The 72089-nt window shown below is 35.0% G+C and overlaps 2 protein-coding genes across 3 annotated transcripts; both read right to left on the reverse strand.

Moving 5' to 3' along the window:
• Nucleotides 1-5471: 5471 nt before the first annotated feature.
• On the reverse strand, nucleotides 5472-10978 carry LOC139894584 (putative disease resistance RPP13-like protein 1). Of its 2 annotated transcripts, XR_011775092.1 has the most exons (3): nucleotides 6710-10978; nucleotides 5688-5884; nucleotides 5558-5600 (listed from the first exon to the last, which is right to left on the reverse strand). XR_011775092.1 is itself a non-coding variant. In XM_071877953.1 (2 exons), the coding sequence occupies exon 1, from the start codon at nucleotides 10918-10920 to the stop codon at nucleotides 6724-6726; it is 4197 nt and encodes a 1398-aa protein (XP_071734054.1). In that variant the 5' UTR covers nucleotides 10921-10978; the 3' UTR covers nucleotides 5472-5884; nucleotides 6710-6723. The 2 variants fall into 2 exon arrangements, 1 of the variants encoding a protein (XP_071734054.1); XM_071877953.1 differs by having other exon boundaries at nucleotides 5472-5884.
• Nucleotides 10979-15951: 4973 nt separating this feature from the next.
• On the reverse strand, nucleotides 15952-49812 carry LOC139889806 (uncharacterized). The gene is made up of 2 exons (XM_071872734.1): nucleotides 49670-49812; nucleotides 15952-16825 (listed from the first exon to the last, which is right to left on the reverse strand). Exons 1-2 carry the CDS (start codon nucleotides 49810-49812, stop codon nucleotides 15952-15954), a joined length of 1017 nt encoding a protein of 338 aa, XP_071728835.1.
• Between the last annotated feature and the right edge of the window lie 22277 nt (nucleotides 49813-72089).

Genomic DNA, 72089 nt, shown 5'->3' on the forward strand with positions numbered 1-72089 from the left:
CGGAGCAGCCTGCAGAGCGGAGAATGCCAAACAGATGATTTGCTACTTTTGGCCCTTCTGATGCTGAGAAGGGAATGATATTAATTGCTCTTTCCAATTTTCCAACACTTCTGCCTTTCTCCGTTGTCCGGCCCCCCATTGATGTATCATGCCAACTCCAATGGGTACCAGTTCTTTACCCTTGCCTTCTTTGTCAGTATCGGTGAGATGATTCGTCGTATTATTAGATGGCGCCATTGTTGACACCTATTTTCCTATGTGGTAGGACTTAGTATGTCAGCAAAAGACTAGAAGTGATCTAGCTAAGTATGGGGTGAGTGTTGCCGACTGGATTTTGCCCTCGGGAAGTAATCCCTGCAGACCCGGTTCACAAGTATTTCTACTTATGGGGTGGTGTTATCAGTCTGTTGTCCGTAGTGCGATTTTAAGTGCTAGCCGGATGACTTCTAGTGAGAGAAAGTAGAGAGAGAAGTAGCTCTGCTCTGGAAATTCTCTGAATGATGTGATGTGTGTAAAATGACGACCCAAGGGGTCTATTTATAGTGTCAGAGGTCCCGGATTATTCGGAGACACGTGTCAGCTGATGATATGTTCTGTTATTCATGTTCCGAAATTTACGCCAAGTGGGGCGGTCTCCGGTCAGGGCTTATGCGCTAGGCGGCCTTCAGGGCTTACGCATGACGGAGCAGCCTGCAGAGCGGAGAACGCCAAATAGATGATTTGCTACTTTTGGCCCTTCTGATGCTGATTTCATGCGATAGGATGCACCATTATTGCGCAACACTTTATGTGGACTGCGCGGACTTTACTTTCCACCATGACGGCTCCATGTAAGCCCATGGCGGCATTTCATTTGTGCATTTCGCACGTTGCTTAAGACCATGGTGGCTCTGCGTAAACCCATGGCCACACCTCATTTGGCATGCGGGACATTAAAGAGGTAATATATAGCTAGTTGGACTTGATCACCTAAATTATCAGCTTATGTTCTTTACGACCACGATACACCTCTTCTTCATATGGCTTCTTGCCTACTTCCTTGCCTAGAATCGTCTTCACGATTGGTTTTTGGGTTTTAACCGTATGATTATCTATACGGGTTATTCCCGGTTTGTCGCATGATTACGATCATTCGACGGAGGACACAACATTACGTAGATCATACTCTATCGAATCGATAGTCAAGTTACGTAAACCATCATTATCATCATTTGTGGTTAAGGTTAACAGGAGAGTCTCTCATGACGGTAACCTACAACCTTCACGGGGCCATCGATCAACGAACGTTATCGATGGTGGAATTAACATTTAACCACCCCATTGATATCATCATATCAATCTGGGTTATTCACGGTAGCCGGACCGGAGAGTTAAATTCTAAGATCCTTAAATCCCACATTACTCGCAATCCCGCTAGGATTGTCTACGGTTTACGAACCGAAGAGTGGAATTCTGTTGTCCTCAAAAAATTCTGTTGTTCATGGCAAGATTAAAGGATATAATAACTTTCAAATGCCAATAAATCTCTCGCACATATTTTATCAATAGTTTATTGTGCGGTTCCAGCCTACTTAAGGGGTGTCCTCTAGCCCCCAAGCGGCAGAAGCCTGTTTGGTTACAAGGCTAGAATATAACGGCAGGTGAAGGGAATTGGGTTTCCCCTAGCCAAGCGCCACGCAGACTAGATGGCTGCCAAGTCGACTTAAAATACGAGCATTGGTTTGCTTGTGCATATTAAATTATCCTAAGTATTGGTTTACTTGGGGAAACTCTTAAGTATAAAAACATTGGTTTGTTTTTAGTTAGCATCGCCTTACCACACAACTAAGTGCACCCCTAGTACGTGACAGAGCAAGTGATGCTGTAAGTTATGAGTATAAACTTTTTCCGTGCGGACTCGCACACGGGCTTTTTGTTAAAATATTGGTTTATTTTACGCAGCGCCCCAAATTGTGCATAAGTTTTGGTTAACTTATGCGCACATTGTGTGAATTGTCTTAATTCGCGATGATAGGCAATTACAATCAAAAGCATAAATGTCCATGATTACGCTGCGTAAGCGCATGGTTACTTGATACCCCTCACAAATATGTGGTAGGGGTGCCTCAATATGACTCTGAGATCGGACTCCGCGAGTCTTATATGCCTTGTATACAACTACAAGTTCCGATCAGCTAGTTGTTTCAGGATGTTATTTTGACGTGGTCTTATTTATAGTTCGCCATGACATGTTTTCACATTTCATACCGAACTGGGGGGAGTGATGGTATACTATCAGTATTCCTTCAATTTTGTTTTTGCTACATCGCTGCTTTGTGCATTGCGGATGGTAGTGGAAGTTAGCATGCTCACATCGCTGCATTGCGTTAAGCGCAAGGATGCATCGCGAGTAGTTGTGGTTAACATGCATGCGTCACATTTGGTCGTATCACGCATGATTGCAATGCGTGGGGCTGTGTCGTGCATAGTTATGACGTGTAGGCCGTACTGTGCAGGGTTCCACCCTACGGATCCCCGCTCACCTCATGACTGCATGGCATGCAGAATTATTACATCGCGTCATCACATTACTATGTGGATTCGTTATGCATTTGACTTCGTAGTCGGCGCAGGTTACGTAATGAGTTATTTGCGGTGGCATATTTGTAACTTCGATATGACATTAATATGTCACACCGAACTTGGGGGACTTGATGATGTGCGGAGCCCATCGGGCCGAGTAATTGGGCTTGGTCCATGGGCCGCGGTCAAGTCTTCCTCCTAAACCCTAATTCCCTCTTATAAATAGAGGGGTAATCTAAGCAATTAGGGCACCCAATCGGGACACATTCTCACTAGGGTTTTTACCTACGACTCCTCGTAGGGTTTTTCCCCTTCGCCGCCAATCGGCGCCGCTATTGGCCGGCGGTCAGCCTTAGCCACCCTCCCGAGATCATCATCTCGGCTAGGGTTATCACGGTATCCGGACCGGAGGTTAACGCCGCTGAACTAATAAAACCCTCCTCTATTGCACTCAAGCGTGTTTCTATTGTAGGCGGAAATATGCTTGATCAAGCACAAAACTTTAATAATTATATCGGGCTGTTAGAAAATAAGAGGCCCAACAAAAATAGGAGCATTACTTTGAGAACTTGACTACCAACTCCTCCATAATATAAACTCGATGGATGAGCAAACCTAATAAATTAACATTACGTGATATATTATCGGTGGGGTCATTTGACCCCAATACTCATAACATAGCTTCGCCACTGCTTTTGTCGAAGAATTACCAATCCTAAGCCCCGTAGAATTTGACTGACTTGGACGCAGATCCTTAGCTTGGTTTGTTCAACGATCTTAGTTGCCTTGGACTCCACAATGTGTCCGTTTACTTTGTTTGACTTTGTGAGTTTAGACAGCTATTTATGATGGTGTATCTCCAAGATATATAAGAGAGATACGTGCATACATCATGTATTTTTATATATTATCCTGTTTGTTGGGTTATGTGCTAGTAAGCCCCATCTCTTGTACTCCCTATTTTCACTCTCTGTGAAAAATTTTATATATTATCCTGTTTTTTGCCAAAAAAAAAAAAAAAAAAAAAAAAAAAAAAAAATATCCATTGAGTTGTTGATCTTTATTCACTGAATAAAGGCATGATCTTTAGTGTCAACTTGTTCAAAGGATAAGTGTGGACTTCAAGATGACTTTGTCAAATCTTATATTGAGTCCCAATCTTGGTTTGAACTTTGAAGTCTCAATGACTTGGTTTGGATTCACATGAGTAAGGAACGCTTCCCACCTGGCCGACAAGCTAAACTACAACAACGATGCGATGATCCATTCAAAATAATACAATATTACAATGTATGGGAAACAATGCTTACAAATTCTAATTGTCGGAATATCACCATAGTTTCAGGTACTTCCAATGTTTAAGATCTTTCTTCATATCATGGTGAAATTGATTTAAACTCGAGGGCAAATTCTTTTCAACCGGGAAAGAATGAGATAGTGGAAATCATCAGTTGGACAGACCCGAATTCATGTGGTCAAATATTTTGACCGTAACCCCTTTCTACTTGAGATTCGGATTAGAGAGATCTGGAATAATTTGATCAGTTGAGGGCATTTGTTGAACTGATGGCATGCAGCTCATTAAATTCAGCACTTGATCATTTGCTCTGGTTTTAATGAAATGTAGGATCATATCAATAATACAATTTTAGCAAATATTTGGTTCTGTTACAGAAAATAAAGAATCTAAACTACAGGAGGAAATGGGAGATCCATTTGTGTTTGGTATCAGTAGAGGGAACAAAATATTCACATTCGGTAATGGGTAAAAAAATAGATTTTTTTTTTTTTTTTTTTTTTTTTTTTTGTACAGGTCTGATTTGATTTGCCCAAAATCAACTTTGTAAAACATTTTACATTTTTCATGTACAAGTAGTTTGTCATATATGATAACAAAAATCTATAATATCAAAAACAATTAATGTGTTAGTAATTGAACTAGTCTTCTGAAATATGGTACTTTGGAAGGCTACAGTTTATACTGTTCCTTCTAAGCAGAATTTTAAATTTGGCCGTTTGACGTGCTTTTTTTGAAGCCCCGATCTAATTAGAAAAAGGTAAAAAATTCAAGGTTGGTATCTACACTACTACTACATCTTCTGTTCATCCTCACATCAATACATAACGAATCGAATCATATCATATCATATATCATCATATCTCATATCATATCATATCATATCATATCATATCATATAATATTAAAGATTATTATATGTGCTGAAATTAGCACATAAATGGCAGTTTGGGTAACTGAAACACTTCTTGTCCAACAAGTTAAAAACAATTAGTATCAAGTGTGATCACGCAAATTAACTTTCAATAATAATTAAGTTTTTAATATAATGATTTAAATGTTTTATGCAGTGAAAATCCACTTTGGGTGACTTTTGACCCATTTATTTTTTAGATAAAACATAGCCACCATCAACCCGTTCTTAAGTAGATGGCTGAAAAGCACCTCTAGAAAATACAAATAGAAGTAAAAATTGAAAATCTAAATCCCCAATACCATTAAGTCAAACTTTCAAATTAAAAGGTCGAACTTCATATCTAACAGGGACAATCAGTCAGTGACTCCATACAAGCTACGGAAGAGGAAAATGTAAACTGGTTTATGCAGCAGAGGTTGTGAAGGCCAGATGTACCTAAAACATACATAGCAGGGTAAATCCAGTTTCATACCCATACTATATTAGTATACAAATCAACTTGTTCCAAATTTATGAGCCCTAGCTTCATACCCATACTATATTAGTTATTTATGTAAAACTTGGTTTTAAATCCAGTTTTGCCGTGTGTACATTTAGAATGCGTTGCAAGGATGTGGGTATGGGGATATGTGTGTATGATGAGTAGGAGATACAAAATATCAACAATATGAATGAGGTGAACTTTATGTATGTGTACATATAAGTCCAAACCAAAAGCATTAAGAGAATAAGGTTACATCATTTAAAGAAAAACTATTAACAAAAAGATCACCAATGAGGGAACACCGACACTCCCAACAGCTATCATTGTCTGTTGGGTGAGACCTATTTGAAATAATAATGATTAGAACTTGTTCTAGCTAATTAAATTCAAATAAAAATAACATTAAAGATACATATCAGAGAACCAACACATTTCATAAGAACAATTGAACCAGCCTCCATTACATAATCGCTTGTTGAAGGTTTCCTATCTGCTAAATGTGGTTAATTGACCTCCCAATACCACCATGCATATCAATGATCTTTTTCTCAAATTAAGCCGCCAATGGAAACCACTTAAATGATCTGTTTTTCGGATTCCCTACATAGATCCCATATCTTTAACCCTGTTCAGAACAGAACATGCCCATTACTAGAAATTTGAGACAACTATAAACCATTTACAGATTCATGTTTTGTTTAATTAGTAACTGGTCAAACGAGTAAACTCAATAAATTTAAATAAAGAAATATGTCAAATGCGTTCACCAGGTATCTTACAACTCGAAGAGGTTGGTTATTAATGAAACAAAACAACTACTACATACTTGAGAAGCTAAATACTTAATATAGGACATTAAAGTCTAGGCTCACTCAAATCTCACTATTGAAGTTGCATCAAATAAACCTAATATTATGGACGTACATCTAAACATTCGGTTCGAAAGCCAAAAAGTGCATTTATATCAGCAGCTTCATGGTTCCCACAAATTACATAAACGTTTTGTCGATACTCAACCTACTACAACATCCAATGAATTACAAGATGCATGTGAATCATACTTGTTCCAAAGCCACAATAAACTGTTTTCAAGAGACACAGGTAATACCTTTCAATCTAACAGAAGATTAACGGTTTCCAAGCTGTATTGACCTCAATCAACATAATATCCTAATTAAGAAGAGATTACCGATATCCGATAATTAAAGAACACATTGGTATAAGAACTTGAGGCTTTTAACTTATGATTTTAACTACTTTTATAATGGGATTAATCATGTAAAAGCAAAACACACCACTAAAGTTGTTATCGTGATTTTAAATTGCAGCACTAAGGAAATAATTCTACACACAATCTGAGTTAGGTAGATCATGTACGAGATATTCAGAGGAAATATAAGCCAAACAAAAGTTTAAAATCCAGAAGTAGAAAGAGAAGAGAAATGAATACCTTTACTTTTACTGTTACTCACTGTATATTCCGATGCTGGGGATATGGGAGATGAGGGGCCAGTAGTAGTTGTAGGATCCTCTTCTACTTTTATTTTTACTTTTACTACACATTTTTTCGAGCTTTGGGCATTCATCGATTGTCAAACTGAGAAGTGAAGGAAACGACATTTCCGGTAGATCTTTCATCTTTGGGCAGTTGTGAATGTCAAGATGTTGGAGGGAGGTGAGGTGTTGCGGTCCCTTTGAAATTGTTTCCAATTCATTCAAATTATATATGCTAAGAGAAGTAAGAGATGTTGGAAGCAAGAGATCTTTCATTTTTGGGCAGTCTGCAATCGATAGATGTTGGAGGGAGGTGAGGTGTTGCAGTCCCCTTGAAATTGTTTCCAATTCCTTCATTTTCCATATCACAAGAGAAGTAAGAGATGATGGAAATAAGATATGTTTCATCTTTGGGCAGTCTTTAATTTCAAGATGTTGGAGGGATGTGAGGTGTTGCAGTCCCTTTGATATTGTTTCCATTTCCTTCAAATCTATTATATGGAGAGAGGTGAGAGACGATGGAAGAAGACAATACAAATGGTCATCACTAATAATAATACTCGCATCATCCTCATTTCCTGACGATCCCCCACCACATAAGGTTAGTTCAACAAGTGAGGGTGGGAATTCCTGTGGGCCCCACTCTGATATCGGCTTCTTCAACTTACCTATTGTTAAGTTTTTCAATTTAGGAGGCCAAAGCCCACCAGGAAATGAACCACCCAAACTTGGACACTTGCAAATGACCAGATTTGTTAAGAAGATGAGTTTCGGCAGTTGTACAACAGGTATTGACTCCAGACTTTCACAATCACTTATTATTAAATTGGTGATATGAAGGAAGCAATTCAATTCAACGATGATTTTCTGATGTGGAACATCTCTAATATATAGAGATTCAAGCGATGGCATCCCTGTATTGTTGTTTTTGTTGATAAGCATCTGAGTCTTGTCTCCTACTCCTTCATATCCTCCTCCCAATTCATTTTTCATTACTTTCCTATTACATCCCTGAATATGAAGTGACTTGAGTTTCTGCCCTCCTCCCGATGAGAAAGACACATTTGTAATTGAATCGCATCTCCAAATAATCAATGTCTCAATGTTGTTTGGACAACTACAACGCTCAATACTCTTACATTCCTCTATATTCAACTTTCTAAGAGATGCTAAGTGATTGTTTCCACTCTTGTCATCATCATCCTCCTCCTCCCCTCTCTCACCAAGACTTATCAAATCATCACATTTATATACTTCCAACTTCCTTAAACTCGCAAGAACCACGCTTGCCTTTGCTTCTGATTCCCACAAGTATCTTATCCCATCACATGCCGAGATGATTAAATCTTCAACTTCCCTCAGATGATCTCCAAAACGTCTCATGAACACCTCATCAGTATGACCTGAAATACGATCTAGTATTAGCTCTGTGACCGATGAAGCTGCACAAACCAAACTTGTCAACACATTGTGCTCACACTTGCTTATTACTAGATGTCTTAGTGAAGGCAGTGCATCGATTGATACCTCGACCAGATTTGGACACTTTTTAATAACAAGCTTCTCAAGGCACGGAAACACATTTCCACAACAATTGGTTGACCACAACTTCCACCCCTCCATATTTTCAAAGCTTAGAATTTTAAGTGACGGGAATGACACAACACCAGTATTATTACCAGTAAACTCCAAACCCACATTATTCACCCCATCCAAGCCTTCAATAAACAACTTCTCAAGTGACGGTAGTTGCCCTAGTGGCGGTAAACATGTACAATTTTTACAACCATGTAACGATACCTCTGATAACTTATTAAAATTGGGATCCACAACCCAATTTGGAAGCTCCGCTCCTCTATATGACATTATTTTAAGCTGTTTTAGAGTACCACTGTGAGGCTTCATCCCATCTAATACATCCTTATCATGAAAATCTTTTCGAGAATCATCGACCACATCACTCCATATCAACTTTAACTCGTTAAGCCTCTTCTGCGAAAAGTTTGCATCTCGTGCATCAGTAGCATTTGTCACTTTCTCCAACCCTTCAATACAGATATCCCCGCACAGGTTCTTCAATTCTTTCAGCTCCCTAATTTCAAATCTGTTTTCACCTCCAATAATTATTTTGGACAGTGTTTGGAGGCTTTTTAACTTACCAATCCCTAAGGGCATACTATTCAATTCCAAAGAGCTAGTTTGTCTGATGTCAAAATGCCTCAGATTTTTAAGCATTGAGAAGTCCTTGGGCAACTCAACTAATCTATCACAGCCAAACAGGATAAGTGTTTGTAAATTATAGAGGTTGCAGACACTCTCTGGTAGTTGTTTGATCCAAGTTCGAGATAAATTAAGATACCTCAAGTGCCTCAAGCTACCAATAGTATCTGGGATCTCATTTATCGCGAAGTTACTTAAATTGAGGACCCTTAACAATGGCAGCATTAGGAAAATGTCAACCAGAATCTTGTTAGATAAGTAGAAACATTGCCATTCCTCTATCACACCGACAGACGTTGCCAAGATTGTTCTTAGACTTCTGGCACTTTTGAATGCCTTGAACTTATCATAGGCTCCATATGTCTCACGAACAAATGACATGTGGCGACACTTTTCCAACGCTTCACTCCCTTTATACTTCTCCGTGCCATTATCTAACCTGACAAAAAAGTCACCAGCAATTGATGTCGCCAAGTCATTCATCAAGTCATGCATCACAAACAACGATGTGTCATTTGGGGCATGTTGAAAAAATGACCTTGACAACATCTCACTAAAACATTGATGACCAAAGTGTTCATCTGTTTCAACAGTCGAATGGTGTAAAAATCCTTCTGCCATCCACAATAGAACTAACTCTCCCTTATCAAATATATAGTCCTTAGGAAAGAATGAGCAATACGCGAACAACCGCTTCAAACACGCTGAAAGATCTTGGTAACTTAGCCTTAGGGCAGGAACAATTTCACCTGCATTTTCTAGTGTCCATATATTACTATCCAACACTTTCTTCCAATATTCTTCTTCATTTTCAGAGGAGGTCCTCAATAACCTCCCAATTGCTATTAAAGCCAAAGGTAACCGGCCACATTTTTCCACGATACCTTCACCATGCGGTTTCAGATTCGGATGTGAATCAAAATTATTTTTACCCAAAGCATTCTGAGCAAATAAAGTCACAGCATCATCATGTGACAGGCTCTCCAGTTGGCCTGTAGTATCACTATAGCCTAGCTGGTTGAGTAATTTCTTCTTCCTTGTTGTCACAATGATTTTACTTCCGGGAGCACATTTATGAAACAGAGCAACTAAGGTTCCCAAATTTTCACTCCATACATCATCTAACACGATCAGAAAGCGTTTTCCTGTGAGTTGTTTTTCAAGAGCTACATGAAGTAGATTAAGATCTCGAAAATCCTTGTTTTCTCCGCCCATATTTTGATAGATAATAGTGCTTATACGAGTGATATCAAACTCATCCGAAACACAAACCCACGCCTTGAGTTCAAAGTGCTCCTTCACTTGTTTGTCATTATACAAAAGTTTGGCCAGAGTAGTTTTACCAACCCCACCCATACCAACTATCGGAATAACGCTAAAGCTTTTATTACCAGGTTCAACCGTCAGTAATTGTTGGAGTAATTCCCCCTTTTTCACTTCACGTCCAACAATAGTAGACACGTCTATTATAGAGGTGGTTTCTATTCTTGTATTTTTATTTTTTGGACTAGCAACTTTCGGAATCAAACCAAGACTAGTTTTTTCAGTTTCTAGATCTTTCAACTCCTTGTAAATCTGATCTAACTTGCTACTCAAACGAGTACTTAGTGAGAAATTTGTGAAGCAAGTTGGGATTTTTACCTTGCTGGTACAGCCAACAGATTTGTCGTTGAACTCTCGGTGCATAGCCTCTGTTGCTAAGCCATCGAGTACATCCTCCATATCGTAAGCCACATGTTGGAGCCTATTCAACCACCGTTTAACTTCATTATCATTTATTTCCTTCTCTGAAGCATCATTAAGTAAATCTTTGATCTCGGAGAATTTTGTCTCAAATTTCTTGAGCTCGGATTGAATTCCCCGAGAGCGACCAATTTTCTTCACAGCTTCAGAGGTTAACTTTTCAAGAACAAATTTGAGTGGCTCAGAAACCAAAGCGTCAGCCATTGTCAATTGGGTAATGAAGAGAGAGTAGAGATTGTAGTAGATAGATGAAATGGGGGTGTTATAATGAAAGTCTTTGTTGTCAAGAACCAACCATCATGCCTTTGTATGAGTTTGTGAGTCGTTGTTGATATGGTCAACATTTAGTCTACCCCACAAAAATCTAATAAAAATCTGTATTGGCCAATAAGAAAAAGGGAGCATAATATTTAGGTTTATCTTTACTGAGTCACCATTATATATATATATATATATATATATATATATATATATATATATATATATATATATATATATATATATACCATTTAGTCTACCTCACAAAAATCTAATAAAAATCTGTATTGGCCAATAAGAAAAAGGGATCATAATATTTAGGTTTATCTTTACTGAGTCACCATTATGCGAATCATATATATATATATATATATATATATATATATATATATATATATATATATATATATATATGATTTTATTTAAATAAGTAAAGATAATAGATAGTTCAAAAAAAAAAAGTTAACATATACCATTGTTCCCATATGATAACCATCATCCGAAACTAGGCTCTGTTTGGCTCACGGAATCCAATGGGATTCCGACGGAATTGTAATTGAATTTAGACACACGTCGTGTCTTAATTCAATTCCAATTCCGCCGGAATCCTATTAGATTCCGTGAGCCAAACGGAGGTTAAGCTGTTTTCCATAAAAAAGCTGTATTAACTTGTTCTAAGAAAATGCTTCCATTTTCTCTGCTATTTTACATTTTTACTTTTACTTTTACTAAAAGAATCATATTTATCATATCATATATTTAGTTTATATTTACATAATTATATACTACGAAATATTTATTATATTTACAACATATAATGAGGATACAAAAGGTTTGATAAACGTGCATAAGGCCCCGGACAAAATACCTCATACCTAAAAAACTCAAACGAAACAACCTACACAACGGAGCTATCTAAGGATGAGCCGAAACACCTAAATCAAAACAAACCAACAACAAAGCTAAGCTAAACTACACAACTGACAAACTCTAACAAACACGCAACAAGGAAAGCCATAAAGAAACAAACCCGAACCACAAAACTACCAAAACCAACTAACAACATAACAACCAAGCAAACTAAACACTAAGCTTTTCAGCCGCCATTGAAGCCTTCCGTCCCGTATTCCCATTCCTGGACAATTTACCCGCAATATGTGGGTACATCACAGCCTTTTCCGATCTTGGGATAATTATAAACAATGGGTGTAGTCGAAGAAGGCACATAACGAAATAAGCACCACCCATTCCTACACCGTCGGTAGGAGCTGGTACCGAACATGAGGCAGCATCAAGCTCAACATCTAACAAATCGATATCCAAATTACCACCAACACACCTCGTCATCCTTATCGTGAACAACTGGAGAACCAACAAAATCCTTCACATTCTTCTTTTTAGGCATCGAACCAAAGCCTCCAACCTTGCCATGAAAAGACGGTGAAATCTGATGGAGGTAGATTAGAGTATTTAATTGCTGAGTACTTACCTATTAAAGACGTTATTATTGTAGAGATGATAAGTAGGGGTTTCGTTTTTTTATGAATCCCTTTTATGTTATAAAAGTTTACGTTTTTGCGCCAAATAAATAATTAAAGCTAGTTAAAAGCCTAAATATCTTTTCACTACATGGCTTATTTCAGTGGTGACAAAAAAAACAAAAGAATAAACTATTTGCTAGTGTTACTAGTTAAAAACTCATTTTTTCCCACTAAATGGCTTATTTCATCGGTAGCATGTGCTAACCAAGTAGGTGCCCTGACATAAAAGACATTTCTTGATGTTGGGGTAGCAAAAGAAGAGATTGATTTGATTGCTCAATACCTTGGTTGTAATGTGGGTTCCTTCCCCTTTACATGGTCTCCCAATTGAGTAAAAATGAAGAAATTGGGGATTGGACACCGGTAGTAGAGAAATTCAAAAGCAGACTTTCGGATCGGAAAGCCCGTTCAGTGTCATTCGGTGGTCGTGTAACCCTTGTCAAGTCAGTCCTAAATAGTTTTCTTTATATTACTTTTCGATATTTCGTGCACCGCCAAGTGTGTTAAAAGAACTTGACGGAATGAGAAGAAATTTCTTTTAGGGTGGCTTCGGGTCGGGAAATAAAATGTGGGTTACATAGGAAAACATCCTCCTACCATATGAGAAGTGTGGTTTAAATCTTGGTTCACTATACTGCAAACTTTAACTCTACTAGGAAAATGGTGGTAAAGGTTTCTAACCGAAAACAATTCTCTATGGGTCAAAGATAAAGTGTCTATGGTGTCCATGGTAACCTTTTTGTCGGGTACTGCCATTCGGCAACCCTCAATAGTGGGGCTATGAAATAATATCATATGTGCAAGTTCTAATATGGACAGCATTGGTATTCCCCTCGGCTCTGCTTTCATCAAGTCAGATGACGACGGGTCGATTAAGGCTTTTTGGAAGGATCCTTGGCTATGTGGTCTAGCAGCATAGAAAGATGCACACCAGTTGGTCTTGGTCTAAAGCTCGCTTTGGACATGTGGTTAGTGAATTTAATTTACTTAGTAATATGGATATGATTGAGTCACATGTATACAGTAGCAGGTCAAAAGATATATGGCAGTGGACACTATCTACAAATGGGATGATCACTATAAAAACTCTCACATATTTGCTGGAAGAAAAGGTACTTAAAGAAGGTCGCGGTCAACCTGAAATTATCAGAAATAACTTCATTCTTAAAAAAATTGAGATGTTCATATGGACAGGAAAAAAAAAAAAAAGACAGAAGATTACCAGTTATACTCGAATTGGACAAGCGAGGAGTGGACCTACATTGTTGTCTAATGCAGTCTATGTGATATGCAATCAATGTGATGATGATATAGAATCTGCTCTAACCTTTTGCAAGCACGCTTTTAATATTTGGGTTCGTGTTTACAAATGGTGGGGCCTCGAGAACGTTACAAACCTTAGCACCAGTGAAGCTTTCCGTGGGAAGACAAGCCGTCATTCTACAGGTATTGGACTGAATATATGGCAGGCGGTAGAGTGGACGTGCAGATATTTATATTGGAAGAAATGTAATTAAAAGGTGTCAGAGAAAATCTGTTTGGAACGGCCCATGGGCAGTGGCGGACCTTAGTGTTACCCAAATGGGGTATCCGCCACACCTAGATTTAACGGGAAAAAAAATTTACACAAAAAAAAAATTACTAGAAAATAAGGTTTTTTAGTGTTTACCCCCACGTCACTAGCTTCACCCCTCTGTAGTCGGGCTCAAGTTCCGCCACTGCCCACGGTTCTAAATATATCTGAGATGTATGTATATGTGTGTCTGAGTTAAGCAACTTCTGCCAATATATTACTCATTACACTAATCATTTGATATTACACATAAGCTAACTATAGAGATATTACCCATAATTAAGAGGTATAAATCGACTTTCAACTATTATTGTGTTAATCCATCTCATATGTTCTGTTTTTAGCCGGAAATATTTGGACCAAGTGAAACATAAGATATAGGATATAGCCTGAATCAACCCATTTCACAAGTAAATGGGTCAAAATTGACACCACTAACATTTATAAATGAAATTGGACCTACCAAAGCTGATAATAACCTCCATTGTCTATTAAGAATCCCTTTAAAATTTCCCTGCAAACACAGTAATAATCCATCAAGCTAATCAATTGCAATTCAACTAATAATAAGAAATGTAATATGAAATACTATCATATTGCAAACCATAAGAATATACACCAGCTTCTTAATCAATTATACAAAACTAACTCCAATTACAGGTTTGCACATGTATCATTGCCAAACATTCATGCTCAAGTGTGAAGCATAATCTGCCGTGCAGCAATCACTATTTAGCCTTGGTTCTAATAAGCTAAAGAAAACTTCAGAACCGTGAATTACTTTCATTTTGTCAAAACATATGAAGGGATATAATTTATCGGGTCAAAACTTTGTTATTGTTTCATTTTGTGGTTATTTCTAGTAGGTTTTTCCATGTGACTAACTTTTCTCAAGGTTTGCTACCAAAAGGTTTGAAGGTTAAAGCACCTGGCTGGATCAACCAGAGTGTTCGGTGGCTATAAAGGCACAAGCAAGTTTTAATGAATAGACATACGGACACGAGCTATAACTTGATACATGGTTAATTGCAGGGGATGAATTTCAATCACGTAATAACTAATAGGTTGTTTCTTAAGGAGATACTTTGTTAATTAAGTTGTAAACAGGGGACATTAGTAACAAGAAGTTGTAAATCATCTTTTAGTTGAATTAGAACATGCTGTCATGCACAGAAATATAATTATTCTTGCTTCATGCCTCATAGACAGCTACTCGGTCTAAAGTGAAGTTTCACCCATGAGTCCATGAAAGACCTATATATGTGCAAACTCCAAATTACATTACCTTTCACTTTTAGCAAGACTTGATCCAAAATGTACCCATTTGACTAGTTAATAAACATTTTTGAGAAGTGAGAACAAGTCCAAGCATCTATTCTACACATCAAGAGCTATATTAACATATTGTTTGGTACACAATAATAATTTAATCTAGTAGGAAAGATACTACTATACAACCACTTAATGGCCACATAACATCTTCCTCAAGTTATAACTGACCCTATGCACAAATTATCACCAGTAACAAACCCATGCTCACTAAGCAACCAAATTATCAATAATCTAAACAACATGAATTTCGAACACTGCTAGATTCAAATATATCCCACCATGACTTTTCAAAATTTTCAATTCCAAATTTCATTATCAATTAACATTTAAAGTTTCAAATAAAGCTGCACAGTATAACAAATACATCATAACTGAAATACTTACAATAACAACATTACCAGTATCATGATCTAGACAACAGACCATTGTAGGCAGCCTCTTCTTTACCTTCACAACAGAGTCTTCATCTTGTCTTTATGATTCTTTAAAATCTCCATCACAGCTTCATTGTAGGCAGCCTCTTCTTTGCCTTCAATCACAACTTTCATTCACATTTCCATTTCCACCTTCAAAAGTTTCCATTTGCATTATAAAACAAGTCACCCCTTTCATCTCACACCCTGAATTCGGCAAATTCAACACAGGAACATAACAAAGACTCACACTCACGCGAACCTCAAAAAGAAACATCTCCAGATTCTTATCAGCTGCAGCTAACCGTATCCAATCCCTAACCTCACCAACTTTCCCTCCACTCAAACGAACCTTCCCTCTCCTCTCAGAATCCGTAATCGAAACCGTTTCAAGCAACGACATATCCTTAACAAAGCACATCAGCATCTTATGCCAAAATATTACATCGTTCAAACACTGAAACGCAACGTACAAATTATTCCTAAATAATTCGCTAAGTGACTCACTAACATCTTCCTCAATATTTCCACATATCAATCCACTACCATCACTAATCGAATTCGACGGTATAAACAAAAACGATTCAATTCGTTTACCGAATTTCACCTTCATTCTAAACGAACACCGATAATCTATGTAACTTGAACACGGAAGCTGAACACATAACGACTTCAATAAATCAAGCTTACACAAAAACGAAACGGCCGATTCAAACGAGTCGTCGTAAAATGAAGAGCCGGTAGGCGGAAGCGGTCTGGCTAACGTAACAATTAATCGGCGGATGAGGTAAAGTGGTTTAAAAACGAAGCCGTTAACGAATGATCGGAATATACCTTTAGAAGGTGTGACGTCAGCATAGGTAGTGTTATTCAGAGTGTGATTAGGGTTTAAATTAGGATCCGTGAATGAGATTGTGGTGACTTGAAGGGCGATTGAAGAGAAACGTTTAGAAGTGAGGTGGCACAAACAAAGGGTTTTTAAATGAGACACACTATTTTTTTAATCCTCACACACCCATAATAGGGAGGATTTCAAGTAAATTAGTGTGTAAGGATCAAAAAACAGTGTGTGAGAATCATCACCTTTTTAAATCGGTTATTTTGTTGAATATTAGAAGAATGATATCGTCTGGTAAATGGTCTAGTGATGGTGGGGAATTGTGTGTATGAGATTTCGCGATGTTGTTCATAATTTGGATCTGAGAATTGTGACTGAGATTTCAATGTTGTTCATATTCAATATTTTGGATCTGAGAATTGTGAGAATGAGATTTATATATACTCCCATTCTTTTTGCTATCTAGTTTTTTTTTTCCCCTTTAATTTTGCATGATATCGGTGATGATACTAATAAAATTGAATGTGTCATCTTTTCATCGATAAACATCCGATATATATACAAAAAGGTATAGTGATATATCTATGTTAGATATTAACTAAATCTCGTCTATATTAGTAGGAAAAGGAAGGATTACATAGGATAAATACCATATACAATTTAGGGACTTTGTTACAATCTATATTTGGAGAATATTGAGTCTATTATTGCCCCGCAGTCGAAGCTATCGGCGAACGAATGCAGAGACTATTACGAAAATATATGTAACGAAGATGAGGTAGCCCCTTGATAAAAATATCAACCTAACGTGTAGGGACATGCAAACCCAAAAATGACCACAAGCTACGCGTTCTCTAACAACGTGGATGTCAATTTCAATATGTTTAGTTCTTTAATGTTGAACCGGGTTACCAAAGAGATAGATCACACAGACATTATCGCAAAAAAAAGGGTAGCCTTGGAAACTAGGCAATTTAACTAGAGTAGGAGATTCCTCAACCAGCATGATTCATCTACCACATTTGCAACACCCTTATATTCCGTCACGGCGCTAGAACGAGACACGGTGGGTCAGTGGCGATTCCAGGATTAACAATTCAATGTGGTTCCAAAAAAAAATTCACTACTATTTATATTTGAATACTATTTTAGTTGTAACTTACCTTTAAAAAAACTGCAAATGCGAAAAATATATGGGGTTCGATGTAACGACCCGGATTTTTCCGATCGTTTTACACTTATAAGATTAATATTTACATAAATTAAACCTTACCAACATGATAAGCAACCCAAATTATTGAGATTTATGTTTTTGAAAAGAGTTTTACACAACGTTTGACTGTCTAGTTGACCGATGATATCACGAACTATATAACATATGATAATTATACGTTTGTGTATATATATGTATATATACATATTTAATATGATCTTAGAATATTTTAATATCTCATTTTGTATTAATAACAATAAGTTATAAGTATATTTTGAAACTACTAACTTAAGTTTTCAAAACGATAACCATACGTAACGTTATTGGACATAAATACTTATAACCTATAATGTTTATACATATATCGTATATATAATGTATTTAATCACTTTTTAAAGACTTAAATACATAAAACAATATAAGTATATTCACAAAAGATAGCTATATTTGAATTCTCATTCCATTTTTCACAAAATTTCTATACGTATATCTTGAGTACATGTACTCGTATCATACCTAGCTTCTATACGTATTTACTATTGGTATATACACATCAAATCACCACCAACCAGCCCTTGTTCATGCCTTATGTATAAGGTAACTCTCTTGTTCATGCCTTATGTATAAGGTAACTACTTTTGATGTTTAGTATGACTAATTACATAAAAATACAACATGAAATTTTGTCCATGTTTTTCCATTAATCATGTTTTTATGGCCTTAAATACATCTTCCATTTTCAAATTTTACTACCTCATTTCTTTAACCAAAAACACACTCTTAAGAAACTCCATAACCATTCAGCTAGTATCCATGAAGATCTAGCTTCAAAAACATCACTTAAACACCATAAGAAAAACCTTACAAAAACACTTCAAGAATCCTTCCAAGAACACAAACTTACTTCCAATCTTTCATCCAATTCCATCGCCCTTTTGGTTCTAGGTTCTTACTCCTCTTTTACAGCAACCTTGTCCAAGGAACTTGAGGTAGTAACTATGTTCATAACCTTATTCGATTCATATATATATAGCTATCTTATTTTGTGGTATAAAATTTTAACAACAAGAACATAGTTTGAATGTTTTCAAACTTGTTTGCAAACTAAATAGATCCTTCTAACTTAACTTTTAAAATACTTCAAGACCTGTAATATAACTTAAATATATGCTAACTTAACAATGTAAAACTTGGTTTTTCAAAGAATACCTTAAAAACTGTTTTTACGACGTCGGAATGCAACCGGGGACTGTTTTGGGTTGGATAATTAAAAACCATCTTAAACTTTGAATTGGAGGTTTATTTTCTGGAAAAATGATTTTTACTATAAATATGTTAACACATAAAAATTTCATGATTTAATTCAAAGTATAAGTATTTTTAGAAAAATGGTCATTAAATGATATTTTTGTAACAAAAATGATTAACTTCATAAGTTTCACTAAAGTTTCACCTATGCCGTGTGATTTTGAATACAAACTAAGGTATTTACAGTTCATAGTCTTAAAGAGGAACTCGATCCAAGGATATGGCAATTTGAATCAACGAAAACGGAGTTGTAACGAAGAAACTATGACCGAAACAAAATCGGATATCCAAGACTAGTTTAGCCACGAAAATAATTGGGAAAAATTAAATAAATCACATCTTTTTAAGATAACATGATATTTTATATATATGTACTTATAATTCAATTTTATATGGTTCAGGATCACCCGTAAACAACACGAGAAGATTAATCATAAGATCCCATGATTGTACGCAACACGTCATTTGACAACACCGGTACCGTGGGTCAAGATTAATCTCGACCAATACATATACGATGGGGGTTTTATTTATTTCATTGGGGGTTTATTAATCACCTAAAAATGAACCATTAAAATTGAATTACTAACATCGAACCGCTAACTACGGACTAAGGAATTATTAAAAAGTATTAAAAGTATAATATGTATATATATGTGACGATTGTTTAAAAATGAAAATATATTGATATATTATATATGGATAGGTTCGTGATATCAATCGGAGACCGAGTCGAAATTACATATCTTCAAGACGAAAGTGAGTATATAGTCCCTTTTAAACTTTAAATATTTTGGGCTGAGAATACATGCGCTGTTTTTATAAATGATTTACGTTATGGACACAAGTGACAAAAATATATATTCTACGTTGAGTTGTACCACTGGCATACTTCCCTGTAGCTTGGTAACTAATATTTACAGCGGTATTGTAAACGCGAATCCTGTTGATAGATCTATCGGGCCTGACAACCCCAACCGGACTGGACGACCAGTATTCAACGGTTGCACAGTACTTCGTTTCGTGACTACACTTGGTACAGTGTAGTAAGATTTCATATTAAAGGGAATATGCGACGTGATTAATTATTAAGTATGGTTACCAAGTGCTCAACCACTTAGAATATTTTTATTAAACTGTTTATATACGAAATCTTGTGGTCTATATATATATATTGCTGCCGGCACTAAACCTATATCTCACCAACTTTATGTTGACGTTTTAAAGCATGTTATTCTCAGGTATGAATTAAGTCTTCCGCTGTGCATTAGCTCATATTAAGGATACTATTTGGGACCATCTAAACCAGGATTCAAGAACGTTGCATTCGAGTCATTGAAGATCATTAGAGACTATTACTAAGTAAATGACAGATTAGGTCATTTGGATATTATGAAGTGTTAGGCGAACATGTCAACTTTTGATGTAATGATAGATTGCCTTTTAAGAATAAATGCAACGTTTGTAAAATGTATCATATAGAGGTCAAGTACCTCGCAATGTTATCATATGTTATTGTATTCTTCCCTATGGATTGGGTCGGGTCGTCTCATGTGGTATCAGAGCGTTGGTCTTAGCGAACCAGGCCTTGCATTAGTGTGTCTAACTGGTAGTTGTTAGGATGTATTAGTGAGTCTGGACTTTGACCGTGTCTACATGTCAAAAGTTTTGCTTATCATTTCTAGTCGGAAATCATCTGTTTATCATCCTTAGGAAACTGCCTGTTTATCATTCTTAAGTCTAGACACGTCTTACTGCATTTAGTGCATCGATAGTGTATAGACAAAATTCATATCTTAGCGTATCTGTTACTATAGACATTGCTTGACGTATTTCAAAAATTCTCCGTAATTCACGGGATTTTGGTATTATATATACATATGTAAATTATGTATTGAAGAGTACCAAACCCAATTTCTATAATCTATTCCAAACCAAAAATTCATTTCTCCGACTATACAAGATGGATTCTTCATCCAGTTCGAATTCCTCCGACTTCGATAGCTACGCCGATATGGATTTCCATTCGAGCTCCGAGAACAGCGTCACCGGAATGGATCAACCAATTTCCCATCATCTATTCTGGATGAATTGGGGATGGGTTCGTAATATACTAAATCTCTGGAGGCAAGAAGAAGGTGATCCATTCCATCTACCAGATTGTCCTCTTAACGATGAACCTGAAGCACTTACCGGCGAACCTATTCGAAACACCATTTTCTCGCTCATTTCTAGAGTATCTCGTCATGACTACATACTATCCCATATTTCGAATCTTGTTCATTCGCTCGTTCCAACCGTCAATCATCCCGGTATAATAGAAGAATTCAACGAGCTTCGCGCTCGGGTAGTGGCTTTAGAAAATACGGTGCGAAGGTTACAAACACCAGCAGCAGCACCAGCAGCATAATCTGTACCACCATCATCAACGCCGACAGTACTCTTGTCACCCCCAAAATCTCAACCTCACAAACTGTATCTCGAATATCAACATCACATACCTCAAAAACCTCATCGGAACTTCGAGTATGATCTTTGTTCTATATATTGTTCCACATTGATTATCATCGTTCTACGTATTGTTCTACATCATTTGTTTTCGTTCTACATAGCGATTATGTAATCTTTAATGTTTTAAAGATTATGTACTCCAATTCTAACCGGAAAAAAAAAATCAAATGAGTTTAATATCTTATGGACTCATTAAATTCATAATTACATCCGAAGAAATATATATGCAAGTATATTTTCATAAAGATTGTAATTAAAAATTCTTTCGTACAAACTGTTAATGATGAAAAATATTTAACGGGTAGGTAGTACCCGTGGAATATTTGGATTTCATATTAATAAGTTACACTGTACATTCTTCGAATCTGATTCAACGGTCATTTGTTATTCTACTTACAACCATCGATATACGTATCCGTTCACCCCAGAATAACCATTTCCATTTAAATTTCATATTTGAATTTTTACCTATCCGAATCCAACAAGTGGCATAAAGAAGAAACATTGGACAATTAAAATGAAATAAAATGTTGATTATAACATATGAAACTAAACAATTCTTCAAGTTTGCCACTTGATTTCATCCTAAACCTCATTTGTACTTCGACAATTATAATCCTCATTCAAATCTTTTCATGATTCTTGAAAACACCTCGATATATATACCTTGTCCTTTCACCGTTGTTACCGGAGAACCTTTCATATTCCACGACATCATGTACCAGCAGCTTGTCATCTTTTTGGCGGAATCCGCAATTAGTATTTTAAAAATCTCGCAAAACTTCGCAGTCATACCTATAACGTCTATTCCTAAGGATTTCATACTCCGAAGGTGAAGTTTCTGAAAAACACCCTGAATTATGAAGTAGTTCTTTAAATGCTGATGAAGCAGCGAAAATTGTAAACGATTTTTAAATAGTCAAAAGTTTGATGATGAAGCACAGTGTGTTGATAAAACTTAGAAAAAGAAAAGAGTTGAAACCGGAAAACGGTTTGAGCAAAGTATGAAAGAGGTTGTGGATAAATCACAAGAACTGAATCTGCTTTCAAAGGATTCAAACGAGTCAGTGTCTGCTGAAACCATTAGTAAAAACCCTACCCCTTATCCTAAACCTTTCCCGATGATATTCTTCATCATCATCTTATCTTAGATATTATAAGATATCTTCATATCTTCCGTTATACATATTCTCCATATTTCTGGAGATATTTTCACAACTATTCTTATCTGAGAATATTTATCTCTCCGTAATATCTGCATTACAACATAAAAGAAACTGTGTTAGTTTCTAAGTTCTAAAACCTTCAAGTTTAAAATAGGAATGTTCTGAAGCAGTGTTGGGAACTGATGCATGAATTAGTATAATATAATGAAACTTGATCAACTTCATTATATTACAGTAAGTCATGTTAAGTTTCTAATGAAATGTGATGATTCATAGTACCATCATCATGTGCCATGTTACACGGCTCTTACATTCTATCCAATTCTCAAACATAATAGGAACATGTCATCCTGATAGTTCTATCTTTTCCGGGGTATTCTGGTAATTTGACAAATCAAAATTTTTCTATTACCATTTCTTTCTTAGAGCATTAGCTATACTCATTTCGAATCTCATATCTACAAATTCTGGACCATTACTCGCTTGACTCGAAGTCGGGAAGAGAAAACGAAAGTATGAAGCTTTGAAAAATAATGAAGAATACAAAGGCTGAAAATCACCCAGGATTTACAAACCGTGTATATCAATACGTATTGCAACGTAAAGACATGGGAGAATTAAAAACATTATAATTCCGAGGAAAGGATAGAAGTAAATAGATTCTTCTGGCGATAAATGAAAGAGAAGAATGAAAGATATGAAGGTTAGAAGTATAACAAGAATTAGAACGGGATGGAGCATTTAAAAGAATACTTTAAGGTATGAGTTGAGGGAGAAAGGATAGAAGATGTCAGTTGTGGAAATAAGGAAGAGAAGGAAGTGGATTTATAGCAAAATATTCGACAAAGAAATCGAAACAGATCGCCGCACTAAATCAAAGAAGATCTTGATCGCCAAAGAACCAAATCTTATTACGTAAGATTTTCCATAAATTCCGGAAATCAATTCTAATCACGTTATCGGTTCAAACAAATCCATATTTACTCAATTCACTCTTTTGTGATTGCTTCACTTGTGCGCTTCACTTGATCGAACCGTTGTATCTATACCTCCCAATAATGATAAAACTCCATTGTCACCTCATATACGTCATGAAAACACCCATATTGTTATCCATGACGATCTCTATCAAATTTCGGGACGAAATTTATTTAACGGGTAGGTAATGTAACGACCCGGATTTTTCCGATCGTTTTACACTTATAAGATTAATATTTACATAAATTAAACCTTACCAACATGATAAGCAACCCAAATTATTGAGATTTATGTTTTTGAAAAGAGTTTTACACAACGTTTGACTGTCTAGTTGACCGATGATATCACGAACTATATAACATATGATAATTATACGTTTGTGTATATATATGTATATATACATATTTAATATGATCTTAGAATATTTTAATATCTCATTTTGTATTAATAACAATAAGTTATAAGTATATTTTGAAACTACTAACTTAAGTTTTCAAAACGATAACCATACGTAACGTTATTGGACATAAATACTTATAACCTATAATGTTTATACATATATCGTATATATAATGTATTTAATCACTTTTTAAAGACTTAAATACATAAAACAATATAAGTATATTCACAAAAGATAGCTATATTTGAATTCTCATTCCATTTTTCACAAAATTTCTATACGTATATCTTGAGTACATGTACTCGTATCATACCTAGCTTCTATACGTATTTACTATTGGTATATACACATCAAATCACCACCAACCTGCCCTTGTTCATGCCTTATGTATAAGGTAACTCTCTTGTTCATGCCTTATGTATAAGGTAACTACTTTTGATGTTTAGTATGACTAATTACATAAAAATACAACATGAAATTTTGTCCATGTTTTTCCATTAATCATGTTTTTATGGCCTTAAATACATCTTCCATTTTCAAATTTTACTACCTCATTTCTTTAACCAAAAACACACTCTTAAGAAACTCCATAACCATTCAGCTAGTATCCATGAAGATCTAGCTTCAAAAACATCACTTAAACACCATAAGAAAAACCTTACAAAAACACTTCAAGAATCCTTCCAAGAACACAAACTTACTTCCAATCTTTCATCCAATTCCATCACCCTTTTGGTTCTAGGTTCTTACTCCTCTTTTACAGCAACCTTGTCCAAGGAACTTGAGGTAGTAACTATGTTCATAACCTTATTCGATTCATATATATATAGCTATCTTATTTTGTGGTATAAAATTTTAACAACAAGAACATAGTTTGAATGTTTTCAAACTTGTTTGCAAACTAAATAGATCCTTCTAACTTAACTTTTAAAATACTTCAAGACCTGTAATATAACTTAAATATATGCTAACTTAACAATGTAAAACTTGGTTTTTCAAAGAATACCTTAAAAACTGTTTTACGACGTCGGAATGCAACCGGGGGCTGTTTTGGGTTGGATAATTAAAAACCATCTTAAACTTTGAATTGGAGGTTTATTTTCTGGAAAAATGATTTTTACTATAAATATGTTAACACATAAAAATTTCATGATTTAATTCAAAGTATAAGTATTTTTAGAAAAATGGTCATTAAATGATATTTTTGTAACAAAAATGATTAACTTCATAAGTTTCACTAAAGTTTCACCTATGCCGTGTGATTTTGAATACAAACTAAGGTATTTACAGTTCATAGTCTTAAAGAGGAACTCGATCCAAGGAGATGGCAATTTGAATCAACGAAAACGGAGTTGTAACGAAGAAACAATGACCGAAACAAAATCGGATATCCAAGACTAGTTTAGCCACGAAAATAATTGGGAAAAATTAAATAAATCACATCTTTTTAAGATAACATGATATTTTATATATATGTACTTATAATTCAATTTTATATGGTTCAGGATCACCCGTAAACAACACGAGAAGATTAATCATAAGATCCCATGATTGTACGCAACACGTCATTTGACAACACCGGTACTTTATGTACGCAACACGTCATTTGACAACACCGGTACCGTGGGTCAAGATTAATCTCGACCAATACATATACGATGGGGGGTTTTATTTATTTCATTGGGGGTTTATTAATCACCTAAAAATGAACCATTAAAATTGAATTACTAACATCGAACCGCTAACTACGGACTAAGGAATTATTAAAAAGTATTAAAAGTATAATATGTATATATATGTGACGATTGTTTAAAAATGAAAATATATTGATATATTATATATGGATAGGTTCGTGATATCAATCGGAGACCGAGTCGAAATTACATATCTTCAAGACGAAAGTGAGTATATAGTCCCTTTTAAACTTTAAATATTTTGGGCTGAGAATACATGCGCTGTTTTTATAAATGATTTACGTTATGGACACAAGTGACAAAAATATATATTCTACGTTGAGTTGTACCACTGGCATACTTCCCTGTAGCTTGGTAACTAATATTTACAGCGGTATTGTAAACGCGAATCTTGTTGATAGATCTATCGGGCCTGACAACCCCAACCGGACTGGACGACCAGTATTCAACGGTTGCACAGTACTTCGTTTCGTGACTACACTTGGTACAGTGTAGTAAGATTTCATATTAAAGGGAATATGCGACGTGATTAATTATTAAGTATGGTTACCAAGTGCTCAACCACTTAGAATATTTTTATTAAACTGTTTATATACGAAATCTTGTGGTCTATATATATATATTGCTGCCGGCACTAAACCTATATCTCACCAACTTTATGTTGACGTTTTAAAGCATGTTATTCTCAGGTATGAATTAAGTCTTCCGCTGTGCATTAGCTCATATTAAGGATACTATTTGGGACCATCTAAGCCAGGATTCAAGAACGTTGCATTCGAGTCATTGAAGATCATTAGAGACTATTACTAAGTAAATGACAGATTAGGTCATTTGGATATTATGAAGTGTTAGGCGAACATGTCAACTTTTGATGTAATGATAGATTGCCTTTTAAGAATAAATGCAACGTTTGTAAAATGTATCATATAGAGGTCAAGTACCTCGCAATGTTATCATATGTTATTGTATTCTTCCCTATGGATTGGGTCGGGTCGTCTCATGTGGTATCAGAGCGTTGGTCTTAGCGAACCAGGCCTTGCATTAGTGTGTCTAACTGGTAGTTGTTAGGATGCATTAGTGAGTCTGGACTTTGACCGTGTCTACATGTCAAAAGTTTTGCTTATCATTTCTAGTCGGAAATCATCTGTTTATCATCCTTAGGAAACTGCCTGCTTATCATTCTTAAGTCTAGACACGTCTTACTGCATTTAGTGCATCGATAGTGTATAGACAAAATTCATATCTTAGCGTATCTGTTACTATAGACATTGCTTGACGTATTTCAAAAATTCTCCGTAATTCACGGGATTTTAGTATTATATATACATATGTAAATTATGTATTGAAGAGTACCAAACCCAATTTCTATAATCTATTCCAAACCAAAAATTCATTTCTCCGACTATACAAGATGGATTCTTCATCCAGTTCGATTTCCTCCGACTTCGATAGCTACGCCGATATGGATTTCCATTCGAGCTCCGAGAACAGCGTCACCGGAATGGATCAACCAATTTCCCATCATCTATTCTGGATGAATTGGGGATGGGTTCGTAATATACTAAATCTCTGGAGGCAAGAAGAAGGTGATCCATTCCATCCACCAGATTGTCCTCTTAACGATGAACCTGAAGCACTTACCGGCGAACCTATTCGAAACACCATTTTCTCGCTCATTTCTAGAGTATCTCGTCATGACTACATACTATCCCATATTTCGAATCTTGTTCATTCGCTCGTTCCAACCGTCAATCATCCCGGTATAATAGAAGAAGTCAACAAGCTTCGCGCTCGGGTAGTGGCTTTAGAAAATACGGTGCGAAGGTTACAAACACCAGCAGCAGCACCAGCAGCATAATCTGTACCACCATCATCAACGTCGACAGTACTCTTGTCACCCCCAAAATCTCAACCTCACAAACTGTATCTCGAATATCAACATCACATACCTCAAAAACCTCATCGGAACTTCGAGTATGATCTTTGTTCTATATATTGTTCCACATTGATTATCATCGTTCTACGTATTGTTCTACATCATTTGTTTTCGTTCTACATAGCGATTATGTAATCTTTAATGTTTTAAAGATTATGTACTCCAATTCTAACCGAAAAAAAAAATCAAATGAGTTTAATATCTTATGGACTCATTAAATTCATAATTACATCCGAAGAAATATATATGCAAGTATATTTTCATAAAGATTGTAATTAAAAATTCTTTCGTACAAACTGTTAATGATGAAAAATATTTAACGGGTAGGTAGTACCCGTGGAATATTTGGATTTCATATTAATAAGTTACACTGTACATTCTTCGAATCTGATTCAACGGTCATTTGTTATTCTACTTACAACCATCGATATACGTATCCGTTCACCCCAGAATAACCATTTCCATTTAAATTTCATATTTGAATTTTTACCTATCCGAATCCAACAAGTGGCATAAAGAAGAAACATTGGACAATTAAAATGAAATAAAATGTTGATTATAACATATGAAACTAAACAATTCTTCAAGTTTGCCACTTGATTTCATCCTAAACCTCATTTGTACTTCGACAATTATAATCCTCATTCAAATCTTTTCATGATTCTTGAAAACACCTCGATATATATACCTTGTCCTTTCACCGTTGTTACCGGAGAACCTTTCATATTCCACGACATCATGTACCAGCAGCTTGTCATCTTTTTGGCGGAATCCGCAATTAGTATTTTAAAAATCTCGCAAAACTTCGCAGTCATACCTATAACGTCTATTCCTAAGGATTTCATACTCCGAAGGTGAAGTTTCTGAAAAACACCCTGAATTATGAAGTAGTTCTTTAAATGCTGATGAAGCAGCGAAAATTGTAAACGATTTTTAAATAGTCAAAAGTTTGATGATGAAGCACAGTGTGTTGATAAAACTTAGAAAAAGAAAAGAGTTGAAACCGGAAAACGGTTTGAGCAAAGTATGAAAGAGGTTGTGGATAAATCACAAGAACTGAATCTGCTTTCAAAGGATTCAAACGAGTCAGTGTCTGCTGAAACCATTAGTAAAAACCCTACCCCTTATCCTAAACCTTTCCCGATGATATTCTTCATCATCATCTTATCTTAGATATTATAAGATATCTTCATATCTTCCGTTATACATATTCTCCATATTTCTGGAGATATTTTCACAACTATTCTTATCTGAGAATATTTATCTCGCCGTAATATCTGCATTACAACATAAAAGAAACTGTGTTAGTTTCTAAGTTCTAAAACCTTCAAGTTTAAAATAGGAATGTTCTGAAGCAGTGTTGGGAACTGATGCATGAATTAGTATAATATAATGAAACTTGATCAACTTCATTATATTACAGTAAGTCATGTTAAGTTTCTAATGAAATGTGATGATTCATAGTACCATCATCATGTGCCATGTTACACGGCTCTTACATTCTATCCAATTCTCAAACATAATAGGAACATGTCATCCTGATAGTTCTATCTTTTCCGGGGTATTCTGGTAATTTGACAAATCAAAATTTTTCTATTACCATTTCTTTCTTAGAGCATTAGCTATACTCATTTCGAATCTCATATCTACAAATTCTGGACCATTACTCGCTTGACTCGAAGTCGGGAAGAGAAAACGAAAGTATGAAGCTTTGAAAAATAATGAAGAATACAAAGGCTGAAAATCACCCAGGATTTACAAACCGTGTATATCAATACGTATTGCAACGTAAAGACATGGGAGAATTAAAAACATTATAATTCCGAGGAAAGGATAGAAGTAAATAGATTCTTCTGGCGATAAATGAAAGAGAAGAATGAAAGATATGAAGGTTAGAAGTATAACAAGAATTAGAACGGGATGGAGCATTTAAAAGAATACTTTAAGGTATGAGTTGAGGGAGAAAGGATAGAAGATGTCAGTTGTGGAAATAAGGAAGAGAAGGAAGTGGATTTATAGCAAAATATTCGACAAAGAAATCGAAACAGATCGCCGCACTAAATCAAAGAAGATCTTGATCGCCAAAGAACCAAATCTTATTACGTAAGATTTTCCATAAATTCCGGAAATCAATTCTAATCACGTTATCGGTTCAAAAAAATCCATATTTACTCAATTCACTCTTTTGTGATTGCTTCACTTGTGCGCTTCACTTGATCGAACCGTTGTATCTATACCTCCCAATAATGATAAAACTCCATTGTCACCTCATATACGTCATGAAAACACCCATATTGTTATCCATGACGATCTCTATCAAATTTCGGGACGAAATTTATTTAACGGGTAGGTAATGTAACGACCCGGATTTTTCCGATCGTTTTACACTTATAAGATTAATATTTACATAAATTAAACCTTACCAACATGATAAGCAACCCAAATTGTTGAGATTTATGTTTTTGAAAAGAGTTTTACACAACGTTTGACTGTCTAGTTGACCGATGATATCACGAACTATATAACATATGATAATTATACGTTTGTGTATATATATGTATATATACATATTTAATATGATCTTAGAATATTTTAATATCTCATTTTGTATTAATAACAATAAGTTATAAGTATATTTTGAAACTACTAACTTAAGTTTTCAAAACGATAACCATACGTAACGTTATTGGACATAAATACTTATAACCTATAATGTTTATACATATATCGTATATATAATGTATTTAATCACTTTTTAAAGACTTAAATACATAAAACAATATAAGTATATTCACAAAAGATAGCTATATTTGAATTCTCATTCCATTTTTCACAAAATTTCTATACGTATATCTTGAGTACATGTACTCGTATCATACCTAGCTTCTATACGTATTTACTATTGGTATATACACATCAAATCACCACCAACCAGCCCTTGTTCATGCCTTATGTATAAGGTAACTCTCTTGTTCATGCCTTATGTATAAGGTAACTACTTTTGATGTTTAGTATGACTAATTACATAAAAATACAACATGAAATTTTGTCCATGTTTTTCCATTAATCATGTTTTTATGGCCTTAAATACATCTTCCATTTTCAAATTTTACTACCTCATTTCTTTAACCAAAAACACACTCTTAAGAAACTCCATAACCATTCAGCTAGTATCCATGAAGATCTAGCTTCAAAAACATCACTTAAACACCATAAGAAAAACCTTACAAAAACACTTCAAGAATCCTTCCAAGAACACAAACTTACTTCCAATCTTTCATCCAATTCCATCACCCTTTTGGTTCTAGGTTCTTACTCCTCTTTTACAGCAACCTTGTCCAAGGAACTTGAGGTAGTAACTATGTTCATAACCTTATTCGATTCATATATATATAGCTATCTTATTTTGTGGTATAAAATTTTAACAACAAGAACATAGTTTGAATGTTTTCAAACTTGTTTGCAAACTAAATAGATCCTTCTAACTTAACTTTTAAAATACTTCAAGACCTGTAATATAACTTAAATATATGCTAACTTAACAATGTAAAACTTGGTTTTTCAAAGAATACCTTAAAAACTGTTTTTACGACGTCGGAATGCAACCGGGGACTGTTTTGGGTTGGATAATTAAAAACCATCTTAAACTTTGAATTGGAGGTTTATTTTCTGGAAAAATGATTTTTACTATAAATATGTTAACACATAAAAATTTCATGATTTAATTCAAAGTATAAGTATTTTTAGAAAAATGGTCATTAAATGATATTTTTGTAACAAAAATGATTAACTTCATAAGTTTCACTAAAGTTTCACCTATGCCGTGTGATTTTGAATACAAACTAAGGTATTTACAGTTCATAGTCTTAAAGAGGAACTCGATCCAAGGAGATGGCAATTTGAATCAACGAAAACGGAGTTGTAACGAAGAAACTATGACCGAAACAAAATCGGATATCCAAGACTAGTTTAGCCACGAAAATAATTGGGAAAAATTAAATAAATCACATCTTTTTAAGATAACATGATATTTTATATATATGTACTTATAATTTAATTTTATATGGTTCAGGATCACCCGTAAACAACACGAGAAGATTAATCATAAGATCCCATGATTGTACGCAACACGTCATTTGACAACACCGGTACTTTATGTACGCAACACGTCATTTGACAACACCGGTACCGTGGGTCAAGATTAATCTCGACCAATACATATACGATGGGGGTTTTATTTATTTCATTGGGGGTTTATTAATCACCTAAAAATGAACCATTAAAATTGAATTACTAACATCGAACCGCTAACTACGGACTAAGGAATTATTAAAAAGTATTAAAAGTATAATATGTATATATATGTGACGATTGTTTAAAAATGAAAATATATTGATATATTATATATGGATAGGTTCGTGATATCAATCGGATACCGAGTCGAAATTACATATCTTCAAGACGAAAGTGAGTATATAGTCCCTTTTAAACTTTAAATATTTTGGGCTGAGAATACATGCGCTGTTTTTATAAATGATTTACGTTATGGACACAAGTGACAAAAATATATATTCTACGTTGAGTTGTACCACTGGCATACTTCCCTGTAGCTTGGTAACTAATATTTACAGCGGTATTGTAAACGCGAATCCCGTTGATAGATCTATCGGGCCTGACAACCCCAACCGGACTGGACGACCAGTATTCAACGGTTGCACAGTACTTCGTTTCGTGACTACACTTGGTACAGTGTAGTAAGATTTCATATTAAAGGGAATATGCGACGTGATTAATTATTAAGTATGGTTACCAAGTGCTCAACCACTTAGAATATTTTTATTAAACTGTTTATATACGAAATCTTGTGGTCTATATATATATATATTGCTGCCGGCACTAAACCTATATCTCACCAACTTTATGTTGACGTTTTAAAGCATGTTATTCTCAGGTATGAATTAAGTCTTCCGCTGTGCATTAGCTCATATTAAGGATACTATTTGGGACCATCTAAGCCAGGATTCAAGAACGTTGCATTCGAGTCATTGAAGATCATTAGAGACTATTACTAAGTAAATGACAGATTAGGTCATTTGGATATTATGAAGTGTTAGGCGAACATGTCAACTTTTGATGTAATGATAGATTGCCTTTTAAGAATAAATGCAACGTTTGTAAAATGTATCATATAGAGGTCAAGTACCTCGCAATGTTATCATATGTTATTGTATTCTTCCCTATGGATTGGGTCGGGTCGTCTCATGTGGTATCAGAGCGTTGGTCTTAGCGAACCAGGCCTTGCATTAGTGTGTCTAACTGGTAGTTGTTAGGATGCATTAGTGAGTCTGGACTTTGACCGTGTCTACATGTCAAAAGTTTTGCTTATCATTTCTAGTCGGAAATCATCTGTTTATCATCCTTAGGAAACTGCCTGCTTATCATTCTTAAGTCTAGACACGTCTTACTGCATTTAGTGCATCGATAGTGAATAGACAAAATTCATATCTTAGCGTATCTGTTACTATAGACATTGCTTGACGTATTTCAAAAATTCTCCGTAATTCACGGGATTTTGGTATTATATATACATATGTAAATTATGTATTGAAGAGTACCAAACCCAATTTCTATAATCTATTCCAAACCAAAAATTCATTTCTCCGACTATACAAGATGGATTCTTCATCCAGTTCGAATTCCTCCGACTTCGATAGCTACGCCGATATGGATTTCCATTCGAGCTCCTAGAACAGCGTCATCGGAATGGATCAACCAATTTCCCATCATCTATTCTGGATGAATTGGGGATGGGTTCGTAATATACTAAATCTCTGGAGGCAAGAAGAAGGTGATCCATTCCATCCACCAGATTGTCCTCTTAACGATGAACCTGAAGCACTTACCGGCGAACCTATTCGAAACACCATTTTCTCGCTCATTTCTAGAGTATCTCGTCATGACTACATACTATCCCATATTTCGAATCTTGTTCATTCGCTCGTTCCAACCGTCAATCATCCCGGTATAATAGAAGAAGTCAACGAGCTTCGCGCTCGGGTAGTGGCTTTAGAAAATACGGTGCGAAGGTTACAAACACCAGCAGCAGCACCAGCAGCATAATCTGTACCACCATCATCAACGCCGACAGTACTCTTGTCACCCCCAAAATCTCAACCTCACAAACTGTATCTCGAATATCAACATCACATACCTCAAAAACCTCATCGGAACTTCGAGTATGATCTTTGTTCTATATATTGTTCCACATTGATTATCATCATTCTACGTATTGTTCTACATCATTTGTTTTCGTTCTACATAGCGATTATGTAATCTTTAATGTTTTAAAGATTATGTACTCCAATTCTAACCGAAAAAAAAAAATCAAATGAGTTTAATATCTTATGGACTCATTAAATTCATAATTACATCCGAAGAAATATATATGCAAGTATATTTTCATAAAGATTGTAATTAAAAATTCTTTCGTACAAACTGTTAATGATGAAAAATATTTAACGGGTAGGTAGTACCCGTGGAATATTTGGATTTCATATTAATAAGTTACACTGTACATTCTTCGAATCTGATTCAACGGTCATTTGTTATTCTACTTACAACCATCGATATACGTATCCGTTCACCCCAGAATAACCATTTCCATTTAAATTTCATATTTGAATTTTTACCTATCCGAATCCAACAAGTGGCATAAAGAAGAAACATTGGACAATTAAAATGAAATAAAATGTTGATTATAACATATGAAACTAAACAATTCTTCAAGTTTGCCACTTGATTTCATCCTAAACCTCATTTGTACTTCGACAATTATAATCCTCATTCAAATCTTTTCATGATTCTTGAAAACACCTCGATATATATACCTTGTCCTTTCACCGTTGTTACCGGAGAACCTTTCATATTCCACGACATCATGTACCAGCAGCTTGTCATCTTTTTGGCGGAATCCGCAATTAGTATTTTAAAAATCTCGCAAAACTTCGCAGTCATACCTATAACGTCTATTCCTAAGGATTTCATACTCCGAAGGTGAAGTTTCTGAAAAAAACACCCTGAATTATGAAGTAGTTCTTTAAATGCTGATGAAGCAGCGAAAATTGTAAACGATTTTTAAATAGTCAAAAGTTTGATGATGAAGCACAGTGTGTTGATAAAACTTAGAAAAAGAAAAGAGTTGAAACCGGAAAACGGTTTGAGCAAAGTATGAAAGAGGTTGTGGATAAATCACAAGAACTGAATCTGCTTTCAAAGGATTCAAACGAGTCAGTGTCTGCTGAAACCATTAGTAAAAACCCTACCCCTTATCCTAAACCTTTCCCGATGATATTCTTCATCATCATCTTATCTTAGATATTATAAGATATCTTCATATCTTCCGTTATACATATTCTCCATATTTCTGGAGATATTTTCACAACTATTCTTATCTGAGAATATTTATCTCTCCGTAATATCTGCATTACAACATAAAAGAAACTGTGTTAGTTTCTAAGTTCTAAAACCTTCAAGTTTAAAATAGGAATGTTCTGAAGCAGTGTTGGGAACTGATGCATGAATTAGTATAATATAATGAAAATTGATCAACTTCATTATATTACAGTAAGTCATGTTAAGTTTCTAATGAAATGTGATGATTCATAGTACCATCATCATGTGCCATGTTACACGGCTCTTACATTCTATCCAATTCTCAAACATAATAGGAACATGTCATCCTGATAGTTCTATCTTTTCCGGGGTATTCTGGTAATTTGACAAATCAAAATTTTTCTATTACCATTTCTTTCTTAGAGCATTAGCTATACTCATTTCGAATCTCATATCTACAAATTCTGGACCATTACTCGCTTGACTCGAAGTCGGGAAGAGAAAACGAAAGTATGAAGCTTTGAAAAATAATGAAGAATACAAAGGCTGAAAATCACCCAGGATTTACAAACCGTGTATATCAATACGTATTGCAACGTAAAGACATGGGAGAATTAAAAACATTATAATTCCGAGGAAAGGATAGAAGTAAATAGATTCTTCTGGCGATAAATGAAAGAGAAGAATGAAAGATATGAAGGTTAGAAGTATAACAAGAATTAGAACGGGATGGAGCATTTAAAAGAATACTTTAAGGTATGAGTTGAGGGAGAAAGGATAGAAGATGTCAGTTGTGGAAATAAGGAAGAGAAGGAAGTGGATTTATAGCAAAATATTCGACAAAGAAATCGAAACAGATCGCCGCACTAAATCAAAGAAGATCTTGATCGCCAAAGAACCAAATCTTATTACGTAAGATTTTCCATAAATTCCGGAAATCAATTCTAATCACGTTATCGGTTCAAAAAAATCCATATTTACTCAATTCACTCTTTTGTGATTGCTTCACTTGTGCGCTTCACTTGATCGAACCGTTGTATCTATACCTCCCAATAATGATAAAACTCCATTGTCACCTCATATACGTCATGAAAACACCCATATTGTTATCCATGACGATCTCTATCAAATTTCGGGACGAAATTTATTTAACGGGTAGGTAATGTAACGACCCGGATTTTTCCGATCGTTTTACACTTATAAGATTAATATTTACATAAATTAAACCTTACCAACATGATAAGCAACCCAAATTGTTGAGATTTATGTTTTTGAAAAGAGTTTTACACAACGTTTGACTGTCTAGTTGACCGATGATATCACGAACTATATAACATATGATAATTATACGTTTGTGTATATATATGTATATATACATATTTAATATGATCTTAGAATATTTTAATATCTCATTTTGTATTAATAACAATAAGTTATAAGTATATTTTGAAACTACTAACTTAAGTTTTCAAAACGATAACCATACGTAACGTTATTGGACATAAATACTTATAACCTATAATGTTTATACATATATCGTATATATAATGTATTTAATCACTTTTTAAAGACTTAAATACATAAAACAATATAAGTATATTCACAAAAGATAGCTATATTTGAATTCTCATTCCATTTTTCACAAAATTTCTATACGTATATCTTGAGTACATGTACTCGTATCATACCTAGCTTCTATACGTATTTACTATTGGTATATACACATCAAATCACCACCAACCAGCCCTTGTTCATGCCTTATGTATAAGGTAACTCTCTTGTTCATGCCTTATGTATAAGGTAACTACTTTTGATGTTTAGTATGACTAATTACATAAAAATACAACATGAAATTTTGTCCATGTTTTTCCATTAATCATGTTTTTATGGCCTTAAATACATCTTCCATTTTCAAATTTTACTACCTCATTTCTTTAACCAAAAACACACTCTTAAGAAACTCCATAACCATTCAGCTAGTATCCATGAAGATCTAGCTTCAAAAACATCACTTAAACACCATAAGAAAAACCTTACAAAAACACTTCAAGAATCCTTCCAAGAACACAAACTTACTTCCAATCTTTCATCCAATTCCATCACCCTTTTGGTTCTAGGTTCTTACTCCTCTTTTACAGCAACCTTGTCCAAGGAACTTGAGGTAGTAACTATGTTCATAACCTTATTCGATTCATATATATATAGCTATCTTATTTTGTGGTATAAAATTTTAACAACAAGAACATAGTTTGAATGTTTTCAAACTTGTTTGCAAACTAAATAGATCCTTCTAACTTAACTTTTAAAATACTTCAAGACCTGTAATATAACTTAAATATATGCTAACTTAACAATGTAAAACTTGGTTTTTCAAAGAATACCTTAAAAACTGTTTTTACGACGTCGGAATGCAACCGGGGACTGTTTTGGGTTGGATAATTAAAAACCATCTTAAACTTTGAATTGGAGGTTTATTTTCTGGAAAAATGATTTTTACTATAAATATGTTAACACATAAAAATTTCATGATTTAATTCAAAGTATAAGTATTTTTAGAAAAATGGTCATTAAATGATATTTTTGTAACAAAAATGATTAACTTCATAAGTTTCACTAAAGTTTCACCTATGCCGTGTGATTTTGAATACAAACTAAGGTATTTACAGTTCATAGTCTTAAAGAGGAACTCGATCCAAGGAGATGGCAATTTGAATCAACGAAAACGGAGTTGTAACGAAGAAACTATGACCGAAACAAAATCGGATATCCAAGACTAGTTTAGCCACGAAAATAATTGGGAAAAATTAAATAAATCACATCTTTTTAAGATAACATGATATTTTATATATATGTACTTATAATTCAATTTTATATGGTTCAGGATCACCCGTAAACAACACGAGAAGATTAATCATAAGATCCCATGATTGTACGCAACACGTCATTTGACAACATCGGTACTTTATGTACGCAACACGTCATTTGACAACACCGGTACCGTGGGTCAAGATTAATCTCGACCAATACATATACGATGGGGGTTTTATTTATTTCATTGGGGGTTTATTAATCACCTAAAAATGAACCATTAAAATTGAATTACTAACATCGAACCGCTAACTACGGACTAAGGAATTATTAAAAAGTATTAAAAGTATAATATGTATATATATGTGACGATTGTTTAAAAATGAAAATATATTGATATATTATATATGGATAGGTTCGTGATATCAATCGGAGACCGAGTCGAAATTACATATCTTCAAGACGAAAGTGAGTATATAGTCCCTTTTAAACTTTAAATATTTTGGGCTGAGAATACATGCGCTGTTTTTATAAATGATTTACGTTATGGACACAAGTGACAAAAATATATATTCTACGTTGAGTTGTACCACTGGCATACTTCCCTGTAGCTTGGTAACTAATATTTACAGCGGTATTGTAAACGCGAATCCTGTTGATAGATCTATCGGGCCTGACAACCCCAACCGGACTGGACGACCAGTATTCAACGGTTGCACAGTACTTCGTTTCGTGACTACACTTGGTACAGTGTAGTAAGATTTCATATTAAAGGGAATATGCGACGTGATTAATTGTTAAGTATGGTTATCAAGTGCTCAACCACTTAGAATATTTTTATTAAACTGTTTATATACGAAATCTTGTGGTCTATATATATATATTGCTGCCGGCACTAAACCTATATCTCACCAACTTTATGTTGACGTTTTAAAGCATGTTATTCTCAGGTATGAATTAAGTCTTCCGCTGTGCATTAGCTCATATTAAGGATACTATTTGGGACCATCTAAGCCAGGATTCAAGAACGTTGCATTCGAGTCATTGAAGATCATTAGAGACTATTACTAAGTAAATGACAGATTAGGTCATTTGGATATTATGAAGTGTTAGGCGAACATGTCAACTTTTGATGTAATGATAGATTGCCTTTTAAGAATAAATGCAACGTTTGTAAAATGTATCATATAGAGGTCAAGTACCTCGCAATGTTATCATATGTTATTGTATTCTTCCCTATGGATTGGGTCGGGTCGTCTCATTCGAGTAGTTAAATTTATTACTATTCTTTACAATACAAAAGAAAAACTATAAATTTGAAAAATATATGGGGTCATCCAATTAAATTATTAGTGTCCTATACAATTAAACGGGTATTTTCTACTAAAAATTTTCAAACTAGTGGTGTCCCGTGACCCCATGGGCTTACACGGAAATTCGCCCATGCGGTGGATTGACGTTTGGAAGACCAAGATAATAGATTATCACCCAAGTAGACATAATTATCGGACGTGGAACGACGAGAGTCGGGAGAACCTCCCTAATCAGCATCCGTGTATGCTACTAAATCGAAAGATTGACTTAGAAATGTGCAGGCTGTAAGATAAAGTACCTTGTAAGTAGCGTAATATCCGTTTAATCGCATTCATGTGTTTTAACGCCTTGAATCGAGTAAAAAAAAATTTTTTTTTTTTTTTTTGAAAAGTTAAGTCACTGGCCGGACAAGGCAATTGCCGCGGCGCGGCCTGCCTTGTCGCGGCGCGACATAACACTTAACTTTTTAACCTTGTTAACTCCATTTCTGTTTTGAACATTAGTTGTTTGCCGCGGCGCGGAGCCCTTTGCCGCGGCGCGGCATAACACTTGTCCGGGTGCCAGACCTGCAACAATTAACTTAAACCAATTTTGCACTTTTCATCATTTTCAAACACTTTCAAAACAGCGCAATTCATACACAATCATAAAATTCCGTTTCTAATATCTTAAACCATCCATAAACAACATTTAGTCAATAAAATATGTTTCCATGAATCAAAACCAACATTTGGTCCCAAATTCAACAATGGCAACTTGACACTTCAAAATACTTGGCGTTTGGTAAGCGGTAACTATAGAGCGTGATTACAAAAAGGGACTTGCAATACCACTTACACAATGCCAATGCTCTTCAAGCTCTTCACACGGGTTCCTTACCTTCTCGATGGACTTTAGCACCTAAAACATAAAACATCATGGGGGTAAGCTTTTACACTTAGTGAGTTATAGGAAGGCAACAAAACATAAAACATAAATCATTTGGGCATAATCAAACACTTATCCTTCAACCCTTAGGTTGCTTGCATACTTTCGGATCCGATTATTCATACCATAGACATGACTTACTAGGCCGAACCTAGTAATCAAGTCTAAGCTAACCATAGACATACTAAATATGCCTAAGCTATCATCATCTCATACATAGACACCCAAAGTGTCTAAGCTAACATGAACCATAGGCAAGATTACTAGCAATGTAATAACCTTGCCTAAGCTAAACATCAACCATAGATACAACTATTGAGCTAACCCCATAGTTCTATCTAAGCTACATAACTAGTGCACTTAGTCGTTACTCTCTTGCACGGATGCAATCCGAGAACACTAAGCCACTCTTGACCCACCCATATTACCCCCTATAAACTCACCTTGCTTAATTGAATTTCCTTGGTCACTTGTAACCTCTTTTCCTTGATTAGCACCTATACATGAGCTAATCCCATTAATCACATAACTAAATCAAAATCACAACTTTCTTGAATCATTACATCATTCATACTTACACATACACTTTACCCCCTAATCACAACATTCATACATTCTAGCTTTGATCACATCTTTTCTAAAACAAGATTATTACCCATCAAAATTCATCACTTTAATCAAGTACAATTACTAGTTCTTCACTTTTAGCAATATATGCAACTTTTCCTTTAATCCTTTCATTATTTAACAAATGTGCATACCATCCAAATTTCATTACTAACACCATTACATTATCAAACTATCAATTTCTATAACTTACAACTATAACAATAGTTCATATATGAACATCCTTCATCATAATTTCTAGCTAGAACACATAATCACCTCATTGAGACATTTTAACAAACACTTGGTGTGCATGACTAGAAATTTAACTAAAACATCATCAATCTTACCATATTCATGCCATAAATCTATAATGCAAGTTCATACATGTAATTACTTCTAAAATCATCAACAATTCCATTCCAACTCATTCAAATGTGCACAATTCAATAAATAGCAACTTTCTTAAGCATAATCTCATCATTAACACACAATACAAGCAATACATCAACATAAAATCCATACCTTGACTTTTAGAGTTTAAGAACCCTAATTGTGCACCAAGAGAGTGAAAATGGAAGATTGAAGCTTGTTAGAGTGATTAAGGTGTGTTAGATTTCACAAATCTTCAATTGCATGCTCTTAAATTTCACAAAATGATGGATTTCTCCTTCTCCTCTACCCAAGTCGACACACACACACACACCAGGAGGTTCTGTATAATTTTTTGCAATTTAACTTCTTTTATTAAAATAACTTTGGCCTATTGACACTTTCTACCCTCCCCACCACAACTATAGTTAGGGAAGTCCTTAATCTTAACTTTGCACCATTAGTCCTTCTTAACTTAACCAATAAACTTAACCTTCATCCATTTAACATAAAATAACCTTTACAATTTAATTTCTTGGCAACAAAATTTACATAAAATAATACCTTAAATATTTGGGATGTTACAACTCTCCCCCTCTTGGATCGTTCGCGTCCTCGCGAACCATTCTTGATGCAACGACGGATAATACTTCATGAGCCATTCTTCGGGTTCCCATGTACATTCGGAACCTTTTCTAAATTGCCATAACACCTTCAACAATATAACCGACTTATTTCTCAAGTGCTTAACCTTTTGCTCCAAAATCTTTATCGGCTTCTCCGCATATCTTAACTTATTATCGACCTCAATTTCATTCAAAGGAACATAGGTTGAATCATCCGCCAAACACTTTCTCAATTGTGACACGTGAAACGTGTCATGTATATTACTTAATTCATCGGGTAAATCCAAACGGTAGGCTACCTTCCCCACTTTCGCCACTATCTCAAATGGTCCCACGAACCTTGGACCCAATTTTCCCCTCTTTCTAAAACGGATGATGCCTTTCCATGGAGAAACTTTTAGCATCACTTTATCACCTACTTGAAATTCTATCGGCTTTCTCCTCTTATCAACATATGACTTTTGTCTATCTTGTGCCGCCTTCATTCTTTCACGAATTTGATCAATCATCTCGGTGGTTTGTTGTACTATTTCCGTGCTTCCTAATTCTCGTTGACCTACTTCGCCCCAACATATCGGGGTTCTACACCTCCTTCCATACAACATTTCATATGGTGCCATCCCAATCGTAGAGTGATAACTATTGTTGTATGAAAATTCAACTAACGGTAAATGAGTATCCCAACTTCCACCAAAATCAATGACACATGCTCTTAACATATCCTCAAGAGTTTGTATAGTCCGTTCACTTTGACCATCCGTTTGTGGGTGAAACGCGGTACTTATATGTAACTTAGTACCCATTTCCTCTTGAAACTTTCTCCAATATCTAGATGTAAATCGAGTGTCTCGATCCGAAACTATGGAAACCGGCACTCCATGCCTTGCAACAACTTCTTTCATATATAACTTAGACATTGCTTCCGATGACGAAGCTTCTCTTATTGCCAAAAATAATGCACTCTTAGTCAATCTATCAACAATAACCCAAATTGCATCGTGTTATCTAGGGGTCTTAGGCAACTTAGTCACCAAATCCATCGTAATATGCTCCCATTTCCAAACCGGTACCTCTAAAGGTTGCATCTTACCGTAAGGCATTTGATGATCGGCTTTCACTTGAAGACAAGTAAGACACTTGTGCACATACTTAACTATATCCCTCTTCATTCCCGGCCACCAATAGTCTTTCCTTAAATCTCTATACATTTTCGTAGCACCGGGGTGAATTGAATACTTAGACTTGTGAGCTAAGTCAAGGAGCTCACTTCTAACATTACTTTGCAAAGGTACCCAAATTCTCCCATATCTAAGTCTTAAACCACGAGAATCTACCACAAAATCGTCAACTTGCCCCTTGATCCTTTCTTTTCTCACGTTTTCGGGCGATAATGCTTCACCTTGTGCAACACGAATATCATCAAATATTTGAGGTGCTATTACCATAGTCAAACTTGTTATCTTAATCGGTTGATGACTCGACTTTCTACTAAGAGCATCCGCCACCACGTTCGCTTTTCCGGAGTGATATAAAATCTCACAATCATAATCTTTCACCAAATCGAGACCTCTTCTTTGCCTATCATTCAAATCCCTTTGATCAAATAAATACTTTAAGTTCTTATGATCGGTATAAATGGAAAACTTAACACCGTAAAGATAATGACGCCAAATCTTTAAAGCAAAAACTACGGCCGTCAATTCTAAATCATGTGTAGGATAGCGTTTCTCGTGTTCCTTCAATTGTCGGGAAGCATAAGCTATGACCTTTCCATTTTGCATCAATACACACCCTAGGCCTTTCTTAGAAGCATCACAATAAACCGTCATGTTTTCATTCCCTTCCGGTAAAACCAATATAGGAGCTTGAACAAGTTTCTCTTTAAGGAGTTGAAACGCTTGTTCTTGCTTTTCTTCCCATTTCCATGGCACACTTTTACGAGTCAACTTGGTGAGTGGGGTGGCTATTCTAGAGAAATCTTGTATAAACCGTCGGTAATACCCCGCTAAACCTAGAAAACTCCTAACTTCGGTAGGATTCGTAGGTGGTTCCCATCTCATAATTGCCTCTATCTTTACCGGATCAACACAAATACCCTTCTTATTAATGACATGACCCAAAAATTGAACTTCACGAAGCCAAAACTCGCACTTAGAGAACTTAGCAAACAATCTTTCTCTTCTTAGAGTCTCTAATACTTGTCTCAAATGTACCGCATGATCCTCTTCACTCTTAGAATATACCAAAATATCATCAATAAATACAATCACAAACCTATCAAGCATAGGCCGACAAACTCTATTCATCAAATCCATAAACGCGGCCGGTGCATTCGTTAACCCAAACGGCATAACCATAAACTCGTAATGACCATACCTTGTTCGAAAAGCTGTTTTAGGGACATCTTCTTCCCTCACTTTCAATTGATGGTAACCCGACCTTAAATCTATCTTTGAAAAGAAACTTGCACCTTGTAATTGATCAAACAAATCGTCTATCCTCGGCAACGGATACTTATTCTTAATAGTGACCTTGTTCAATTCTCTATAATCAATGCACATTCTCATAGTCCCATCTTTCTTTTTCACAAATAAAACCGGAGCTCCCCAAGGTGAACTACTAGGGCGTATAAAACCTTTATCTATCAAATCTTGCAATTGAGTCATCATTTCTCTCATTTCCGACGGGGCTAATCGATATGGAGCTTTGGCAATTGGCATGGCCCCGGGTATCAAATCTATTCTAAACTCTACCTCACGCTCGGGAGGTACACCGGGCAATTCACTTGGAAACACGTCCGGAAACTCGTTAACAATTGGTACATCATCTAATTCAACAACCTTTTTCGAATTATCAACAACATGTGCCAAAAACGCACAACACCCATGAGATAAAAATCTTTTAGCTTTAGCATACGTGCATATAGGTATAGCACGCCTAGCTCGTTCCCCATAAATCCATATAACCTTTCCACTAGGTGTTTGAACTAACACAATTTTCTTACGACATAAAATTATCCCTTCATTGTCCTCTAGCCAATCCATACCCACAATTACTTGAAATTCCCCCATATGCATGGGTATTAAATCAATGACAAACTTTTCATCATCCAAAATAATTTCACACCCTTTAATGATGCTATACACCATCACAGTCTTATTATCCGCTATTTCAACCTCTAGTGGGTGTTCTAACATACTAGGGGTCATATTAAAATGCTTACAAAAAGAATATGATACAAACGACCGCGTAGCACCGGAATCAAACAAAACATGCGCAGGTAAAGAGTTTACAATAAAGGTACCTGACACCACATTTTGGGACTCCTTCGCTTCGAGTGCGGTAATCTGATGAGCTCGGGCCCTTGGTCGGCTATCACTAGTCTTCGGTTCCGTCTTAACCTCTTTCTTAACACTACCACTAGCCAAATCCTTCTTGTATTCCGGACATTCGGCTTGAAAATGACCCTTCTCAAAACAATAATAACATTGCTTACCTTTCTTAGGACATTCGGCGGCCCTATGTCCCGGCTTACCGCAAGAGTAACAATCGGTGGTACCCGCTTTACATTCGCCCGTATGATTCTTACCACACCTAGTACACAACTTGGCTTCTTTCCCACCACTTTTACCCGACACAAAACCCCCCTTTGACTTGTGCGGGGATTCGGAACCAAACTTGCCCTTTTTCGGACTAACATTTTGCATCGCCTTAGAGTCTTGATCTAACTTTCGTTTAAACGCCGCCTTCTTCCTAAGTTCATGTTCTCTAACAAGGGCTCGATTCATCATCTCGGCTAAAGTCTTATAAGTACTCTTATCGATAAACTCACTTATTTCGGGATTCAACTTTTCATGATAATGATCCATCATCAACTTGGGACTTGACACAAAGTCCGGACAAAAACGAGACTTGTCATTAAACTCGGCATTAAACTCGGTCACCGACTTACTTCCATGCTCTATATTCATAAACTCGGATTTCAACCTACTAACCTCGGCGGGTGGAGCAAATTGAGTCATAAACATTTCACGGAACTTGTCCCATGAGAAACTTGTAGCCACGTCTCGCCCATGAGATTTAACTATGAAATTCCACCACTCATAACCACTACCCTTCATTTGATGAGCCGCATAAATTACCTTTAAATGCTCGGGGCATCCGCACAACATGAAAGTTTCCTCGATTTCATCAATCCATCTTTGACTAACAATAGGGTCAACCTTTCCAAGAAACTCGGGAGGATGGCAATTTGCAAAGTTTTTATATTCAAAACGATCATCCTTTCTTTTCGGGGCTTCTACCTCTTCTTGCCTTACCCCATTTCCCCCTTCACCTCTTAAGGTAGGGTTATTAGCAACCAAAGTCTTTAACTTTTCATCTAGTTGATCATTGATCAACGTCTTGATCTTTTCTAGCAAGGTTGGGGTATAACGTATCAAGGCTTGCCCTATTTGCCCCGAAATGTCATTTGGCATGTTAACTTCTTCCGATTCATTGTGAGAGTCTTCTATAGACTCCGTGGATGGGGTGCGGACGTACTCATCATCCTCATCTTGACCTCGGTTTGGTGATACAATAGCCATACTGAAAATCACAATTAACCCATTAGTTCAAATACCGGTAACACCATTATTCAACAAAACCAAACCATTCGAAAGAATTCCTAACTCGATTCACCATGACTATAGTAGACGTTCATGTGTACTAAAATGAAGTAATAACAATGGCCTGTTGTTATTACACCATTTCATTACACATTAAGTCCACTATGACATCATGGCTAACGGGTATCAAACTCCTTTCATAGATCAATCATTATACTACGGGTCTCGTCAATGACTCTACCCTATGGAGCATGGCACAACTATACGACTTTAACACTTATGCAAGTCCTAAACCGCTTATCCTTCACAACAATGGTTTAAGCCTAGATAATCCCTATCGTGGGTTATCCAAGTCCCTTAAACCACAGCTCTGATACCAACTTTTAACGCCTTGAATCGAGTAAAAAAAAATTTTTTTTTTTTTTTTTTTGAAAAGTTAAGTCACTGGCCGGACAAGGCAATTGCCGCGGCGCGGCCTGCCTTGTCGCGGCGCGACATAACACTTAACTTTTTAACCTTGTTAACTCCATTTCTGTTTTGAACATTAGTTGTTTGCCGCGGCGCGGAGCCCTTTGCCGCGGCGCGGCATAACACTTGTCCGGGTGCCAGACCTGCAACAATTAACTTAAACCAATTTTGCACTTTTCATCATTTTCAAACACTTTCAAAACAGCGCAATTCATACACAATCATAAAATTCCGTTTCTAATATCTTAAACCATCCATAAACAACATTTAGTCAATAAAATATGTTTCCATGAATCAAAACCAACATTTGGTCCCAAATTCAACAATGGCAACTTGACACTTCAAAATACTTGGCGTTTGGTAAGCGGTAACTATAGAGCGTGATTACAAAAAGGGACTTGCAATACCACTTACACAATGCCAATGCTCTTCAAGCTCTTCACACGGGTTCCTTACCTTCTCGATGGACTTTAGCACCTAAAACATAAAACATCATGGGGGTAAGCTTTTACACTTAGTGAGTTATAGGAAGGCAACAAAACATAAAACATAAATCATTTGGGCATAATCAAACACTTATCCTTCAACCCTTAGGTTGCTTGCATACTTTCGGATCCGATTATTCATACCATAGACATGACTTACTAGGCCGAACCTAGTAATCAAGTCTAAGCTAACCATAGACATACTAAATATGCCTAAGCTATCATCATCTCATACATAGACACCCAAAGTGTCTAAGCTAACATGAACCATAGGCAAGATTACTAGCAATGTAATAACCTTGCCTAAGCTAAACATCAACCATAGATACAACTATTGAGCTAACCCCATAGTTCTATCTAAGCTACATAACTAGTGCACTTAGTCGTTACTCTCTTGCACGGATGCAATCCGAGAACACTAAGCCACTCTTGACCCACCCATATTACCCCCTATAAACTCACCTTGCTTAATTGAATTTCCTTGGTCACTTGTAACCTCTTTTCCTTGATTAGCACCTATACATGAGCTAATCCCATTAATCACATAACTAAATCAAAATCACAACTTTCTTGAATCATTACATCATTCATACTTACACATACACTTTACCCCCTAATCACAACATTCATACATTCTAGCTTTGATCACATCTTTTCTAAAACAAGATTATTACCCATCAAAATTCATCACTTTAATCAAGTACAATTACTAGTTCTTCACTTTTAGCAATATATGCAACTTTTCCTTTAATCCTTTCATTATTTAACAAATGTGCATACCATCCAAATTTCATTACTAACACCATTACATTATCAAACTATCAATTTCTATAACTTACAACTATAACAATAGTTCATATATGAACATCCTTCATCATAATTTCTAGCTAGAACACATAATCACCTCATTGAGACATTTTAACAAACACTTGGTGTGCATGACTAGAAATTTAACTAAAACATCATCAATCTTACCATATTCATGCCATAAATCTATAATGCAAGTTCATACATGTAATTACTTCTAAAATCATCAACAATTCCATTCCAACTCATTCAAATGTGCACAATTCAATAAATAGCAACTTTCTTAAGCATAATCTCATCATTAACACACAATACAAGCAATACATCAACATAAAATCCATACCTTGACTTTTAGAGTTTAAGAACCCTAATTGTGCACCAAGAGAGTGAAAATGGAAGATTGAAGCTTGTTAGAGTGATTAAGGTGTGTTAGATTTCACAAATCTTCAATTGCATGCTCTTAAATTTCACAAAATGATGGATTTCTCCTTCTCCTCTACCCAAGTCGACACACACACACACACCAGGAGGTTCTGTATAATTTTTTACAATTTAACTTCTTTTATTAAAATAACTTTGGCCTATTGACACTTTCTACCCTCCCCACCACAACTATAGTTAGGGAAGTCCTTAATCTTAACTTTGCACCATTAGTCCTTCTTAACTTAACCAATAAACTTAACCTTCATCCATTTAACATAAAATAACCTTTACAATTTAATTTCTTGGCAACAAAATTTACATAAAATAATACCTTAAATATTTGGGATGTTACATGTGTGGCTCACGAGGATCGACATATGAAGACATACTTGTTGCATAGTGTAACAACCCGACTTTTTCGTTAAATACTTAACGACGTTTACTTAAATTCTATGATATTCAATGTAAAAAAAAAAAAAATTATCTAAGAATATACTAGATTAATATGTGCTATATATGGCATGATTATATGCTTCGAATTTTAAAGTACTTAGAAAAAGCAAGAAAAACGCATGGTTAGTAAAAATCGCGAAAAACGTTTTTTAAGACAGCGAAACGTATGGTAATTTATTTTTAATAATTATTTTATATAATTATTAAGTTTTATAAATACTTTTAATTTATCAAAAATTTTATACATTAAAGACGCGAAGAATTCGTTAAACGTCCGGTTAACGTTCTGATTTTCGGTTTCGATTAACGACACCGAACGGACTACACAATAATTACTAACTAGTTAAAATAAGTCCATGGACTCCTCTTGGACCCCTTTGGCCGAAAATCTTCCTTCCCCAATAGTCCATTCGATTATTTGCTTGGCCCATTTGTTAAACCCATCTTAATTAGACAAATACCGTTGTAATCCCTCATTTAATAAAAAATAAAAAATAATGCAACCTCCCTCCCTCCCATTCACGTACGACCGCAACCCCATCATCATCATCTTCATCGATCACTTCCTCCCTCAAGAACACATCAATTGCTTGCTTGTTTGCTAAATCGTTTACGAATTTTTGCTCCACTTGCCGTGCTCTACACATCTATACCACTAATTGCTTGATTAGGTTAAAACTTTAAAACTCTAGATTTCTTATTTTCATTATTTTGATACATAATAGGGTTGTATTAGTGTCTAGTGCTCAAGTCTTTACTTGTGTAAATGTAATTTTGTATTTAATTGATGGTTTATTCAACTTTGATGAGACCACGATTTTGATCAGACCTAAACTGATTTTTTTTATGTTAAATACAGTTAATATTTGTACATATTTGAATTGTTGTCGCAAAGCTAATAACTTTTCATGTAGATAACGCGCGATTTCAATAAACGGATAGAAAGTTACATGCGATTAGGGTTTAATACAACATTGTTTATGTTTATGATTTTTATGGAATATTATGATGTACTACATGTCTTAACATGTTCATTAGTGAATAGCTTTTCAAAAATTATTAACTTTGCATTGCGTACGCCGAAGAGCTAGATCGAGAAGATAATGAAGGCCCAAGTCAAAGACCCCCATGAGCACCCCGATCGTATCTTCATAGGGACCGTGAAGGTGCTGGAACACGTCTATGGAATGACTACTTTTGCGAAACTCCTAAGTTTCCTCACAAATTAAAGAGACGTTTTCAAATGCGCTCGCAATTATATCTACGTATTGTAACATCCCGCCTTTTTTCCGTTTACATTCCGTTTATTTATTTAAAGTCCGTTATATGATTATAACATCTCCCGTTAAAATGCATTTTAAAATAATCCGTTTAGGTAATTCACGCACCCGCCTTTAAAGTTGAAGGACTAAACTTGCCAATGGGCCAAAGTTGTGACTAGGTCAAAGTGGTCAAACCTCCTCTCATCCATTCATTTCATCTTCTTCTTTCTCATACTTCCACCTTTATTCTCTCAAACCCTCAAACACCAATTCATCATCTAAATCCAATCTAGCAAGTGTTCTTCAAAACAAATTACATATTTGAAATGCTTGCATCTTCGTCTTCAATTCCATACCGATTTCATCAAGTTTGGGTAACCTTATAAAATCACTAGAGTCTTAGTTCTTGATGTTTTTAACTTATAAAAGTATTAATTAGTGTCTATGGCTCGAGTCTAACATGAATATGTGATTTATATGCTTGATGTTGTTATTTTAAGTAACTAACATGAACTTGAAATTTGGTGTGTTTGATTTGGTGATTTGGTTGCTTGAATGTTGTTAAATGTTAAAAGTGCATGTATTAAATGTGCTACTAGCATCACTAGCTTCATTTTGATGTGTAGGTTGATTAAGAAAACTCCACTAACATGATTTATGAGTTTATGATTCTTGGTTAGGGTTTGGTAGTCTTCAATGTGAAATTTTGATACATTAAATGCTTGTTAATGTTGTTGTAAGTGTTTAGTTACAATGTATGTTTAATTACCTTCGAAACGGCATATCACATATGTAAATTGGATCACCGAATCATGGAATGCAATTATTGAACTTGAATGTCATAAATGATGAGCATTGAATGTGAATTTGGTTGTTGAAAGTGTGATTGATGAAAGGTGTTTAGTTGTTTTCCTCGTCAAAATACCTTTCCGATGATATAAGATACATGTTTTGATTGTTTGCGGGTCATAAATTGGGATTATTTGAGTTTTGGTTCGTGCACTTATGAGTTTCAGCAAACAGGACCTGGGTACCAGTTTGGACGTCATCCAAATCATTGGACGCCATCCAGTCCTTCACAATTGGACGCCGTCCAGCCCATTTGGACGTCGTCCAGATGATCTACCAGGGGCTGTCCAACTTGGTCATTTCCCGAAAAATTCTAACTATGCTACGCACCTCTGATTACCATGTAACTTGTTCTAACATACTTATATATGATGAAAAACTTCAGAAAAATAGTTCGAGACCAACCCGAACGTGTTGACTTTTTCGTTAACTTTGACCCGACCAAAGTTTGACTTTTTGTCAAACTTAACTAAATGTTTATGCAATCGTTCTAACATGCTTCTATACTTGTATCTTGCATGAAACTTGACAATTTGATTCACATGCTACTTAATCGTGTCGTAACGAGCCATAGGACTAACTGAACATCTTTGACCAACCGTGTTTACCGTTATTGATACAACCTTCTTGTTTAGGTCGAGACTAGCGTTCTTTCTTGCACACATTTACTTGTGAAGCACATTTACATTCGTGCACTCAAGGTGAGATCATAGTCCCACCTTTTCAACAACTTTTATTCTTTAAATCGTGGGCTGAGAAACATATACATTACATAATTATATACATTTCATATGTATATATACTTTTCATACTTTGATACGTGAACACGAATACAAAAGCAAAGATACATACGAGTTAGAACAAAAATCCCCAAGTCCAATTATCATTAGTTACACTTGTAGGGTGTAAGCGAGAACTTATGTTGTATGGCCATACGGGTTTGACGAACCCTCATTCGGATGAATGAAACATATTTTCGAGATATGGTGTAGGTTCTAATACTATTATGCAGAGGTATGATTCAGTTAAGCTTTGGTAATTGGGTGCTAGTGATACAAACACATCTTTTGAGATGTATACGCTTGATAAACGATTCATACTAAATCTTGTGGTTCAAAACATACTTTATACATACAACTATGATTTCACCAACGTTTTCGTTGACAGATTCTTCCATGTTTTCTCAGGTCCTTGAATGCTTAATGATACATGCTTCCGCTCACTTTTTGATACTTGCTTGGATGTCGAGTATACATGCATACGTGGAGCGTCTTTTGATACTTAAATTGTGTCGCATCGATTTCATTTGTACTTTAAATTTTATAATGTTATTAGTCGTTGAACTACTTTTATAAACCTTGAAACATCCTCACTTTTGAAATGAATGCGACATATATTTTGGTCAAACGTTGTCTTAAAGACTTATGACCACGTAACGGGACCTAAGTAGACGGCGCCGTCAAATGATGAGTTTTGTCGGGTCGCTACAGATGGTGTCAGAGTGTTGGTTGTAGGGATTTAGAGTTCATTGGTGTCAACCCCGAGTCATAGGGTACATTAGTGAGTCTAGACTACAATCGGCATATAGACTTGAAGTAGGACTTACGTGACTACTTGTGCATTTATACTCGAACTCTTCTATTCATGTCTAACTTCTATTCCATCTTAATCTCATGTTGTTTAATTTGATTGACACGCCACTTTGACTATATGAAATAACGTCGAATGTGTAGTGACCCGAAGTTTTCCATGTTTATATATATATTAATTGAGATTGATGTTTACATGATTAAATGTTTCCAACATGTTAAGCAATCAAACTTGTTAAGACTTGATTAATTGAAATAGGTTTCATATAGACAATTGACCACCCAAGTTGACCGGTGATTCACGAACGTTAAAACTTGTAAAAAAACTATATGATGACATATATATGGTTATATATATAGTTAACATGATATTATGATAAGTAAACATATCATTAATTATATTAACAATGAACTACATATGTAAAAACAAGACTACTAACTTAATGATTTTGAAACGAGACATATATGTAACGTTTATCGTTGTAACGACATTTAATGTATATATATCATATTAAGAGATATTCGTACATCATAATATCATGATAATATAATAATTTAAAATCTCTTTTGATATTATAAACATTGGGTTAACAACATTTAACAAGATCGTTAACCTAAAGGTTTCAAAACAACACTTACATGTAACGACTAACGATGACTTAACGACTCAGTTAAAATGTATATACATGTAGTGTTTTAATATGTATTTATACACTTTTGAAAGACTTCAATACACTTATCAAAATACTTCTACTTAACAAAAATGCTTACAATTACATTCTCGTTCAGTTTCATCAACAATTCTACTCGTATGCACCCGTATTCGTACTCGTACAATACACAGCTTTTAGATGTATGTACTATTGGTATATACACTCCAATGATCAGCTCTTAGCAGCCCATGTGAGTCACCTAACACATGTGGGAACCATCATTTGGCAACTAGCATGAAATATCTCATAAGATTACAAAAATATGAGTAATCATTCATGACTTATTTACATGAAAACAAAATTACATATCCTTTATATCTAATCCATACACCAACGACCAAAAACACCTACAAACACTTTCATTCTTCAATTTTCTTCATCTAATTGAACTCTCTCAAGTTCTATCTTCAAGTTCTAAGTGTTCTTCATAAATTCCAAAAGTTCTAGTTTCATAAAATCAAGAATACTTTCAAGTTTGCTAGCTCACTTCCAATCTTGTAAGGTGATCATCCAACCTCAAGAAATCTTTGTTTCTTACAGTAGGTTATCATTCTAATACAAGGTAATAATCATATTCAAACTTTGGTTCAATTTCTATAACTATAACAATCTTATTTCAAGTGATGATCTTACTTGAACTTGTTTTCGTGTCATGATTTTGCTTCAAGAACTTTGAGCCATCCAAGGATCCATTGAAGCTAGATCCATTTTTCTCTTTTCCAGTAGGTTCATCCAAGGAACTTAAGGTAGTAATGATGTTCATAACATCATTCGATTCATACATATAAAGCTATCTTTTTCGAAGGTTTAAACTTGTAATCACTAGAACATAGTTTAGTTAATTCTAAACTTGTTCGCAAACAAAAGTTAATCCTTCTAACTTGACTTTTAAAATCAACTAAACACATGTTCTATATCTATATGATATGCTAACTTAATGATTTAAAACCTGGAAACACGAAAAACACCGTAAAACCGGATTTACGCCGTCGTAGTAACACCGCGGGCTGTTTTGGGTTAGTTAATTAAAAACTATGATAAACTTTGATTTAAAAGTTGTTATTCTGGGAAAATGATTTTTATTATGAACATGAAACTATATCCAAAAATTATGGTTAAACTCAAAGTGGAAGTATGTTTTCTAAAATGGTCATCTAGACGTCGTTCTTTCGACTGAAATGACTAACTTTACAAAAACGACTTGTAACTTATTTTTCCGACTATAAACCTATACTTTTCTGTTTAGATTCATAAAATAGAGTTCAATATGAAACCATAGCAATTTGATTCACTCAAAACGGATTTAAAATGAAGAAGTTATGGGTAAAACAAGATTGGATAATTTTTCTCATTTTAGCTACGTGAAAATTGGTAACAAATCTATTCCAACCATAACTTAATCAACTTGTATTGTATATTATGTAATCTTGAGATACCATAGACACGTATACAATGTTTCGACCTATCATGTCGACACATCTATATATATTTCGGAACAACCATAGACACTCTATATGTGAATGTTGGAGTTAGCTATACAGGGTTGAGGTTGATTCCAAAATATATATAGTTTGAGTTGTGATCAATACTGAGATACGTATACACTGGGTCGTGGATTGATTCAAGATAATATTTATCGATTTATTTCTGTACATCTAACTGTGGACAACTAGTTGTAGGTTACTAACGAGGACAGCTGACTTAATAAACTTAAAACATCAAAATATATTAAAAGTGTTGTAAATATATTTTGAACATACTTTGATATATATGTATATATTGTTATAGGTTCGTGAATCAACCAGTGGCCAAGTCTTACTTCCCGACGAAGTAAAAATCTGTGAAAGTGAGTTATAGTCCCACTTTTAAAATCTAATATTTTTGGGATGAGAATACATGCAGGTTTTATAAATGATTTACAAAATAGACACAAGTACGTGAAACTACATTCTATGGTTGAATTATCGAAATCGAATATGCCCCTTTTTATTAAGTCTGGTAATCTAAGAATTAGGGAACAGACACCCTAATTGACGCGAATCCTAAAGATAGATCTATTGGGCCTAACAAACCCCATCCAAAGTACCGGATGCTTTAGTACTTCGAAATTTATATCATATCCGAAGGGTGTCCCGGAATGATGGGGATATTCTTATATATGCATCTTGTTATTGTCGGTTACCAGGTGTTCACCATATGAATGATTTTTATCTCTATGTATGGGATGTGTATTGAAATATGAAATCTTGTGGTCTATTGTTACGATTTGATATATATAGGTTAAACCTATAACTCACCAACATTTTTGTTGACGTTTTAAGCATGTTTATTCTCAGGTGATTATTAAGAGCTTCCGTTGTCGCATACTTAAATAAGGACAAGATTTGGAGTCCATGCTTGTATGATATTGTGTAAAAACTGCATTCAAGAAACTTATTTTGTTGTAACATATTTGTATTGTAAACCATTATGTAATGGTCGTGTGTAAACAGGATATTTTAGATTATCATTATTTGATAATCTACGTAAAGCTTTTTAAACCTTTATTGATGAAATAAAGGTTATGGTTTGTTTAAAAATGAATGCAGTCTTTGAAAAACGTCTCATATAGAGGTCAAAACCTCGCAACGAAATCAATTAATATGGAACGTTTTTAGTCAATAAGAATGGGACATTTCAGTTGGTATCAGAGCGTTGGTCTTAGAGAACCAGAAAATTTGCATTAGTGTGTCTTATCGAGTTTGTTAGGATGCATTAGTGAGTCTGGACTTCGACCGTGTTTTCTTTAAAAATGATTGCTTAACAAATTTTGTTGGAAACTATATATTTTTAACATGTGAATATTATGTGATATATTAATCTCTTAACGCGTTTGATATTATGTGATAGATGTCTACCTCTAGAACAAGTCCCATTGACTCACCTAATAATAATGAAGAGTCAAATGTAAATTGGAATGATTTGTGGACTGATTCACAAGTTCCCGAAGAGGAACCGGAAGAAGAGTCGGAACCGGAAGAAGAATCGGAACCGGAAGAAGAATCGGAACCGGATGAAGAAATAGAACCGGTGGGGAAAATAATAAAACGGTTAAGTAAAAGAAAATCCTCAACCAACCGACCAAAGTTAATTATGGTCAATGGTGTTTCCGCCAAGGAAGCAAAATATTGGGAGGATTACCAATTCTCCGATGAATCGGATTCCGACGAGAATTCCGATGATGTTATAGAAATTACCCCAACTGAATTTAAAAAGGCAAAAGAAACTAATAGGGGAAAGGGCATAAAAATAGAGAAATCTAATTCCAACCCCGATGAACTTTATATGTATCGTCAACCCCCGAAGTCCTTAAGTTGTAACAATGACCCGGGAACCTCTAAACCACCAGGTTTTTCTAAACCAATGTGGACAACGACGGCTCGTATTAGGGGAACATCATATATCCCTAGAAACTTGGCAAAACGAACCAAAACCGAAGAAAAAGAAACGAGCGAGTCGGAATAAGATAGTTGTATTCGTGTGGTGTAATATATGTAATATAGTGTTCTTATGCTTTATGATATATGTAAAAATTGCTTGTATTAATAAGTATTTTTTTATGAATCTAACTCTTGTCTATTTTACAGTTTAAAAACACAAAATGGATAGACAACCCAATATTTTAAGAGACCTACCCGGAGACATGATTGATGAAATCTTGTCTAGAGTCGGCCAGAATTCTTCGGCACAACTATTTAAGGCGAGATCAGTTTGTAAGACATTCGAAGAACGTTCCAAGAATGTCTTGGTTTATAAGAGACTTTCGTTTGAAAGATGGGGGATATCACATTGGGAAACCCATAAGTTACGATGTGTTTACTTTGACGCATATATTGCGGGGAACCCAAATGCTATTTTACGCAACGGGTTAAGAAATTATTTTGACTCAATATATCCGAATATTGGACTTCGTGATTTAGAAAAAGCGGCTAACATGCAACATAAAGAAGCATGTTATGCTTACGGATTAGTAATGTTCGCTTCTCACCAAAGTGAGAACAAGAACATCGGGCTACAACTATTAAACAAAACGTTTCCACAAGTGACGGAGTCGGTAATTGGGGTAAGAAATGAGGTTTTTAGATTATTACGAGACTGTTGGACATTACGTAACCCTCGTCCCTTTGATGACGTTACAACACGCTGTCTTATCAACGGCCATAACGGTTATGTTGCACAAGACCAAGGATGGGAAGTAGTCCTAGTAAAACCAGAATGCATGACTTGTTTCTGGACGTATGAATTACGTGTCTTTATTGCCTTTGCTGAACGACTTGTGTACTAGCTAGAATTGTCTTCACAACTATCTTGTATCAAAGTTATTGTGTGCTATATTTCATGCTTTATGTAAAATAAGCGGTATTGTAAGTTTGTAAAATATTGTATAAAATTTTGAACGCGAAATATTATTATAATCAGTTTTTCATATAGAATTGTAGTAGTTGAATTGTATATTAGCTACTAAGTATGAACTTAACGGGTAGGTACTACCCGAATTTAAACTTATAAAACGCTAATATGAAGAAAAAGCTTTTATAAATGAGTTCATATTATGCTACGAAATACTATTAACTACTCTTAATATTCTGTATGATTAACTTGTTCCATTTAACTATTTTGAAGGAAATGGCACCGACTACTCGACACACCGTGAATATGAATGAAGAGGAATTCCGTACTTTTCTAGCTTCAAACATAGCCGCAGTACAGGCTGCGCTACATACCAACAATAACCTTGGATCTAGCAGTACAGGAAATCGTGTAGGATGCACCTACAAAGAATTCACTGCCTGCAAACCTTTGGAATTTGATGGAACCGAAGGACCGATCGGATTGAAACGGTGGACCGAGAAGGTTGAATCGGTGTTTTCCATAAGTAAGTGTACTGAAGAGGACAAAGTGAAGTACGCTACGCATACCTTCACAGGTTCTGCGTTAACATGGTGGAATACCTATCTAGAGCAAGTGGGACAAGATGATGCGTACGCACTACCGTGGTCAGCATTCAAGCACTTGATGAACGAGAAGTACCGTCCCAGAACCGAGGTCAATAAGCTCAAGACAGAACTTAGAGGGTTACGAACCCAAGGATTTGATATTACCACGTACGAAAGACGATTCACAGAATTGTGCCTATTGTGTCCGGGAGCATTCGAAGATGAGGAAGAGAAGATCGACGCGTTTGTGAAAGGATTACCGGAAAGAATCCAAGAAGATATAAGTTCACACGAGCCCGCCTCCATACAACAGGCATGTAGAATGGCTCACAAACTAGTGAACCAGATTGAAGAAAGAATTAAAGAACAGACTGCTGAAGAGGCCAATGTGAAGCAAGTCAAAAGAAAGTGGGAGGAAAACGGTGATAAGAATCACCAATACAACAACAACAGCAATTACAACAATAATCGCAACAATTATCCCAACAATCGCAACATCAATCGCAACTACAACAAACGGCCCAACAACAACAACAACAACAACAACAACAACAACAGCAACTACAACAATCATCCCAACAACAATAATAACCGCAACAACAACAACAATCAGAAGCAACTATGCCAAAGGTGTGAAAAGAATCACTCGGGGTTCTGCACCAAATTTTGCAACAAGTGTAAAAGAAATGGTCATAGCGCGGCGAAGTGTGAGGTCTACGGACTAGGGGTTAATAGAACGAAAGGAACAAATGGTGTCGGAACGAGTAATGGCGGAGCAAGTAGTGTCGGAGCAAGTTATGCCAATGTAGTTTGTTATAAATGTGGAAAACCAGGCCACATTATTAGAAATTGCCCGAACCAGGAGAACACGAATGGACAAGGCCGTGGAAGAGTTTTCAATATTAATGCGGTAGAGGCACAGGAAGACCCGGAGCTTGTTACGGGTACGTTTCTTATTGACAATAAATCTGCTTACGTTTTATTTGATTCGGGTGCGGATAGAAGCTATATGAGTAGAGATTTTTGTGCTAAATTAAGTTGTCCATTGACGCCTTTGGATAGTAAATTTTTACTCGAATTAGCAAATGGTAAATTAATTTCAGCAGATAATATATGTCGGAATCGAGAAATTAAACTGGTTAGCGAAACATTTAAGATTGATTTGATACCAGTAGAGTTAGGGAGTTTTGATGTGATAATCGGTATGGACTGGTTGAAAGAAGTGAAAGCGGAGATCGTTTGTTACAAAAATGCAATTCGCATTATACGAGAAAAAGGAAAACCCTTAATGGTGTACGGAGAAAAGGGCAACACGAAGCTACATCTTATTAGTAATTTGAAGGCACAAAAACTAATAAGAAAAGGTTGCTATGCTGTTCTAGCACACGTCGAAAAAGTACAAACTGAAGAAAAGAGCATCAATGATGTTCCCATTGCAAAAGAATTTCCCGATGTATTTCCGAAAGAATTACCGGGATTACCCCCACATCGATCCGTTGAATTTCAAATAGATCTTGTACCAGGAGCTGCACCAATAGCTCGTGCTCCTTACAGACTCGCACCCAGCGAGATGAAAGAACTGCAAAGCCAATTACAAGAACTTTTAGAGCGTGGTTTCATTCGATCAAGCACATCACCGTGGGGAGCTCCTGTTTTGTTTGTCAAGAAGAAAGATGGTACATTCAGGTTGTGTATCGACTACCGAGAGTTGAACAAACTTACCATCAAGAACCGCTACCCACTACCGAGAATCGACGACTTATTTGATCAACTACAAGGCTCGTCTGTTTATTCAAAGATTGACTTACGTTCCGGGTATCATCAAATGCGGGTGAAAGAAGATGATATTCCAAAGACTGCTTTCAGAACACGTTACGGTCATTACGAGTTTATGGTCATGCCGTTTGGTTTAACTAATGCACCAGCTGTGTTCATGGACCTTATGAACCGAGTGTGTGGACCATACCTTGACAAGTTTGTCATTGTTTTCATTGATGACATACTTATTTACTCAAAGAATGACCAAGAACACGGTGAACATTTGAGAAAGGTGTTAGAAGTATTGAGGAAGGAAGAATTGTACGCTAAGTTTTCAAAGTGTGCATTTTGGTTGGAAGAAGTTCAATTCCTCGGTCACATAGTGAACAAAGAAGGTATTAAGGTGGATCCGGCAAAGATAGAAACTGTTGAAAAGTGGGAAACCCCGAAAACTCCGAAACACATACGCCAGTTTTTAGGACTAGCTGGTTACTACAGAAGGTTCATCCAAGACTTTTCCAGAATAGCAAAACCCTTGACTGCATTAACGCATAAAGGGAAGAAATTTGAATGGAATTATGAACAAGAGAAAGCGTTTCAGTTATTGAAGAAAAAGCTAACTACGGCACCTATATTGTCATTGCCTGAAGGGAATGATGATTTTGTGATTTATTGTGACGCATCAAAGCAAGGTCTCGGTTGTGTATTAATGCAACGAACGAAGGTGATTGCTTATGCGTCTAGACAATTGAAGATTCACGAACAAAATTATACGACGCATGATTTGGAATTAGGCGCGGTTGTTTTTGCATTAAAGACTTGGAGGCACTACTTATATGGGGTCAAAAGTATTATATATACCGACCACAAAAGTCTTCAACACATATTTAATCAGAAACAACTGAATATGAGGCAGCGTAGGTGGATTGAATTATTGAATGATTACGATTTTGAGATTCGTTACCACCCGGGGAAGGCAAATGTGGTAGCCGATGCCTTGAGCAGGAAGGATAGAGAACCCATTCGAGTAAAATCTATGAATATAATGATTCATAATAACATTACTACTCAAATAAAGGAGGCGCAACAAGGAGTTTTAAAAGAGGGAAATTTAAAGGATGAAATACCCAAAGGATCGGAGAAGCATCTTAATATTCGGGAAGACGGAACCCGGTATAGGGCTGAAAGGATTTGGGTACCAAAATTTGGAGATATGAGAGAAATGGTACTTAGAGAAGCTCATAAAACCAGATACTCAATACATCCTGGAACGGGGAAGATGTACAAGGATCTCAAGAAACATTTTTGGTGGCCGGGTATGAAAGCCGATGTTGCTAAATACGTAGGAGAATGTTTGACGTGTTCTAAGGTCAAAGCTGAGCATCAGAAACCATCAGGTCTACTTCAACAACCCGAAATCCCGGAATGGAAATGGGAAAACATTACCATGGATTTCATCACTAAATTGCCAAAGACTGCAAGTGGTTTTGATACTATTTGGGTAATAGTTGATCGTCTCACCAAATCAGCACACTTCCTACCAATAAGAGAAGATGACAAGATGGAGAAGTTAGCACGACTGTATTTGAAGGAAGTCGTCTCCAGACATGGAATACCAATCTCTATTATCTCTGATAGGGATGGCAGATTTATTTCAAGATTCTGGCAGACATTACAGCAAGCATTAGGAACTCGTCTAGACATGAGTACTGCCTATCATCCACAAACTGATGGGCAGAGCGAAAGGACGATACAAACGCTTGAAGACATGCTACGAGCATGTGTTATTGATTTCGGAAACAGTTGGGATCGACATCTACCGTTAGCAGAATTTTCCTACAACAACAGCTACCATTCAAGCATTGAGATGGCGCCGTTTGAAGCACTTTATGGTAGAAAGTGCAGGTCTCCGATTTGTTGGAGTGAGGTGGGGGATAGACAGATTACGGGTCCGGAGATTATACAAGAAACTACCGAGAAGATCATCCAAATTCAACAACGGTTGAAAACCGCCCAAAGTCGACAAAAGAGCTACGCTGACATTAAAAGAAAAGATATAGAATTTGAAATTGGAGAGATGGTCATGCTTAAAGTTGCACCTTGGAAAGGCGTTGTTCGATTTGGTAAACGAGGGAAATTAAATCCAAGGTATATTGGACCATTCAAGATTATTGATCGTGTCGGACCAGTAGCTTACCGACTAGAGTTACCTCAACAACTCGTGGCTGTACATAACACTTTCCACGTCTCGAATTTAAAGAAATGTTTTGCTAAAGAAGATCTCACTATTCCGTTAGATGAAATCCAAATCAACGAAAAACTTCAATTCATCGAAGAACCCGTCGAAATAATGGATCGTGAGGTTAAAAGACTTAAGCAAAACAAGATACCAATTGTTAAGGTTCGATGGAATGCTCGTAGAGGACCCGAGTTCACCTGGGAGCGTGAAGATGAGATGAAGAAGAAATACCCGCATCTATTTCCAGAAGATTCGTCAACACCTTCAACAGCTTAAAATTTCGGGACGAAATTTATTTAACGGGTAGGTACTGTAGTGACCCGAAGTTTTCCATGTTTATATATATATTAATTGAGATTGATGTTTACATGATTAAATGTTTCCAACATGTTAAGCAATCAAACTTGTTAAGACTTGATTAATTGAAATAGGTTTCATATAGACAATTGACCACCCAAGTTGACCGGTGATTCACGAACGTTAAAACTTGTAAAAAAACTATATGATGACATATATATGGTTATATATATAGTTAACATGATATTATGATAAGTAAACATATCATTAATTATATTAACAATGAACTACATATGTAAAAACAAGACTACTAACTTAATGATTTTGAAACGAGACATATATGTAACGTTTATCGTTGTAACGACATTTAATGTATATATATCATATTAAGAGATATTCGTACATCATAATATCATGATAATATAATAATTTAAAATCTCTTTTGATATTATAAACATTGGGTTAACAACATTTAACAAGATCGTTAACCTAAAGGTTTCAAAACAACACTTACATGTAACGACTAACGATGACTTAACGACTCAGTTAAAATGTATATACATGTAGTGTTTTAATATGTATTTATACACTTTTGAAAGACTTCAATACACTTATCAAAATACTTCTACTTAACAAAAATGCTTACAATTACATTCTCGTTCAGTTTCATCAACAATTCTACTCGTATGCACCCGTATTCGTACTCGTACAATACACAGCTTTTAGATGTATGTACTATTGGTATATACACTCCAATGATCAGCTCTTAGCAGCCCATGTGAGTCACCTAACACATGTGGGAACCATCATTTGGCAACTAGCATGAAATATCTCATAAGATTACAAAAATATGAGTAATCATTCATGACTTATTTACATGAAAACAAAATTACATATCCTTTATATCTAATCCATACACCAACGACCAAAAACACCTACAAACACTTTCATTCTTCAATTTTCTTCATCTAATTGAACTCTCTCAAGTTCTATCTTCAAGTTCTAAGTGTTCTTCATAAATTCCAAAAGTTCTAGTTTCATAAAATCAAGAATACTTTCAAGTTTGCTAGCTCACTTCCAATCTTGTAAGGTGATCATCCAACCTCAAGAAATCTTTGTTTCTTACAGTAGGTTATCATTCTAATACAAGGTAATAATCATATTCAAACTTTGGTTCAATTTCTATAACTATAACAATCTTATTTCAAGTGATGATCTTACTTGAACTTGTTTTCGTGTCATGATTTTGCTTCAAGAACTTTGAGCCATCCAAGGATCCATTGAAGCTAGATCCATTTTTCTCTTTTCCAGTAGGTTCATCCAAGGAACTTAAGGTAGTAATGATGTTCATAACATCATTCGATTCATACATATAAAGCTATCTTTTTCGAAGGTTTAAACTTGTAATCACTAGAACATAGTTTAGTTAATTCTAAACTTGTTCGCAAACAAAAGTTAATCCTTCTAACTTGACTTTTAAAATCAACTAAACACATGTTCTATATCTATATGATATGCTAACTTAATGATTTAAAACCTGGAAACACGAAAAACACCGTAAAACCGGATTTACGCCGTCGTAGTAACACCGCGGGCTGTTTTGGGTTAGTTAATTAAAAACTATGATAAACTTTGATTTAAAAGTTGTTATTCTGGGAAAATGATTTTTATTATGAACATGAAACTATATCCAAAAATTATGGTTAAACTCAAAGTGGAAGTATGTTTTCTAAAATGGTCATCTAGACGTCGTTCTTTCGACTGAAATGACTAACTTTACAAAAACGACTTGTAACTTATTTTTCCGACTATAAACCTATACTTTTCTGTTTAGATTCATAAAATAGAGTTCAATATGAAACCATAGCAATTTGATTCACTCAAAACGGATTTAAAATGAAGAAGTTATGGGTAAAACAAGATTGGATAATTTTTCTCATTTTAGCTACGTGAAAATTGGTAACAAATCTATTCCAACCATAACTTAATCAACTTGTATTGTATATTATGTAATCTTGAGATACCATAGACACGTATACAATGTTTCGACCTATCATGTCGACACATCTATATATATTTCGGAACAACCATAGACACTCTATATGTGAATGTTGGAGTTAGCTATACAGGGTTGAGGTTGATTCCAAAATATATATAGTTTGAGTTGTGATCAATACTGAGATACGTATACACTGGGTCGTGGATTGATTCAAGATAATATTTATCGATTTATTTCTGTACATCTAACTGTGGACAACTAGTTGTAGGTTACTAACGAGGACAGCTGACTTAATAAACTTAAAACATCAAAATATATTAAAAGTGTTGTAAATATATTTTGAACATACTTTGATATATATGTATATATTGTTATAGGTTCGTGAATCAACCAGTGGCCAAGTCTTACTTCCCGACGAAGTAAAAATCTGTGAAAGTGAGTTATAGTCCCACTTTTAAAATCTAATATTTTTGGGATGAGAATACATGCAGGTTTTATAAATGATTTACAAAATAGACACAAGTACGTGAAACTACATTCTATGGTTGAATTATCGAAATCGAATATGCCCCTTTTTATTAAGTCTGGTAATCTAAGAATTAGGGAACAGACACCCTAATTGACGCGAATCCTAAAGATAGATCTATTGGGCCTAACAAACCCCATCCAAAGTACCGGATGCTTTAGTACTTCGAAATTTATATCATATCCGAAGGGTGTCCCGGAATGATGGGGATATTCTTATATATGCATCTTGTTATTGTCGGTTACCAGGTGTTCACCATATGAATGATTTTTATCTCTATGTATGGGATGTGTATTGAAATATGAAATCTTGTGGTCTATTGTTACGATTTGATATATATAGGTTAAACCTATAACTCACCAACATTTTTGTTGACGTTTTAAGCATGTTTATTCTCAGGTGATTATTAAGAGCTTCCGTTGTCGCATACTTAAATAAGGACAAGATTTGGAGTCCATGCTTGTATGATATTGTGTAAAAACTGCATTCAAGAAACTTATTTTGTTGTAACATATTTGTATTGTAAACCATTATGTAATGGTCGTGTGTAAACAGGATATTTTAGATTATCATTATTTGATAATCTACGTAAAGCTTTTTAAACCTTTATTGATGAAATAAAGGTTATGGTTTGTTTAAAAATGAATGCAGTCTTTGAAAAACGTCTCATATAGAGGTCAAAACCTCGCAACGAAATCAATTAATATGGAACGTTTTTAGTCAATAAGAATGGGACATTTCAGAATGCACATATGAATCAGGGTAATATAATTTCCTGGATTATATTACGGTGACTCATATGAACGTTCTGACATTATGACATAAAGAATTTAAGGCGAGTCAAGGAAAATTTTCTCTATACCCTTATTCCATATCACGATTAGTATTATTAAGAATACTAATCAACGATATTCTTGTGTTTTGAAGGAACAATGCCTCCTCGCCGTGTACCACGCCGTGAAACACCCGAACAAGCTCTTCAACTTCTGGTAGCCACCGCCGTAGAGGTGGCCATGGCCAGTCACTCCTCCAACAAAAATAACAACAACCACAACAACAACAACAACAACAATCAAGGGGCCAGTAACTCAAGCGAAGGGTGCTCCTACAAAGCCTTCATGGGGTGCAAATCTCACACTTTCGATGGAACTGGGGGACCGGTTGTGCTCACCCGATGGTTTGAGCAAACGGAAGCCGTCTTTAGCATAAGCGGTTGTCGAGACCAAGAAAAGGTCAAATACTCCACTCACACTTTCTCCGGTGTCGCTCTCACATGGTGGAACACCTATGTACAATCGGTGGGTACCGATGAAGCTCACGCCCTCTCTTGGGCCGATTTAAGGGAAAAGATTATCGTTAAAGGCAGTCGGGAATGACCTCAGGGCTTATAATCAACGGTTTGCCGAGTTAGCTCTAATGTGTCCGGCTCTCGTGACTCCCGAATTCCTCCGAGTTGAACTCTACATGGATGGCCTCCCAAAGAGCATCAAACACGGGGTAATGTCATCCAAACCCGCTAATCACCAAGAAGCTTTGAAAATGGCCAGCCAGTTAATAGAAACGGTGGATGAAATTGTAGTACCGGCACCTAAGGCCGAGGATAAATCGGGTGGCAACAAAAGGAAATGGGAAGCCCCCCCAAGCAAGCAACTACAACAACAACACCTTCACCAAAAAGCCTTTCACTTCTGACGGCAAGAAAGGTTATGCCGGAGCTTTGTCGTATTGCAACAAGTGCCACAAACATCATTTGGGTGAATGTGGAAGGCCGTTTTGCATCAAGTGTAAAAAGAGTGGCCATTTGGCCCACGTATGTAGAAACACTGCTCCCGTTGTTCAAAAGGGGCCCAATACACCAAGACCGGGTGTTTGTTATTTTCACGACCCGTCCTAATCCATCTGGACGAAGTCCATATTAATTACAAACGAATTACAATAGTTGATTACATCGCGAGGTACTTGACCTCTATATGATACACTTTTACAAACATTGCATTCGTTTTTAAAAGACAAACTTTCATTTCATCGAAAGTTGATAGGTATGCATACCATTTCATAATATCCAAACTATAAATGACCTAATCTGTCATTTACTTAATAATAATCTCTAATGAACTTCAACGACTCGAATGCAACGTCTTTTGAAATATGTCATGAATGACTCCAAGCAATATCCTTAAAATGAACTAATGCACAGCGGAAGATTTCTTTCAAACCTGAGAATAAACATGCTTTAAAGTGTCAACCAAAAGATTGGTGAGTTCATTAGTTTATCATAAACAATCATTTCCATTATTTTAATAGACCACAAGATTTTATATTTTTCCATTTCTTGCATGCATAAAATTTCATTTATATGGTGAACACCTGGTAACCGAAATTAACTAGATGCATATAAGAATATCCCCTATCATTCCGGGAAATCCTTCGGACATGATAAAATAACATCGAAGTACTAAAGCATCCGCTCTAACGGATGGGGTTCGTCGGGCCCATAGATCTATCTTTAGGATTCACGTCAATTAGTAGATCGGTTTACTAATTCTTAGGTTACCAAGAAAAAGGGGCATATTCGGCATCGATCATTGACTCATATAATGTAGTTTCAATTACTTGTGTCTATTTCGTAAAATATTCATAAAAGTTTGCGCATGTATTCTCAGCCCAAAAATGTAAAGGGTAAAAAGGCAAATGAAACTCACCATACTGTATTTCGTAGTAAAAATACATATAACATCATTGAACAAGTGTAAGGTTGGCCTCGAATTCACGAACCTATATTAATTATATATATTCATATGTTGGTCAATATTTGTCTAACAATTTAGGTCAAGTCATAGTGTACCACAATCCTAATGCTCGAGACTAATATGCAAAAGTCAACAAAAGTCAATTTGACTCAAAAGGATTTCCAAAATTTATACATGATTATTATATAGTTTAAATATCGTCATTTTATATTTTTAAATATTTTTAAAAGATTTATTAGAGTAAATAATATAATTCATTTATTAATAAATAAAATTTTATATAAAAATATACTTTTATATATCTCAGATAATAAAATTTATAACATTCATTGAATATTATAAAAATATTATGATAGGTTTTATTAAGGTAATTATATTATTTGTATTACATTTTTATTTGATAAAATAACATTGATAATAATAATAAGTAAAAGTTGTATCATTTTGTATTAATAATTATTATTATTCTACTAATAATAATAACAATATTTATATTTACGAAAATGGTATTATAACAATATGATAATTCTTATCAATAATGAAATTTTATATTAACAATGATATTCCTATTAAAAATAATAATTTTTGTAAAGATGATATTTTTAATATTAATAATAATATTTTTATTAATAATAGTGATAAAATAATGAAAAATGATAGTTTTATCTAAGTCAATATCTTTAAATTTCATCATGATACTCATACTCATTATTTCCTAATCAAGTTGTTAATAACTTTTAATCGTCTTTTATATCGTGTTCATGTTAATGATAATAATAGTAATTGTAATAATTAGGGGTTACTAATATTAGTTTTTAATTATAATAATACTAATGATAATAAATATTATGATAATATTAATAATAATAATAATAATAATACTAATAATAATAATAATAATAATAATAATAATAATAATAATAATAATAGCAATAATAATAATAATAATAATAATAATAATAATAATAATAATAATAATAATAATACTTAAATAAAAAAAACTAGAACGACGATAATAACGACGATAATAATAATCATTTTTAATAATGATACAAAAATTCAATTGATTATAACTTCTAATCCGTTCATCAAAACCATTCGATATCTAAATGAAAAGTTCTTAATTTTTCGCCAGCTTTCCAACGACATGCATATCATATACCTTATCTCAATCACATATGTAATTAATTCATGATCTATCATAAAGTATTTAACGACAATAATAAGCATACAAGCATGCATAATCCTAAATACTTGAGCACTAGTCAGGGATACACTATTAATATATAAAAGTTAAGTTATGAGTGCTCACGTATCAATATTGAGGTTCAATATTGCAGGAAAGTACGTAGACGCAACGGAGATGATAAACACTAGATTGACCTCACGAGCATACCATGAACCATACCCATCACCTCCATAGCTATAACCCATAATTTTCTTAGCTCTATCCCGCTCATAAAACCCGTTTTGAAAACACGCGAGCAGAACCTCGTCGTAGTATTTTATGTATAAATAATAATAATAATACTCCTAACTATAAGATTAATATTAATATTAATCTTAATAATAATAATAATAATTAATATCATGATAATATAAATGGATAAAATTTATATTATAGTAAAAATAACAATAATAATAATAATAAGGATTTTTGGTTTTGAAAAAAAAACTACCTCAAAAAGCTTTAAAAAAAATGGTTGCCACTAGCCGAGTTCGAACCCGAGACCTCTCGCTCACCCGACACTCCACTGAACCACTGCTCTGCTGCCATTTTTCTGATCTAATATATAATTTATTTATATTTTATCCTTACATCTGTTTTTACCCTTCCTCTTCAATTTCAATTGTTCAGGGTAACGATCCTACATCAAATAATTTGATAGGTTTAAGACTTGAAAATTGAAATATATCAATCCTCTATGAGAGTTTAATCGACAGATAAGAAAAAATATATATATATTTTTTTACAGAAGCTGCAGACTGAACGAAGAACACGGTAACTCTTTAAACTTTGATTTTAAATTCCAAACATTTTTAGATTATAAACACAATATGAATCATGTCATAAATTGTTCATAGAATCTTCGAAAATCAACAATTTAACTTTAAATATAACATATATCTTGAATTTGATCCAAGAACCAAGGTTGACTTTTCAATTTTTTTTTAATCTTTGACTTTGAAATATGAAATTAATCAAAGGAATTGATGCGTAAAAACTTACAGATAGTTTTAATTGGTACCTCCTAACACATCTGTGTTATTAGATTTTGAAGTTTGATTCGAAAATGGATTATGGCTAAACATAGGTTTACGAACAGAAAAATTTGATTTATTGCTGTGATTTTCTTTTGATTTCAAGAATAGCGGAACCTGTACAAGTGATTGAATTATATTACAACAACAATTGATTGAAAGTTGTTTGTAGTGCTGATGATTCGACAGCAGATCATATAACACCCCGTCAAAATCCATTAACGGCGATGTTAACTCTGGTCCCAGCGCTTGGCTTGACTTCTATGTAACAGTAAAGTTCTACAGCGGAAGCAAATCTAAATACCTGAGAATAAACATGCGAGTAAACTGTCAACAAAAATGTTGAGTGAATTATAGGTTTAAATAATGTATAAGCTTTAGACCACAAGATTTCAAATGTTAGAAAACATAAAAATATTATTCCATTAATCCATGAGCCACCTGGTAACCACTTAACCATTTATTTACCCTTGTCAAACACAATAAATAATATACACCGAACAAGTGTATCTTCAACTAAATACGAAGTACTAAACATTCCGATTATAAATTGCTAGCGCGACTAGCTCGAAATGGGGTTGTCAAACCCGATAGATCTATCCATAGGATTCGCGTTCACCAGTAGAAACCAGTGATTACAGTTACCAGACTAGGGAATATTTTTGTTCAACTCATAATGAATAATTTAAACCAATTTCCACTTGTGTCTTAACGTAAAACAAAAAGCATGTATTCTCATCCCAAAAGATTTAAAAGAGTAGAAAAAGTGGGACTATAACTCACCTGAGAGTGCAAAGTAGATAGTAATCCAACAAGCACAAGATAAAATGATCACGGATGATCAAAGACTCCACCTAATTATGGAAGTAAGTAAGTAAAAGTCTAACTTAGGTCAGGTCAATGCATGATAGTCCTAGTGCTTGAAGTGGCTTTGGAATTATGTGACGAAATGTTTGAATAAGTATTTATTTCCACATATTACAAGTTTAATCAAATTAGATTAATTTAATTAATTTATCATAAGCTTAATGACATGAGAGATATATCATAAGTACTTAATTAATAATTAAATATTAATTATATTATTAGTATTTTTAATTAATAACGAGTTATTAATTGTAGTGGAAGTATATTAATTAATACTCATTTCAACATCATATTATCATAATATTAGCCTTGCTAGTTAAATGACTTAGAAAAATTACAATTTCAAAAATATTATAAAAATGACTAAACTGCCCACTTTAAGAATTTTTATAAAAATAAGTGGGACTTCACTTGACAAACGAATAATTCCAAGTGCTACATTTTACCACAAAGAGACTACACAAAAATTTTCAGGAGCCAAATCGATTTGAGTAACTCGTGGCAACCGATGCCGTTTCGACATTTCAGAAATTTTGTTTCAGCTTTTCAGAAAAAGTAATAAAATGATCAAAGGACCTACTTTGACTATTTTTATAAAAATATACAGACCTTAGATTGACGAATGGGCAAAGCTGAGGACCTCTACTTACCACAAAGTTACTACATGATTTATTTCAGAACCTAATTCGTATTCAACTGACCTCGACGATCGAAAAGATTTTGACATTTTAAGTTTCTGATTTTCAGCATTTCAGAAAAATGTACAAGTGCGCTTAGGTGACCTACTTTAACGATTTTTAAAACGACGCTCGGAACTCGGTTTGACAAAAGAGCAGA

Source organism: Rutidosis leptorrhynchoides, chromosome 2 (genome assembly GCF_046630445.1).
Source record: "Rutidosis leptorrhynchoides isolate AG116_Rl617_1_P2 chromosome 2, CSIRO_AGI_Rlap_v1, whole genome shotgun sequence".
NCBI classification, from domain to species: domain Eukaryota; kingdom Viridiplantae; phylum Streptophyta; class Magnoliopsida; order Asterales; family Asteraceae; genus Rutidosis; species Rutidosis leptorrhynchoides.

What these genes read in the sequence shown, in the direction of transcription:
- LOC139894584 (XM_071877953.1), bottom strand. Translation starts at nt 10,920, where the DNA reads ATGGCTGACGCTTTGGTTTCTGAGCCACTCAAATTTGTTCTTGAAAAG.
- LOC139889806 (XM_071872734.1), bottom strand. Translation starts at nt 49,812, where the DNA reads ATGTGTAGAGCACGGCAAGTGGAGCAAAAATTCGTAAACGATTTAGCA. An exon ending in CGTGAATGGGAGGGAGGGAG is followed by an intron (nt 16,826 to 49,669) that starts GTTGCATTATTT and finishes TTAAAAAAATAG; the next exon opens with TGTGTCTCATTTAAAAACCC.